The 50,684-nt window shown below is 46.5% G+C and overlaps 2 protein-coding genes across 3 annotated transcripts; both read left to right on the forward strand.

The window, feature by feature from the left end:
* The first annotated feature begins 5,930 nt into the window (after positions 1–5,930).
* LOC135533900 (cytochrome c1-like) lies at positions 5,931–24,092 on the forward strand. Its single transcript, XM_064961101.1, has 4 exons — positions 5,931–6,121; positions 14,023–14,126; positions 18,445–18,517; positions 22,583–24,092. The coding sequence occupies exons 1-4, from the start codon at positions 6,043–6,045 to the stop codon at positions 23,113–23,115; spliced, it is 789 nt and encodes a 262-aa protein (XP_064817173.1). The 5' UTR covers positions 5,931–6,042; the 3' UTR covers positions 23,116–24,092.
* A 4,980-nt stretch (positions 24,093–29,072) lies between these two features.
* Positions 29,073–32,731, forward strand: LOC135533898 (fibrous sheath CABYR-binding protein-like). Of its 2 annotated transcripts, XM_064961099.1 has the most exons (3): positions 29,073–31,224; positions 31,525–31,579; positions 31,923–32,731. In XM_064961099.1, exons 1-2 carry the CDS (start codon positions 29,679–29,681, stop codon positions 31,566–31,568), a joined length of 1,590 nt encoding a protein of 529 aa, XP_064817171.1. In that variant the 5' UTR covers positions 29,073–29,678; the 3' UTR covers positions 31,569–31,579; positions 31,923–32,731. The 2 variants fall into 2 exon arrangements, with proteins under 2 accessions (XP_064817171.1, XP_064817172.1); XM_064961100.1 differs by lacking the exon at positions 31,525–31,579.
* The last annotated feature ends 17,953 nt before the right edge of the window (positions 32,732–50,684 follow it).

A 50,684-nucleotide genomic window follows, 5' to 3' on the forward strand; every position in this document is an offset into this window, starting at 1 on the left:
GGACATCATCTAAACTGGGACATCATCTAAACTGGGACATCATATAAACTGGGACATCATCTAAACTGGGGGACATCATATAAACTGGGACATCATATAAACTGGGCCCTCTTCATCCTGAGGCGGTTATTTATTGGTTTGACGAGAGAAAATCTAAGATATTGGAGCCCTTACAGTGAAACCACATGATCAAAATCACATTACTTGATGTGTGACATCATAAGGGCACAAGGCGAGACCCAGGCCCAGACACGGGAGGCAGACCCAGACACGGACCCAGACCCAGACATGGGAGGCAGACCCAGACACGGACCCAGACCCAGACACGGGAGGCAGACCCAGACACGGACCCAGACACGGGAGGCAGACCCAGACACAGACACGGACCCAGACACGGGGAGGCAGACCCAGACACAGACCCAGACCCAGACACGGGAGGCAGACCCAGACACGGAGGCAGACCCAGACACGGGAGGCAGACCCAGACACGGGGAGGCAGACCCAGACACGGGAGGCAGACCCAGACACGGGAGGCAGACCCAGACACGGGAGGCAGACCCAGACACGGGAGGCAGACCCAGACACGGGAGGCAGACCCAGACCCAGAAACAGGAGGCAGATGGTTTGAGTCTTGACATTTATTAAACAATCCAAAAGGGACAGGCAAAAGGTCAAAATCAGTTCAGAGTCCAGGAGGTACAGAGTGACAGGCAGAATGGGGAGGCAGAATGGGGAGGCAGAATGGGTGGGCAGGCAGAATGGCCAGGCAGGCAGAATGGTCAGGCAGGCAGAATGGTCAGGCAGGCAGAATGGTCAGGCAGGCAGAATGGGAAGGCAGGCAGAATGGGAAGGCAGGCAGAATGGGGAGGCAGGCTTGAGGTCAGGGCAGGCTTGAGGTCAGGCAGGCAGAATGGTCAGGCAGGCAGAATGGTCAGGCAGGCTCAAGGTCAGGGCAGGCAGAATGGGCAGGCAGGCTTGAGGTCAGGGCAGGTCAAGCAGAATGGGAAGGCAGGCTTGAGGTCATGGCAGGCAGAATGGTCAGGCAGGCAGAATGGTCAGGCAAGCAGAATGGGCAGGCAGGCTTGAGGTCAGGGCAGGCAGAATGGTCAGGCAGGCAGAATGGTCAGGCAGGCAGAATGGGCAGGCAGGCTTGAGGTCAGGGCAGGCAGAATGGTCAGGCAGGCAGAATGGTCAGGCAGGCAGAATGGTCAGGCAGGCTGGAGGTCAGGGCAGGCAGAATGGTCAGGCAGGCAGAATGGTCAGGCAGGCAGAATGGTCAGGCAGGCAGAATGGTCAGGCAGGCTCGAGGTCAGGGCAGGCAGAATGGTCAGGCAGGCAGAATGGTCAGGCAGGCAGAATGGTCAGGCAGGCAGAATGGTCAGGCAGGCAGAATGGTCAGGCAGGCAGAATGGTCAGGGCAGGCAGAATGGTCAGGCAGGCAGAATGGTCAGGCAGGCAGAATGGTCAGGCAGGCAGAATGGTCAGGGCAGGCAGAATGGTCAGGCAGGCAGAATGGTCAGGCAGGCAGAATGGTCAGGCAGGCAGAATGGTCAGGCAGGCTCGAGGTCAGGGCAGGCAGGTACAGAGTCCAGAAAACAGGCAAGGGTCAAAATCAGGGAGGACTATCAAAAGAGGAGTACGGGTTGACTTGAAAAACATACAAAACATACAGGACCAACTGGCACAGAGAGACAGGAAACACAGGGGATAACAAGCTACACCTGGAGGGGGTGGAGACAATCACAAGACAGGTGAAACAGATCAGGGTGTGATGTCATAGAGGGTGGCAGAGCTTCAAACAGGAAGCTCACCCCATGATTAGATCAGTGACAGAAGATCAACTCTTTGCTTGCGTTTTGATGTTAAGGTTATAAAATATAGTGGGAGGAGCTATAGTGGAAGGAGCTATAGTGGGACAAGACGGAGGAGCTATAGTGGGACTACATGGAGGAGCTATCGTGGGAGGAGCTATAGTGGGACAAGACGGAGGAGCTATAGTGGGAGGAGCTATAGTGGGAGGAGCTATAGTGGGACAAGACGGAGGAGCTATAGTGGGAGGAGCTATAGTGGGACTACATGGAGGAGCTATCGTGGGAGAAGCTATCGTGGGAGGAGCTATAGTGGGACAAGATGGAGGAGCTATAGTGGGAGGAGCTATAGTGGGACTACATGGAGGAGCTATAATGGGAGGAGCTATCGTGGGAGGAGCTATAGTGGGACAAGACAGAGGAGCTATAGTGGGAGGAGCTATAGGGGACTACATGGAGGAGCTATAGTGGGAGGAGCTATAGTGGGACAACACGGAGGATCTATAGTGGGAGCTATAGTGGGAGGAGCTATAGTGGGAGGAGCTATAGTGGGACAACATGGAGGAGGTGTTTTTTATTATTTTTTTTACCTTTATTTAACCAGGCAATTCAGTTAAGACCAAATTCTTATTTACAATGACGGCCTAGGATCAGTGGGTTCACTGCCTTGTTCGGGGGCAGAACGACAAGATTTTTACATTGTTGGCAGGTAGCATAGTGGTTATAGCATTGGGCCAGGAACCAGAAGGTTGCCAGATCAAATCAAATGACCAGGTAAAAATCTGTTGCTCTTCCCTGAACAAGGCAGTTAACCCCCAGTCAGCTGGTCAGCCATCCATCTCATTAATATGATATCAACATTCTTTTTTTATTTTGTGATGAGAGGAGGATTTTCAGATGTGTGTCATGCGTTGGGCTAATGTGTTGGATAGATGTCTGAAGAGGTTACAGCAGACAGAAACACAAAACGGGGTCCCACTTCTTGAGAATTCACCCTGTATGTTGGCCACAGGAGGCTGCAGAGGGGAGGATGGCTCATCATAATGTCCGGAACGGAGCAGATGGAACGGCATCAAACACCTGGAAACCATGGAAACCGTGGAAACCATGGAAACCATAGCCGCTTCGCCAGTTAGCTTTAGGGTGCGTTTGTAAATTCACTCTGGACTGCCAGCGTGAGCTCTGTGCGTTTGTAAATTCACTCTGGAGTGCCAGCGTGAGCTCTGTGCGTTTGTAAATTCACTCTGGAGTGCCAGCGTGAGCTCTGTGCGTTTGTAAATTCACTCTGGAGTGCCAGCGTGAGCTCTGTGCATTTGTAAATTCACTCTGGAGTGCCAGCGTGAGCTCTGTGCGTTTGTAAATTCACTCTGGAGTGCCAGCGTGAGCTCTGTGCGTTTGTAAATTCACTCTGGAGTGCCAGCATGAGCTCTGTGCGTTTGTTTATAAATTCAGAGCGTTGCTAGATTGTTGTTTGTAAATTCAGAGTGTTTGGCTCTCGGGAGCGTTCAGAGTGCACACTGGACGCTCTGGCCGAGGAGCAGGGTTGATCCGAGCGTTCCGACCTCACAACGGCAGTCAAGCACCCAACGCTAAGTTAGCTAGCTTGCTAGTTACTTCCAGATATGAATGAGAGAACACCTCACTGTGACCATTTTATTCTCCCTAGCAGAGCTGGTTAGGCTGTTTTCATGTTATCCAGAGTGTTGCTGACTGGAACTCTGCTGCTGGCAACAATTTAATGACGCTTTTTTGCCAACGTTTACTGACACCGGCCGTATTCAACGGGTGTTGAGTGTTCGTAAATTCATCAGTTATTCTGCTCTCTGACACACTCAGACGAGAGCGCTCTGAAATCTGAGTAGATAGCCAGAGTGAATTTACGAACACACCCGAATTGGTATGATGTCTGGCTAGTAATTTGTTAAGCTAGCAAGAGGTTGCATAGCAACAGCATCAACTTCCGGGAGACAGGCGAAGAGCGAGTACGCTCAACTGAAAGGATACCGTTTGTTTACAGTCTACTAACATGAACTAATATTATGTAACAGTATGTAGTATATACTCATTCAGTATGTAGAGTACAGTATGTTGATATGGGTATTTGAACACAGCTCATGTATTTGATTCCATTCCACTGATTCCTCTCCAGTCATTAACACAAGTCCGTCCTCCCCAATTAAGGTGCCACCAACCTCCTGTGATGTAGGCCCACATTAGCGCCCTGCCTGTCCATGACTGCGTGGTGTTTGTTCTGGATTTTGTCCCAAAATGGCACCCTATTTCCTATGGGTCCTGGTCAAAAGTAGTGCACTCTATAGGGAATACCAAATGCCACCCTATTCCCTATGGGCCCTTGTCAAAAGTAGTGCACTCTATAGGGAATACCAAATGCCACCCTATTCCCTATGGGCCCTGGTCAAAAGTAGTGCACTCTATACGGAATACCAAATGGCACCCTATTCCCTATGGGCCCTGGTCAAAACTAGTGCACTCTATAGGGAATACCAAATGGCACCCTATTCCCTATGGGCCCTGGTCAAAAGTAGTGCACTCTATAGGGAATACCAAATGGCACCCTATTCCCTATGGGCCCTGGTCAAAAGTAGTGCACTCTATTTGGAGATACCAAATGGCACCCTATTCCCTATGGGCCCTGGTCAAAAGTAGTGCACTCTATAGGGAATACCAAATGGCACCCTATTCCCTATGGGCCATGGTCAAAAGTAGTGCACTCTATAGGGAATACCAAATGGCACCCTATTCCCTATGGGCCCTGGTCAAAAGTAGTGCACTCTATAGGGAATACCAAATGGCACCCTATTCCCTATGGGCCCTGGTCAAAAGTAGTGCACTAAATAGGGAATAGGCTGCCATTTGGGACTCTGCCTAGTCTCTGATGTATAGTGAGCAAAATGTAAAAACGCAACATGGAACAATTTCAGAGATTTGACTGAGTTACAGTTCATATATAAGGAAATCAGTCAATTGAAATAAATAAGGCCCTAATGTTTGGATTTCACACGACTCGGCAGGGGCGTAGCCATGGGTGGTTCTTGGAGGGCATAGGCCCACCCACTTGGCAGCCAGGCCCACCCACTTGGCAGCCAGGCCCACCCTCTAGGGACCCAGGCCCACCCACTTGGCAGCCAGGCCCACCCACTTGGCAGCCAGGCCCACCCACTTGGCAGCCAGGCCCACCCTCTAGGGACCCAGGCCCACCCACTTGGCAGCCAGGCCCACCCACTTGGCAGCCAGGCCCACCCACTTGGCAGCCAGGCCCACCCACTTGGCAGCCAGGCCCACCCACTTGGCAGCCAGGCCCACCCACTTGGCAGCCAGGCCCACCCACTTGGCAGCCAGGCCCACCCTCTAGGGACCCAGGCTGCACCAATCAGAATGAGTTTTTTTTCCCCACAAAAGGGCTTTATTACAGACAGAAATATTCCTAAAAATGTCAGGGATATTTTATTTCAGTTCGTGAAACATGGGACCAACACTTTACATGCTGTGTTGATATTTCTGACCAGTGTACAAGTCCTTCGAAGCTGCAGGACAGAGGCTCGCCTTATCCATTTATACATAGTAGTAGGGGGGAATGAGATGCTCTGGGAATCCGACAGGCACTTTGACAGTGACAATGGCCATTAGACTGCGCATCGGTTAATATGGGCACTTGGTTTTTGTTTGGACATGATATTGTTCAGATGTAGCCTGTTATCGAATATGGCCCTACGATAATATGGTGTTATTATGGTAGTTAGACTTATGCAGATGTTATTATATGAAATAATACCAAAATATGCATACTGTACTTTGATAAAGATCCGCCTGTATTTCTGCCATCTCCACGGTACTATACCAGTTGAACAGGCTGTCGTTTATGCCTGAACGAGATCTGGTCTGTCATTCTCATTTACGCATAACAAAATCCACCGCAAACCCTCCGAAATATTTCATTGAAATCCATATCGAACCTCTGGAACATGTTGTTCAAAATATTTATTTTGTTTATTCCCCCAAAACCACGTGTCATGTCAAGTCAACATTTGACCTGTCGGGGATGACGTTTATAAAGAGGCGGGGGGGTTGCTCTCTTTGGTGAATTCTCTGCTTCCACTCTAACGAGCGCAGTCTGTAGTTGCGTGATCACAGCTGGGCTTTCCTCAGTCAGTCATCCAGCAAGCCTCCTGTACCACCACACGCTCTGTACACTAGATCCTGGATTTGATCAGAAATGTTTTTCTGTAGATCGGCTTGGCAGAGACTGGGGCTCCTGGCACGAATGACAGCCGCCCTACCTTTATCCAGAAATGGTGAGTGGATTAGAAGTGGTCCAATTTGATGGAGTATATTGTATTAGTTTGAGGCATTTTTATATTAAGCGTTTGTTTCATCGGAGCTGACGCGTCACGCGTGCGTGATGTGGGGATTTACGCGAAGGTCAATGCAATTACAGTTGGTTTTAATGACCGTCTGTGTAAACAGTTGAGCTTGATTTTATACATTTGGATGGTTTGTCTAACATTGGGTGAATTTTGTATGCAAAGTTTCACGATTTTTCAATCAATGCAGTTTCCTTCAAATTGCGCGACATTTATGTACTTTATTCATTCCGGGATGATCCACTGCATCATTCTTTACTAGTTTATTGAAAAACATTGCAAGAAAAGTTACCTTGTAATCATTTCAATCTTACATTATTGCTGAGCGCTTGTTGAGGCAGTACGCCCCCTTTTCCGTTGAGGAGGTGTGTCCATGTCCACAAAGATTAGAACATGCAGCTCTGCACATTTTAGTTACGAAACAGCGCATCCACGTCCAAAAACGACATAATCGTTATGTAACATCCAAGCATCAAGCGCATGTATTTATCTGATATATTCCCTAAATCGTTGCTTTTTGAAGGCTAAGTGGAGATGTCGTAGTCTATATGATGTCCTGTGGATATTCTTCACGCGTGATGGTAGCGCGTGTATAGCATAGGGGTTGTGTGTGTGAATATAGTTATTTGGATTGGCCTATAGCAGCCCTACTTGAATTTGACCTGTCGAGTTCTGCAGAGGCGTCAAACTCTGTCATCCAAGTTGATCGTGGTGTTGTATTCATTCTCCCCAGACTCATCAAAGCGTTTTGTCAGGGAGAGTGACGATGTTATTGAGTTAATAGCTTTGTCTGGGTTTGAGTAAAAGCAAGGAGAAGAATGGATTTGGGTTGTATTTTTAGTGTAGCTACTTTCCCATGCACGAGCTTCATCGATAGACTGGTTCTACTCTGGCTTCATTCCGGAACTAGAATCCCTGTTTGCTTTGTTGCATAAGGAATTTGCCCTGGGGAGTTCTGAACAGTGCTGGTTTAATTTCCTGTTTTATAAATGTTAGAGCCTCTTCAACCTCTCTGTGTTTTGACACTAGGATTTATATCCCCCCTGATCTACAGCTAGAAGCATAGACATGCAGTGTCACGGTAGCTTTATCCTCTGTGTATAGTCACCCTGATCTACAGCTAGAAGCATAGACATGCATTGTAACGGTAGCTTTATCCTCTGTGTATAGACACCCTGATCTACAGCTAGAAGCATAGACATGCATTGTAACTGTAGCTTTATCCTCTGTGTATTTCACCCTGATCTACAGCTAGAAGCATAGACATGCATTGTAGCGGTAGCTTTATCCTCTGTGTATAGTCACCCTGATCTACAGCTAGAAGCATAGACATGCAGTGTCACGGTAGCTTTATCCTCTGTGTATAGTCACCCTGATCTACAGCTAGAAGCATAGACATGCATTGTAACGGTAGCTTTATCCTCTGTGTATTTCACCCTGATCTACAGCTAGAAGCATAGACATGCATTGTAGCGGTAGCTTTATCCTCTGTGTATAGTCACCCTGATCTACAGCTAGAAGCAGAGACGTGCAGTGTAGCGGTAGCTTTATCCTCTGTGTATTTCACCCTGATCTACAGCTAGAAGCAGAGACATGCATTGTAGTGGTAGCTTTATCCTCTGTGTATATTCAACCTGATCTACGGCTAGAAGCATAGACATGCAGTGTAACGGTAGCTTTATCCTCTGTGTATATTCAACCTGATCTACAGCTAGAAGCATAGACATGCATTGTAGCGGTAGCTTTATCCTCTGTGTATTTCACCCTGCTCAGGATTATATGTAGCTGACTAATGGCGTATTGATCACTCGTCAGTCATTACTAGGTCTATGTCAGGGCAGATGGGCCTCATGGTTAGGCTTTGGGCCTACATAGGGACAGATGGGCCTCATGGTTAGGCTTTGGGCCTACATAGGGGCAGATGGGCCTCATGGTTAGGCTTTGGGCCTACATAGGGGCAGATGGGCCTCATGGTTAGGCTTTGGGCCTACATAGGGGCAGATGGGCCTCATGGTTAGGCTTTGGGCCTACATAGGCGCAGATGGGCCTCATGGTTAGACTTTGGGCCTACATAGGGGCAGATGGGCCTCATGGTTAGGCTTTGGGCCTACATAGGGGCAGATGGGCCTCATGGTTAGGCTTTGGGCCTACATAGGGGCAGATGGGCCTCATGGTTAGGCTTTGGGCCTACATAGGGGCAGATGGGCCTCATGGTTAGGCTTTGGGCCTACATAGGGGCAGATGGGCCTCATGGTTAGGCTTTGGGCCTACATAGGGGCAGATGGGCCTCATGGTTAGGCTTTGGGCCTACATAGGGGCAGATGGGCCTCATGGTTAGGCTTTGGGCCTACATAGGGGCAGATGGGCCTCATGGTTAGGCTTTGGGCCTACATAGGGGCAGATGGGCCTCATGGTTAGGCTTTGGGCCTACATAGGGGCAGATGGGCCTCATGGTTAGGCTTTGGGCCTACATAGGGGCAGATGGGCCTCATGGTTAGGCTTTGGGCCTACATAGGGGCAGATGGGCCTCATGGTTAGGCTTTGGGCCTACATAGGGGCAGATGGGCCTCATGGTTAGGCTTTGGGCCTACATAGGGGCAGATGGGCCTCATGGTTAGGCTTTGGGCCTACATAGGGGCAGATGGGCCTCATGGTTAGGCTTTGGGCCTACATAGGGGCAGATGGGCCTCATGGTTAGGCTTTGGGCCTACATAGGGGCAGATGGGCCTCATGGTTAGGCTTTGGGCCTACATAGGGGCAGATGGGCCTCATGGTTAGGCTTTGGGCCTACATAGGGGCAGATGGGCCTCATGGTTAGGCTTTGGGCCTACATAGGGGCAGATGGGCCTCATGGTTAGGCTTTGGGCCTACATAGGGGCAGATGGGCCTCATGGTTAGGCTTTGGGCCTACATAGGGGCAGATGGGCCTCATGGTTAGGCTTTGGGCCTACATAGGGGCAGATGGGCCTCATGGTTAGGCTTTGGGCCTACATAGGGGCAGATGGGCCTCATGGTTAGGCTTTGGGCCTACATAGGGGCAGATGGGCCTCATGGTTAGGCTTTGGGCCTACATAGGGGCAGATGGGCCCCATGGTTAGGCTTTGGGCCTACGTAGGGGCAGATGGGCCCCATGGTTAGGCTTTGGGCCTACGTAGGGGCAGATGGGCCCCATGGTTAGGCTTTGGGCCTACGTAGGGGCAGATGGGCCCCATGGTTAGGCTTTGGGCCTACGTAGGGGCAGATGGGCCCCATGGTTAGGCTTTGGGCCTACGTAGGGGCAGATGGGCCTCATGGTTAGGCTTTGGGCCTACGTAGGGGCAGATGGGCCTCATGGTTAGGCTTTGGGCCTACATAGGGGCGGGCATTTCTTCATGCATGTATAGTCCTGTCTGTGTCACTGGTGTGAATGGTCTCTATTCAGCTGGAAGGAATCGGTTGGTTGGTTGTGGGGGGGGGGTTCAATGCTATTGTTCTATGACTAGCTGTCAGGGAGGAAACCGGGATCACGCGTGTCTGTGACACGTCTGACCTCTAGCTCAGCTTAACTGATTAGTGCCTAGCTACCTGTATAAATAACTGGGCCTTCACAGGTACAGACAGGAGGCCACTTGCTGTGTCATGGGATTAGAGAGGGCAGCAGAGTAGATCTGGGTCAACGTCTGGAACCACGGATGGCTGTGTTTTTTGAGGAACGTTTTACTGGCAGTGACTGTTGTGATTTGTCTTGTCCTACCTTAGTTGAGTGTATTGCCTGTGTGTCTCTCTGGACCAGAGTCTGCTAAATGGCCTCTATGTAAAAGGTGGTGTGTTTTTTTATATTTTTATTTAACCTTTATTTTACTAGGCAAGTCAGTTAAAAACAAATTCTTATTTTCAATGACGGTCTCGGAACAGTGGGTTAACTGCCTTGTTCAGGGTCAGAACATCAGATTTGTACCTTGTCAGCTCAGATTCGGGGCGGCAGGGTAGCCTAGTGGTTAGAGCGTTGGACTAGTAACCGAAAGGTTGCAAGTTCGAATCCCCGAGCTGACAAGGTACAACTCTGTCGTTCTGTTCTGGTAAAATAAAGGTAAAAAAAAAAGATTCAATCTAGGAACCTTCTGGTTACTGGCCCAACACTAGTCTACCACAGAACCACTAGGTTCAGGGGGTAGGTGAGGAGTCAGCATGGTAGGGTACATGTGGTTCTGTTGACCTCTATCAGGGGGTAGATGAGGAGTCAGCATGGTAGGGTTGTGTGGTTCTGTTGAGCTCTATCAGGGGGTACATGTGGGTTCTGTCGACCTCTATCAGGGGGGTAGGTGAGTCAGTATGGTAGGGTACATGTGGTTCTGTTGACCTCTATCGGGGGGTAGGTGAGGAGTCAGCATCCTCTATCGGGGGTAGGTGAGGAGTCAGCATGGTGGGGTACATGTGGGTTCTGTTGACCTCTATCGGGGGGGGGGGGTGAGGAGTCAGCATGGTGGGGTACATGTAGGTTCTGTTGACCTCTATCGGGGGGGGTAGGTGAGGAGTCAGCATGGTAGGGTACATGTGGGTTCTGTTGACATCTATCAGGGGGGGTAGATGTGTTCTCTGCAGAGCTGCAGGATGAAATGTGATACTCTTTACATGGAGGGGAGCGGGGTTGTGGGGGTGGAGAGCTCCCTTCTGTACACTGTTCCCTTACTGCGGCCTGCTGGGCTGCTCTACAAACACACACTCTCAACCAGAGACAGGTGCGCACACACACTCTCAACCAGAGACAGGTGAACACACACACACCTCTTATAGAACACATATGTTGCTCACCCAGAGACGGGTGTGGAAACACACATGTGAACACACACACACCCCTCATGAGCACACACAGACACCTCATGAGCACACACCACAGAGGCACTACTTATAGAAAGTGTCTCTTGTTTTCCCCTGTAGGCGCCCCTCTGCCAGACCTTTGCATTCTGGGACACATGTTGAACTTTGAACCTAGTCCCCTGTACACCACCATAGTACAGTTATATTCCTGGTGTTTTCTACTCAGGGCTGAATGTATACATTCGTCTATAGAAGTCCTTTACTCGTTTCTAATGGACAAACAAGCAGAACTACACAGCAAAACACAGCCACAATTTCCTGTGTAGTTGACTGGTTTTATGTCGTGTGGCTGTGTCGTTTCTATGGTGTGTGTGTGTGTATGTGATTGACTGGTTGTGTGTCTGTGTTCTGTGTGCGATTTTTAGGGAGTGTCTGGGTGACGGTGTAGCAAAGGAGAGGATCTCTGGTCCAGGAAGGACGAGGTTGTATTTATGTCTGGCAATGGTGGTGCCTTTAGAACACAGTGTTGATAGGATCAGACTATTTAGCCCGAGGAGAGCAGATCCTGTCAACCCTGGCAGTCTGTTTACTGGAGACGAGGCTCCTGCTCTCCACCCAGCCCTACTGGCCATGTGGACCATGCCACCCACGCAACAATAACAATAACAACAACCCATTATGGGGATTTATGGTCTTATCTCAAACCTCTATTGCTGCATTTGGGTCTTTCTTTAGTGTTGTTAATATGATGGTTCTGTGAAGATGATTCAGTGTCCTACAGTCTGACGGTGATATTACATCCGTCTAACCACTAGGCAGGGTAGCCTAGTGGTTAGAGTGTAGAGGCGGCAGGGTAGCCTAGTGGTTAGAGTGTAGAGGCGGCAGGGTAGCCTAGTGGTTAGAGTGTAGAGGCGGCAGGGTAGCCTAGTGGTTAGAGTGTAGAGGCGGCAGGGTAGCCTAGTGGTTAGAGTGTAGAGGCGGCAGGGTAGCCTAGTGGTTAGAGTGTAGAGGCGGCAGGGTAGCCTAGTGGTACAAATCTGTCGTTCTGCCCCTGAACAGGCAGTTAACCCACTGTTCCTAGGCCGTCATAGAAAATAAGAATTTGTTCTTAATTTAACTCAAGTCAGTTAAGGTTCATTAAAAAAATGAATATGCTATTGGCAAAGATTCAAGTGGCGTTAGCCCAAATGAAATGTGTTTAGATGGGGAGGGGTTTAGAAAGCAGGAAATGTTTCTTGGGGGTTGTCCAATCAAACACAGTATCAGGCATAAAACAAGGACTAGAATAGATCTGTGTTCAAACACTATTTGAAATCTTTCAAATCCCCTGTGAGCTTTTGCTCCAGGCTTCCAGAGCTCCAGGTGGGTTGGTTCCATCTATTGGTCCGTTAAACCAGGCTCAATCAACAACAGAAACTACTTGAAATTATTTAAAATATTATTTCAACCCAGGTCTGGACTAGGATGGACTGTTATTGGTTGGTTAGTTGTGTTTAGCTTGGTAGGATGGACTGGTATTGGTTGGTTAGTTGTGTTTAGCTTGGTAGGATGGACTGGGATTGGTTGGCTAGTTGTGTTTTAGCTTGGTAGGATGGACTGGGATTGGTTGGCTAGTTGTGTTTAGCTTGGTAGGATGGACTGAGATAGGTTGGCTAGTTGTGTTTAGCTTGGTAGGATGGACTGGGATTGGTTGGCTAGTTGTTTAGCTTCGTAGGATGGACTGGGATTGGTTGGCTAGTTGTTTAGCTTGGTAGGATGGACTGGGATAGGTTGGCTAGTTGTGTTTAGCTTGGTAGGATGGACTGGGATTGGTTGGCTAGTTTAGCTTGGTAGGATGGACTGTGATTGGTTGGCTAGTTGTGTTTAGCTTGGCTTATGCTAACACTTTCTGCTGCCTCTGCTCTGCTGTGTCAAATGAATGGTGCTGCTGTATCTTTCTTGTCTAATGAGATTAAGAGGGATAGAGGCTTGTTGCCATGGTACCAGAACACAACTGGTGCCCTGAGTGGAAAGATGGCTGGACAGGACCGGATGAACACAGGCCCCGTAGTAGGACAATGTTGAACATGATGGAAGATAACATTAGGTATGCATAGATTGACAATGCAAGAAATTGATCAATAGGGCCCGTACAGAAATCATAGTGGGTCCATTGACATGGCGTGGTCATCTGTCCAATGCAAAACTAGCATCTTCCTTACTGTCTGGGTAGATGAACAGAAAGTGTACATCTAGCTTTCTATCCATATGCTTAATATTTTGTATATATGTATCTCCCTCTGTATCTACAGTACCTGTCAAATGTTTGGACACCTACTCATTCAAGGGTTTTTCTTTATTTCTATTATTTTCTACATTGTATAATAATGAAGACATCAAAACTATGAAATAACACACATGGAATCATGTAGTAACCAAAAAAGTGTTAAACAAATCTGAATATATATTTTAGATTCCTCAAAGTAGCCACCCTTTGCGTTGATCATAGCTTTGCACACTCTTGGCATTCTCTCAACCAGCTTCACCTGGAATACTTTACCAACAGTCTTGAAGGAGTTCCCACACATGCTGAGCACTTGTTGGCTGCTTTTCCTTCACTCTGCGGTCCAACTCATCCCAAACCATCTCAATTGGGTTAAGTTGGGTGATTGTGGATTCATCTGATGCAGCACTCCATCACTCTCCTTCTTGATCAAATAGCCCTTATGCAGCCTGGAGGTGTGTTGGGTCTTTGTCCTGTTGAAAAACAAATGATAGTCCCATTAAGCGCCCACCAGATGGGATGGTGTATCGCTGGTTAAGTGTGCCTTGAAATCTAAATGAATCGGTGTCACCAGAGAATCCCCATCACACCTCCTCCAAGCTTTACGGTGATGGCTGCTACTTTGAAGAATCTTTCACAGACAGGACCCTTCACCATTTTTGGTAAACTGGTAAACCGCCTTTATGAGATCTTCATTATCCACAGTCTTTGGTAGCGCTCTCTTCCGGTCCGTCCCTAACCATGTCCCCCTCTCCACGGGGTCTCCTTACAGTGGTTCCAGTGCGGCAGATGTCCGTCGGGATCCCCGGTGGCTCTGCCACCAACGTGGCGTACGCCGTTCTGTGTGGAGGAGGCCTCACTGCCGCTGTGGTCTACGTAAGTACTGATTCAAGATCGGTTGTGTGTGTGTACCTAAGTTTAAAGGATAAGGCCTGGGCAGTACATGCTGATCCTAGATCAGATTTGTTCCTGAAGGGCTCCATCTACTCAGAACTGTATTCTTATTTGAGTATCATCTTAGGTCAGTTTTTTTGTTTCCTCACATAATGGTTAAGGTGATCTGGAGAGCAAACACTGATCTGCAGTCTGTGCCTGAAGGGTAACTTGAACGAAGCATGCTATATAGTTTAATTTCAAGCATATTGACGTTAAGTATTGATTTTTCCTGACTCTTCCCAGATCAGTTTTCCACACATTAATCCAATTCATTAACATTAGGGAACAGATCCCAGGTCAGTGGTTTGGTTAGGGAACAGATCCCAGGCCAGTGGTTTGGTTAGGGAACAGATCCCAGGCCAGTGGTTTGGTTAGGGAACATGATCCCAGGCCAGTGGTTTGGTTAGGGAACAGATCCCAGGCCAGTGGTTTGGTTAGGGAACAGATCCCAGGCCAGTGGTTAGGGAACATGATCCCAGGCCAGTGGTTTGGTTAGGGAACAGATCCCAGGCCAGTGGTTTGGTTAGGGAACATGATCCCAGGCCAGTGGTTTGGTTAGGGAACATGATCCCAGGCCAGTGGTTTGGTTAGGGAACATGATCCCAGGCCAGTGGTTTGGTTAGGGAACATGATCCCAGGCCAGTGGCTAGGTTAGCGAACAGATCCCAGGCCAGTGGTTTGGTTAGGGAACATGATCCCAGGCCAGTGGTTTGGTTAGGGAACATGATCCCAGGCCAGTGGTTTGGTTAGGGAACAGATCCCAGGCCAGTGGTTTGGTTAGGGAACATGATCCCAGGCCAGTGGTTTGGTTAGGGAACAGATCCCAGGCCAGTGGTTTGGTTAGGGAACAGATCCCAGGTCAGTGGTTTGGTTAGGGGACAGATCCCAGGCCAGTGGTTTGGTTAGGGGACAGATCCCAGGCCAGTGGTTTGGTTAGGGAACAGATCCCAGGCCAGTGGTTTGGTTAGCGAACAGATCCCAGGCCAGTGGTTTGGTTAGGGAACAGATCCCAGGCCAGTGGTTTGGTTAGGGAACATGATCCCAGGTCATTGGTTTGGTTAGGGAACAGATCCCAGGCCAGTGGTTTGGTTAGCGAACAGATCCCAGGCCAGTGGTTTGGTCAGGGAACAGATCCCAGGTCAGTGGTTTGGTTAGGGAACATGATCCCAGGCCAGTGGTTTGGTTAGGGAACAGATCCCAGGCCAGTGGTTTGGTTAGCGAACAGATCCCAGGCCAGTGGTTTGGTTAGGGAACAGATCCCAGGTCAGTGGTTTGGTTAGGGAACATGATCCCAGGCCAGTGGTTTGGTTAGGGAACAGATCCCAGGCCAGTGGTTTGGTTAGCGAACAGATCCCAGGCCAGTGGTTTGGTTAGGGAACAGATCCCAGGTCAGTGGTTTGGTTAGGGAACATGATCCCAGGCCAGTGGTTTGGTTAGGGAACAGATCCCAGGCCAGTGGTTTGGTTAGCGAACAGATCCCAGGCCAGTGGTTTGGTTAGGGAACAGATCCCAGGCCAGTGGTTAGGGAACAGATCCCAGGCCAGTGGTTTGGTTAGGGGACAGATCCCAGGCCAGTGGTTTGGTTAGGGAACAGATCCCAGGCCAGTGGTTTGGTTAGGGAACAGATCCCAGGCCAGTGGTTTGGTTAGGGAACATGATCCCAGGCCAGTGGTTTGGTTAGGGAACAGATCCCAGGCCAGTGGTTTGGTTAGCGAACAGATCCCAGGCCAGTGGTTTGGTTAGGGAACAGATCCCAGGCCAGTGGTTTGGTTAGGGAACAGATCCCAGGCCAGTGGTTTGGTTAGCGAACAGATCCCAGGCCAGTGGTTTGGTTAGGGAACATGATCCCAGGCCAGTGGTTTGGTTAGGGAACATGATCCCAGACCAGTGGTTTGGTTAGGGAACATGATCCCAGGCCAGTGGTTTGGTTAGGGAACATGATCCCAGGTCAGTGGTTTGGTTAGGGAACATGATCCCAGGCCAGTGGTTTGGTTAGGGAATATGATCCCAGGCCAGTGGTTTGGTTAGGGAACAGATCCCAGGCCAGTGGTTTGGTTAGCGAACAGATCCCAGGCCAGTGGTTTGGTTAGGGAACAGATCCCAGGCCAGTGGTTTGGTTAGGGAACAGATCTCAGGTCAGTGGTTTGGTTTGGGAACAGATCCCAGGCCAGTGGTTTGGTTAGGGAACAGATCCCAGGTCAGTGGTTTGGTTAGGGAACATGATCCCAGGCCAGAGGTTTGGTTAGGGAACAGATCCCAGGCCAGTGGTTTGGTTAGGGAACATGATCCCAGGCCAGTGGTTTGGTTAGGGGACAGATCCCAGACCAGTGGTTTGGTTAGGGAATATGATCCCAGGCCAGTGGTTTGGTTAGGGAACAGATCCCAGGCCAGTGTTTTGGTTAGGGAACAGATCCCAGGCCAGTGGTTTGGTTAGGGAACATGATCCCAGGCCAGTGGTTTGGTTAGGGAACAGATCCCAGGCCAGTGGTTTGGTTAGGGAACAGATCCCAGGCCAGTGGTTTGGTTAGGGAACAGATCCCAGGCCAGTGGTTTGGTTAGGGAACATGATCCCAGGCCAGTGGTTTGGTTAGGGAACAGATCCCAGGCCAGTGGTTTGGTTAGGGAACAGATCCCAGGCCAGTGGTTTGGTTAGGGAACAGATCCCAGGCCAGTGGTTTGGTTAGGGAACATGATCCCAGGCCAGTGGTTTGGTTAGGGAACAGATCCCAGGTCAGTGGTTTGGTTAGGGAACAGATCCCAGGTCAGTGGTTTGGTTAGGGAACAGATCCCAGGTCAGTGGTTTGGTTAGGGAACAGACCCCAGGCCAGTGGTTTTACTTTTATTTAACTAGTAAGTTAAGAACAAATTCTTATTTTCAATGACGGCCTAGGAACAGTTCTGCCTGTTCAAATCTGTCGTTCTGCACCTTGTCAGCTCGGGGGTTTGAACTTGCAACCTTCCGGTTACTAGTCCAACGGTCTAACCACCAGGCTACCCACTTGACCCTCTACCTGTAGAGAACAGGCTACTCTGGTGAACAGAGGTTGTTTTTTAAAATAAAGTTTGATCAAAACGAAATGTGTGCAAGGTCACATAATGATGGTGTTCTACAGGACCCAATATAATACCGCAGTATTACGTTACTGTAGGATGAAAACCCCACCACATTTTTCTCTTATGAGGCTGAAACTCAACCCCCCCCCAAAAAAAACATGCTAACCTCCACTTGTAATTGTAATGATGAGGTTAGCATGTCCTGGGGGTATGATATAAAATGCTAACCTCCCCTTGTAATTGTAATGATGAGGTTAGCATGTCCTGGGGGTATGATATAAAATGCTAACCTCCCCCTTGTAATTGTAATGATGAGGTTAGCATGTCCTGGGGGTATGATATAAAATGCTAACCTCCACTTGTTATTGTAATGATGAGGTTAGCATGTCTTGGAGGTATGATATAAAATGCTAACCTCCCCCTTGTAATTGTAATGATGAGGTTAGCATGTCCTAGGGGTATGATATTGGTGTGCTACTTTCTCACTCATCATTTTTCCGGATTGTCTGTAATCATGGTAGCATCCACATTACTATATCATATTTTATTCTTATTTATAATGACTCTAAAATTACACATTGTTTACCATCTTATTTCTATTGGGCACAAAATAATCTGGAACAACCAAAACAAAGTAGTATAGTCACAAGCTTGACGTAGTCGTTTGGTGCTCTGAATATGGGACCAAATACTACACTTTTGACTACTTCACACTCATACAAAGTGAAATTCTCCCAAAACTGTTAGCCCCCCCCCCCCTATTTTAGGGGACCATGTACAAAAAGTTTTGTAATTTCTAAACGGTTCACCGGGTATGGATGAAAATACCCTCCAATTGGAAGCTGACAGTCTGCATTTGAACCTCTAGTCATTTGCATTAAAGTGCAGGCGTACAGAGCCAAAACACACTTCTGGAGCTCACTTTATAGCCTTGTGGTAACTGTTGTCATGGAGAATCCTTACCGCAGCAGTGGTGCTTCTTAAAGACCGTTATACCAGTTTTACACAGAACCTTTGGCAAGGACGTTAGCTTAGGCCACTCCTTTATTTAACACTACACTGTTACTTACTAGTGCTGAGGGAAGAGAGGATTCAGCTGCTCAACTCAGTTCAAGGCAGCCATTTTGAAATGCAGCTAGATTCACTTTCTGTGTTCTTTTAATTTGGCGTTTCCCTCCAACCTCTGTCTGTCTGTTCCATTCAGGCTTACAAGACAGTGAATGGCGACAGTGAGCGGTACAATGACCGACTCGCCGAGATGAACTTGAGGCCCAAGGGTGAGTTCTCAGTAGCCTACTGTCTGCACTGCCTCACTCCATTGATCCGCACTCCTGACATTCTACCAATAGACATGAACCGTAGAATTTAGAACCATAGAATGTAGAATCCTAGGGGAGTTCTAGAATTTGTACTCTCAGTATTCCAGAATTCCTCATCATAGTGGACAGAATGGCCAGAGTTCTAGTGTCAGTTGGAGAAGGAATGTCTCATCAGAACGTTGCAACCATGACAATAATGTTTTTGTCCACACTAAGCCGAGCCAAATGTTTTCTTTTGGCATGGACCCTGTTTTGGCGCTGCCACCGACATGCCAGCATGGTGGAATGATCACTCTGAATGCGATTAATCTAGACTGTCAGGGCTGATTTCTGTCAGTGATTAATTGACCTGTCTGGGTTCCTGGGCCCTGTGCCCAGATTGCCTGATTGGTCTGTTGGGCTAAGCTCCTTGGTTCACATGGTGTCGCTGAAAGCTCTGATTGGTTCATGTAGAGTCTAGTTTTCTGTTCCTACCTACATTCACCCATCCTTAGTACACTAGTGGCCATACAGCGTATAGACAAACCCTCAACCTATATATAGACAGCGGATGTCATTTTTTATTTTGTGTTACAGGCGAGGCAGAGGGGAGTTATTTTTGTGTTACAGGCGGGGCAGAGGGGGAGTTCTTTTTGTGTTACAGGCGGGGCAGAGGGGAGTTATTTTTGTGTTACAGGCGGGGCAGAGGGGGAGTTCTTTTTGTGTTACGGGCGGGGCATAGAGGGAGTTCTTTTTGTGTTACAGGCGGGGCAGAGGGGGAGTTATTTTTGTGTTACAGGCGGGGCAGAGGGGGAGTTCTTTTTGTGTTACAGGCGGGGCAGAGGGGGAGTTCTTTTGGTGTTACGGGCGGGGCATAGAGGGAGTTCTTTTTGTGTTACAGGCGGGGCAGAGGGGGAGTTCTTTTGGTGTTATGGGCGGGGCACAGGGGGAGTTCTTTTGGTGTTACGGGCGAGGCAGAGGGGGAGTTCTTTTTGTGTTACGGGCGGGGCACAGGGGGAGTTCTTTTGGTGTTACAGGCGGGGCAGAGGGGGAGTTCTTTTTGTGTTACAGGCGGGGCATAGAGGGAGTTCTTTTTGTGTTACAGGCGGGGCAGAGGGGGAGTTCTTTTTGTGTTACGGGCGGGGCACAGGGGGAGTTCTTTTGGTGTTACGGGCGGGGCATAGAGGGAGTTCTTTTTGGACATCTTTTAGCTTGCCTTGTGAGAAATGTAGCTTGAATGCTTTAGCAGATCCTGTCTCTCCGGCGCTGTGGTGATGGGATTAGAGTGCCATTTGAGACACTGCTCTAGTCCTACCTGGCATGAAACATCTTACAACTTCTTGTCAGAACAAAGCGTAACCAACTGCCATTTCATGCGTTTGTGGTGGCGGGGGGCCGCCATTTTGTAGGCTTCGCTATTCGATCACATCAACTTTAAATGAAATTCTACACTTCCCCTGACACACCTGACACAGGTAGCCAGTTTGTCATCGCTAGCCAACAAACCTTCAATAACTAACTCTGATTTCTACACCTGGCCTACACATATTCAACAAACTCTACCCCTTTTAAACATTCTAAACTCTCCTTTACCTGTTTCCAAAATAGCTCCATAAGCTGGGCACACTTGAAAAGAAAAGGGTAATGTTGAGCTTTGGCTCCTGAACTTGGTCAGGGAACAAGGCATTAACACGCGATCCAAACATCAGATGTTCTTACCGGTGTCCGTCTATCTTTGCTTGCGTATTATTGTGTTTTTACTCTGTAGTATCGTTTACTCTGCACACATCTCCACACTGTTCAGACTAAGCCATGAGAACCCCTTCATTCCCTTCATATCCACCTGTTGGTCCTTTTCTCTTTTCCTCATTTGCATATCTTTTGGTGTATTCCAAAAAAGCTTGTTATTTGTTTTCTGTCCTGCCTGCATGTTATGTTTGGATGTTTGCTCGTTGCTTAGTCTGTCACAGCTCTATCGCCCAAAGTACCTGACCCCAAGTTCCTCGTCTTCTTAATTATACCGTTTAAAACCAGTGGAGGCTACTGCTGTCATTCCTGGCTAATTAGTTGAGATCTTATCCTTGTTCGTGTACTTGGGTATACTTCTACAACAGAATGTGGCTGGACCTTTTAACTAGTCAGGGGCCAGTTTAAATCCCAATACAGATCACTGGCTAATCAGTTGATATTATCCTTGTTACCTATTATAATGGTTTGTTTTTAAAAAAAACAGCTGTTTTCAGTTAACCTTGACCTTAACCCTGCTCCAGGTGTTCCCTCTGGCTGGGAGTGTGTCCCAAGTGGCACCCTATTCCCTATTTAGTGCACTACGTTTGACTAGGGCCCATAGGGCTCTGGTCGAAAGTAGGGAAATGGGGTGCGTCTTGGGATTGTTGCTGTGTCATCAAAAGAAATCCTGGCTTCCTCCCTCTGTCCTTGTTCGCTCCATTTCTTACCTCTCCCTGTTAATCATTAACGCCCTTGGACCAGGGATCTGTATATCAGGTCTCCACCCGAACGATGGGAGTTGTTGTCCCAATGGCGTGAAGGCAGGCGACGAGCTTCGGTCCAAAACAAGCCATAGAAACTCATTGGACTTATTTTGGACATATTTTTGGCAAGAGTGACTCTCTCTGACGATCCTCAAGTTGACAACCTAATGAGTTTCAGCTCACCTCTGTGGCATTGACAAGCTGTCAAATCCCCATCCTAGATTCCATTATTCCTCGCCGCTCTCTCAAAGGTCATTGGAGGAAAGGATCCGAGGTCTTTGCCCCTCTGACCTCCCTCCAATGACTTTTGAGGGCTTGTAATTGAGGAATAGGGATTTGACGTTCTTTCAAAGCCATAGGGGTCCTTTGCAGCTAAGCAGGTGTCACCAACCTGGTCAGAGCCCTAAACAACGAATGTGGTTTGAGTTGTCTTTGTTCAACTCTGAGTTCAACTCAGGATGACAGCTGACACAAATGTGGCTCACCTTTTATTTTAGCCAGCTTCGTTTCTATGCCAACAAATCCTTCAGAACGAACTTGCCCCGGGCAGGCAGTTCCAATTAGATTTCCTCCCTCTTGAGTGGATCATCTTGTTATTCTCCATATTGGAAGGAGACGACTGACTCTCCAATATTTTATTAATCAACTGTTCTCGTGTTAAAATTTGCAATCAAATACATATGATAAAAAAACAAACATTTAGTAACTGGATGCATTTGAAACTTCACATGCGGATAAACTTTCCTTATACAGTTATTTTTATCATGGGACTGGGAGGGAAAGTGTCTAAGAACACTGAAGAAACAATGTTTGAGACTGTACTTCTAATAGTACATTCCGCACCGTGGTCTCCGCACCGTGGTCTCCGCACCGTGGTCTCCGCACCGTGGTCTCCGCACCGTGGTCTCCGCACCGTGGTCTCCGCAACCGTAGTCTGCTGAAATTGCAGGGTGACTATTTTTTCTTTTTTCTTTTTGATTTAGTTAAACATGAAAATGTGGCACTCTGGCACATGGATTGATGTTTTAGAATTGTCAATGACGGGTTCGGGGTTCGACGGGTTCGACGGGTTCAGTGTTCGACTAGCTATGTAGTTACCAGCCTGGCTTGAGCAGGCTCAAGGAAGTGACGGGTGCACAATCAATATCTACTTAATGAGAAAAGCCTGAGCTGGAATGTGAAGCTACCTGAAGCTAGCTCACTTCAGAAAAGCCTGAGTATATCTAGCTACGTTTGTAGTATACTCCTCAGGGGTTTCCGGATGGTTCAAAGGTCAAACTGCGTCACACATTAAAAGGTAGTTAACTGCTGAGCAGAGGACAAATAACTGAAAGCAGTTTAAACTTAATTTAGTATTTTTCTCCGTGTTGAATCCACCTTTTGTTCCTGATTAGGATGCTTTCTACACAGAGACCAGACCACATGGTACAATGTAGAATCTGGCTTTAGGGGATCGATGTTACAATTGGACAAAACCCCGTAGGGAGGGATGAGACCGTGTCCTCATCTTTCTCTCTATTCCACCTCTCTCTCTCTCTCGATCTCCTTCCAGAAGCAGCACCAGCAGCAGAGGAAGCAGCACCAGCAGCAGAGGAAGCAGCACCAGCAGCAGAGGAAGCAGCACCAGCAGCAGAGGAAGCAGCACCAGCAGCAGAGGAAGCAGCACCAGCAGCAGAGGAAGTAGAATCCCCAGAAGAACCGGCACCAGTAGAAGCCGAGGTGTTAGCCGAGGTGTTAGCCGAGGTGGCCGCTGAGACAGTCGAGGAGGCGCCTGCAGCAGCAGAGGAAGTCGTGGCAGAGGTTGCAGTCAAATCCGTCGCTGTCCTAGAGGTTGCTGCGGAACCAGATGTCGTCGCAGTTGAGGAGGCGCCCGCAGTGGAAGTTGCCGTGGTTACGGAAGAAGCTCCACCGGAGGCTGACGCAGAGGCCGTCATCGAGGACGTCGCAGATGCGGCTCCTGGCGTCGTGGAAGAGGTCGTTGCCGTGGAGGCCGCCGGTGAGGAAGTAGTGGCCGAAGTAGTGGCCGAGACGTCTCCCACCGCCCCTGAGGCAGAAGCAGCCCCTGCCGCCGAGGTGGCAGCATGAGGGGTCAAAGGTCAACCTAGAGGGGTGTGTTTAGCTGTGGTGTGTCCCTCTTACTACTACCCCCCCCCCCCAACCCTACACCTGACCCCCTCCCCCCCTTCCCTCACAGGCCCCCTCTACACCCTATTCCCTATGTAGTGCACTACTTTCCCTGGTTTAAAGTAGCACCCTGCGTACGGAATAGGGAGCCTCTTTGGATCACAGCCCCCTATCTACCAGCACATGTTACAATAGGAAGCAGGAGGTGGACTATGTTCTGTTATAGAACACTTTAGTTAGGTATGACGTCATGGTGACTGGGACAGCTGCCTCTTCTCATTTCTGACTCCTTTACACCACAGCTAAATACATAGCCGTTTCAGGTTTTTAAATCATTCCCAGTCTATTTGTCAAGCAATATGGTCCTATTTATCAGTGGGGACAGGAGTGTGTTTTTTCTGGTCGGTTCATGGTTGGGGAAAACTCCTGGCTCTGTTTTTCTGAGGAGTTCCTAGGTGTTAAAGGGGAAGTAAAGGGAGATATTGGATTTATGATGGTACATGTTGTCCTGACCCACAAACCTATGTGCCTCTGAAATGTCACCCTATTCCCTATATAGGGCCCATAGGCTCTGGTCAAAAGTAGTACATTGTCACTATATAGGGAATAGGTTGGCTTTTTTGGACACTTCTAATGTAAAGTTTTCCCAAGTGGCCCTTAGAATTCAGGACAGAAAACGGCAACTTCTTTTCCTTCACTTTTGTCTGAATGACTTTGTCCCTTAAGATTCCAGATGGATGGCGGAGTTCTCCATAATGTCAGTCTGCCATCTTGGCTTTGTTAAAGTTTCCAATCCATTTTGACCGTGCGTTGAACGTGCTCCAAATTCCGATTGAAAGGAAGGTCATGTTATGAACCTCGAGACGATAAGCACTTCAAGCAGGTTCAATGGTTATTATGCAAGTAATAAATGTACCAGTTAGAGAAAAGCATTTCAATTGCTTTGTGAACTGCATCTTATTGTGAAATGTGACCAAAAAACTGCTATCTCCTTCCTCCTCCCTGCTCTCTCCTCCTCCTCCTCCTCCTCGTGCTGCTCACAACTCTCCCTAGGATAAGCTCTAGAAGGATTAGTCGGTGATGTCATAAAGCTCCGTGTTCCAGTGCCCAAATGGAACTCCCAGTGATTGGAACTTTGGGGATCAGTTGGTTCTGTGTCCTCACTGATCTCTTTATGACATCATTTCTGTCTGATCCTTGTTATCACGTCCTAGACACTGTGCCAGGGAGAAGTCTGCCCCCACCAAGCACAGATAAGGATCACTCCCCCCTGCCCCCAATGCTGAGCAACTAGGGCTGCAACCAGTGGTTCTGGAAGTGGATCCTCAACCCTCAAAGCCCAGAGTGGTATCAAATATTAGCCATATTACTGTGCAACGTAGATGTTCTATTTTCAACCCGAGATTGCAGAACTATTTCTTATTGTTGATGTAGTGCCCATCGGTTATGGATGTTTAAACCTCTGAGAAATCACTTTGTATTGTCAGTTTGTTTCAAAGAGCACCAAAGCCTCCACTCACCATGGAGCCTCACGGTCTGTATTGTCCAATCACAAAGCAGATCCAAGTCACGTGATCCGTTAGCGCCACATGTGGCATCGAACAGATCACGTGACTTGGATCTGCTCTGTGGTTGGAAGATACTACAGCTATCGCGTACCATCATGTGTTCGCTAACAAACCACATTACTTGTATTCTGCTCTGTGATTGGATGACACAGACCCCCCACCCCCTGCTACACTTTTATATATATATATATATATATATATAAAAAAACAAACATTTTAAAGCCATTTCTAATCTTTTCAATGATTGGTTCATCCAGGAGATTTGTGTAGCTATTCATCATTTGAAACCGCGGTAAGCAGCATGTATTTCCTGGAACCATAACTGTGGAAAGAGGGGCGAGGCCCGTTGCAGCCCTAGGAAGTGTTTCATTAAAAGCGGGGTCTTGGATAAGTGCTTGGTGGGAAGTGACTTCCACTAACATGCACCTTGTTGTTTACAGAACCTTAATCCTTTACCTTCAACTTCAAACCTCACGTAACAAACTGCAGTAGTGCATTTCTTCTTTACCTGCCTTGCCTCCGAGTGGACCGTTCGATCTGGAACAGTCCACTACTAGTTTAATCAACCAACACTGCATTGTAACCACGGTGACTGACACACAAACCAGCCAGGACTTACATGATGCAATGAAGCGGTCCAGGACGATGCCCCCAGGCTGCATCCCACATTTCACTTGCCCTCCTACACTAACTACACATTTAATTTAATTATTTGACCTTTATTTAACAAGGCAAGTCAGTTAAGAACAAATTCTTGTTTACAATGACGGCCTCCCCCGACCAAACCCGCCCCTAACCCGGACGATGCCGGGCCCTGTAGTGCGCTACGTTTCACCAGAGCCCTATGTTTGTGGCCTACGGGCCCTGGTTTAAAACTAGTGCACTTTATAGGGAATAGGGGTCCATTTGTGATGCAGACACACATTCTACTAACACTGTCACATTGTTTTCTCCTTCAGCCAACCAATCATTCACCACCACCATCTCTCAATAGAACTTCAGAAAGACCAAGCTTTATTTTGTTGATTTGCGCCGATGCCGTTAAGAGTCTGTCTTTTTATGTCCTAACTGTGAAAGGTAAACATTAAGGGAACATTTTATAATAAACCCAACAGTCTCACTTCAACACTACTGTTCTATTCCTCTCCGACCCATCGACATTGGTAATGTTGTTCTGTCTGGAGATGGTCGCCATGGGCCAACTAATAATGCGCCTTGGTAACTTTATAATGTTTTCTAAAGTATCAGTGAAGAAGAGATTCAGGAAGCTGAAGTCCTTCAATAAAGATGTTGTCAGTTGCTTCTATTGCGTCCATTTCTTCTATTGTCTTACCCTCACGAGTGGAATAAACACTATTGCTGCGTTTTGTCTAACATTTTTATCCAAATAGAAATGACTATTTCAGATTTTTCAACTTTTTTTTTTTTTTTTACAAATCATTTGCATTTTAGGTCAGAGTTCCTGAACAGAACACATGATTTAACAGTTTTCCGGGAAAAAATGTTTTAAAATCAATATCGAAGCTTCACCTACACACTGTGGAAAGGTGTCAAGAGAATTTTCAATCCCAATGATAATAACTGACAATCAATAGCTCTGACCAATCACCGAGATCTGTAAGACCATGGGTTTAATAATAATTAAAAGACTCAGCTTATAAAATCAAAATCAAATTTTATTTGTCACATACATATGGTTAGCAGATGTTAAGTGTAGCGAAATGCTTGTGCTTCTAGTTCCGACAATGCAGTAATAACCAAGTAATCAAACAATTCCAAAACTACTGTCTTATACACAAGTATAAGGGGATAAAGAATATGTACATAAAGATATATGAATGAGTGATGGTACAGAGCAGCATAGGCAAGATACAGTAGATGATACCAAGTACAGTATATACATATGAGATGAGTATGTAAACAAAGTGGCATAGTTAAAGTGGCTAGTGATACATGAATTACATAAAGATGCAGTAGATGATATAGAGTATAGTATATACGTATACATATGAGATGAATAATGTAGGGTATGTAAACATTATATTAGGTAGCATTGTTTAAAGTGGCTAGTGATATATTTTACATCCTTTCCCATCAATTCCCATTATTGAAGTGGCTGGAGTTGAGTCAGTGTGTTGGCAGCAGCCACTCAATGTTAGTGGTGGCTGTTTAACAGTCTGATGGCCTTGAGATAGAAGCTGTTCTTCAGTCTCTCGGTCCCAGCTTTGGGAAAAAAAGAGTACAGTTTATTCAGAGAATGTTCTGAAGTCCATTATACAAAGACATCCATTTTATAGCTGTGCACATACTTCCACATAAACAGTAGATATCCTACGCACATACTTCCACACAAACCGTAGGTATCCTACGCACATACTTCCACACAAACAGTAGGTATCCTACGCACATACTTCCACACAAACAGTAGGTATCCTACGCACATACTTCCACACAAACAGTAGGTATCCTACGCACATACTTCCACACAAACAGTAGGTATCCTACGCACATACTTCCACACAAACAGTAGGTATCCTACGCACATACTTCCACACAAACAGTAGGTATCCTACGCACATACTTCCACACAAACAGTAGGTATCCTACGCACATACTTCCACACACACAGTAGATATCCTACGCACATACTTCCACACAAACAGTAGGTATCCTACGCACATACTTCCACACAAACAGTAGGTATCCTACGCACATACTTCCACACAAACCGTAGGTGAGTTTTATCCTTCTCCGTAGTTCTCACCACTGTGTATCACTACCCAGCCGACAGTTCCATTCCCCCGAGATTAGGGAAACCTTGAGAAGTCCTCCCTATGCTATCATAGGTTCCTCAGAGACCAGGTCGGTCCAAACGCAGTTTAACTGTTCTCCGTTTTTTTTCTTCGGCACACACCTAAGCTCAAATCCTAAGCTACGCCTTGCTCAGTGTGTTTTTCCACTATACAGATACATTGTTTAACCTAATTCCGACTAAAACTACACACATCATCAGATTTATAATTTTGATTCTAATCAATTTCATACAGTTATAAGGTTTCAGAGTGGAATTATTTTATCATTATCTTTCAACATATACATTTATTTTATCAAAAGGCAGGTTTTGTTAAATATGTACCAGGTATGTAGAACCTATAGTTCCCACACCCACCCATCCGTAACCTAGAACTCCTGTAGTCTAGACAAGCCCATGACCGTACATTGCTTTTAGTCATGTGTTTTGGTAGCGGTTGGATATTCCTTTTATGATCATGTATATCAGGTGCCTCAATGCCATGTTCATGCTCCCATGTGTATTGAAGGGTTTTATGTAGTGTGTGATCTTTTACTTCATCGTAGACCTCTTGTACCAGATTTCAGAATAGTCTCGTCTCTGTGCCTGTCAGGCTTCCAACCCAGAACTGGTACAAACTGGTCTGTAGCCGCAGCAGCAGATTGATTTGACAGGTCAGGCTCTACGGGTTTTACAACATCAAAGCGAATGTAAAAACACTAAACCATGATTAGTTATTAAATAACATTCACCTTTTAAAATGCTTTGTCTTTATGTTTTAGTGTAATGGTACTTGGCATGAATTGTTTTCTAGTTTTTAATTTGTAGGCTGGTTAAAGTAGTGCACACATACCAAGCAGTCAGACTACCAGCAGTTGATCAACACTGTCCAATGGCCTTAGGCCCTGTGCACATCCAAACACGACCAGGAACTGGATTGAATGAACAGTTCAGAGAACAAAATGGATCCGTACCCGGTTGGCTTCTCCCGTAGTGGAATGTTGATCAGTCACCACCCACCAGCCTGGGTCTTTATCGACAGACCTCCAGGTTCTTATCCTCACGACACAGACGAGGGGCATGACACGGCTGCTGGACTAGTCCCATGTGTTTAGACCCCCCCCCCCCCCCCCCAGATGGTCACGTGCCCCCCCCATGGCAGAATGATGTCAAGGTATGTCATCCTGAGGTGAATGGAAGGTAAGTCCAGTAGACGGTAAACAATGTTTTCATTATTTTTATATAAAGACTGAATCTTCCCAGAATGTTATTACTTATTCACACGTGATTTGATATCTGTAATGGCTATTCTGTGAAGGTTGTAACAATAACACCATCACCCACATTTAACATGGCTATTCTGTGAAGGTTGTAACAATAACACCATCACCCACATTTAACATGGCTATTCTGTGAAGGTTGTGACAATAACACCATCACCCACATTTAACATGGCTACTCTGTGAAGGTTGTAACAATAACACGATCACCCACATCTAACATGGCTACTCTGTGAAGGTTGTAACTGATTTAGTTTGGTATCTGTTGTGACAATAACACTTATCACCCACATCTAACATGGTTACTCTGTGAAGGTTGTAACAATAACACGATCACCCACATCTAACATGGTTACTCTGTGAAGGTTGTAACAATAACACCATCACCCACATTTAACATGGCTACTCTGTGAAGGTTGTAACAATAACACCATCACCCACATTTAACATGGCTACTCTGTGAAGGTTGTAACAATAACACCATCACCCACATCTAACATGGCTACTTTGTGAAGGTTGTGACTGATTTAGTTTGGTATCTGTTGTGACAATAACACTTATCACCCACATCTAACATGGTTACTCTGTGAAGGTTGTAACAATAACACCATCACCCACATTTAACATGGCTACTCTGTGAAGGTTGTGACTGATTTAGTATGGTATCTGTTGATCTGCTCCATCCTTTGTATATACAATATTTTTGTAAATACTTTTTCTGAGAAGCTGTGTGTTTCTGCAGTATACAGGCAGCCTTTGTCTTTCTTGCATGACTGACATGACTTGCTTCTCTTTTTAGATGCTGTGTCTGACATCACGTCTGCCTCCACGAGGCTCCTGGCCAGCTCTGAGATCGCTGCTGCCTCGGTAGCTGAGAGGAGGCTCATGCACGCCGTCCAACGCCTAGAAGACCGGACTGAAGAATCCTCACTCGCTCCCGCCGAGGACATTCTAGATTCCCTGGAGGTTCCTGAAGCTAAGGTAGAGGAGGAAGTATTATCTGTGGAGGGGGAAGTGGCAGAAGCACCAGCTGCAGAAGTCTTGGAAACTGAAGAGCCCAAACCAGAAGAGGAGGCTGTTGTTGCTGCCCCTAATGTCACAGAGGAAGTGGTTGCTGAGGAGACCCCTGAGCCAGAGGAAGTGGTTGCTGAAGAGACCCCTGAGCCAGAGGAAGTGGTTGTTGAGGAGACCCCTGAGCCAGAGGAAGTGGTTGCTGAAGAGACCCCTGAGCCAGAGGAAGTGGTTGTTGAGGAGACCCCTGAGCCAGAGGAAGTGGTTGTTGAGGAGACCCCTGAGCCAGAGGAAGTGGTTGTTGAGGAGACCCCTGAGCCAGAGGAAGTGGTTGTTGAGGAGACCCCTGAGCCAGAGGAAGTGGTTGTTGAGGAGACCCCTGAGCCAGAGGAAGTAGTTCCGGTCGTCGTAGAGGAAGCTCCAGCTGCTGTTGCAGAGGAGGAGACTGCTGCGGCTCCCCTAGAGGCCACAGAGCTCCCTGCCACTGTGGAAGCACCTGAGGCTGGGGCTTCTGCCGCTGTGGAAGCACCTGAGGCTGGGGCTTCTGCCGCTGTGGAAGCACCTGAGGCTGGGGCTTCTGCCGCTGTGGAAGCACCTGAGGCTGGGGCTTCTGCCGCTGTGGAAGCACCTGAGACTGGGGCTTCTGCCGCTGTGGAAGCACCTGAGGCTGGGGCTTCTGCCGCTGTGGAAGCACCTGAGGCTGGGGCTTCTGCTGCTGTGGAAGCACCTGAGGCTGGGGCTTCTGCCGCTGTGGAAGCACCTGAGGCTGGGGCTTCTGCCGCTGTGGAAGCACCTGAGGCTGGGGCTTCTGCCGCTGTGGAAGCACCTGGGGCTTCTGCCGAGGAGGGACCAATAGTAGAGGAATTTTCCCCAAAAGAGGCTGCCCCAGTTGAAGAGGCAGCGCCAGTTGAGGCAGAGTTACCTGCAGCCGAAGAGGTAGCAGTAGTAGTAGAGGAAGCCCCAGGGGAGGAAGCCCCAGTGGAGGAAGCCCCAGTGGAGGAAGCCCCAGAAATGGAGGAACCAGCAGCGACAAAGGAGGCTGTGGAGACGGCCCAAGTGTCTGAGGATGAGGCGCTCGTCGTGGAGGCGGCGATGCTGGCAGCAGCCTCAGCCCTGGATGTCGAGGCAGTGGAGGCAGAGGCAGCCCCGGCTGAGGAAGTCAAGGAGGCCCTCTTCACTTCATGCCACCAATGTGAAGCCCCAGCTTCTGAGGCTGCCCCAGTTGAGATTGTAGAGGCTGCATCTGTGGGGGAAGTAGAGGCTCCCCCTGCTGGTGAGGAGGAGGCAGTCGTCGAGAGTGAGGCAGTGGAGGTGACCGCAGAGGAGCGCGCCACCGATTGGCCTGCTGAGGTGACCGCAGAGGAGCGCGCCACCGATTGGCCTGCTGAGGTGACCGCAGAGGAGGAAGCCAAGGTGGAAGGTAAGTCAGATCTCTACACTTTATTTCTTATGTGGGATTTTTTGTGTTTTTTTAGTGTAGTTATGTTTTTGTTGTTGTTTTTACATACATTTAGTTAGGAAAAGGCAGACGATTTAGATGAATAATATTGCTTGTTTTCTTTGAGTAAAGGGCCCTTGGGTCTCAAACAACAGAGGACATGTTTAATTTTTATAATGTTATTAATTAGGATAAAAAACAACTGTAAGACCCTGTCCAATACCACATATAATACAATACCTACTGTGGCCCTTTTCTGTCCCACCTTTACTATGCCAACAGGAGAGACTGCCAGGCCAGTAAAGAGGTCCTGCTCAGTGATGTGATAGTACAGAAGGTAAATAGAATGACACATAGAACTAGAAGTAGAACTAGGACAACAGACGTTCCCATTCTAAGCAACATTCCATTAGAATTTTGATCATGAAGTTTGATCATGTCATTAGAATTCTGTGCCCCTTCATAATTCTGTACATTCCGAATCTTTCACACAAGCAAATTACATTTATTTTCACAGCTACTGTATGTCTGCTCAATGTATTCTAATTCTATGGACAGAACACATTGGCCCCAGCTAGCTAGTAGTTGCTAATGCTTGCATGTTGCATTGCACATTGGCTTAGCTGCTAGGAAGGATACATGGATTTTCACTAAATACTGTTATTCTTCTTCCTCCCCAGGTGCACAGAGTATGAGCCTGATGTTACTGACAGCCCAGTCCTGACTGGAGACCAGCGAGATGTGCCTTCTGGAACAGTCAACACCCACAGCTGTCAATCAAACAGGACGATCAACATAAAACACACACAGAATTAGAACTGGTTTGAATTGAATTCTATAATTCTATTTAACTCATTATATATTTAAATGTTGTCTAATGACAACAGTTGTCAACCCGGTAACAACATTCCAGGTTCTCACTCAGTTTCCTCGTCTTGTATTTTCCCTACCCATGGTGAGGTGACACTTCTGTAAGGGTTTGAAGTCTGACTTTATTCCTAGGCGCAGACCCAAATGACACCTTATACCCTATATAGTGCACTACTTTTGACCAGGACCTGGGGGAATAGGGTGCCATTTGGGATGATATCAACTATTTCTCAGTACCACCCTGTTCCCCAAGGTGTCACTGTTACCAAGCTGATGAAGACCACTTGAATGTATTTGAAGTTACTTGATAAATTATTGTGTACTTGACATTGCCTAATGAATTCTGACTATTTTTTTTTTGGTTGATTCAATGAAATAAGATCTGAATTGTTGTATTAAACAGTAGGCCATTAGACAACATGTAGATGATTGTGTTCTTCAGAGACTGTTGAGTGAGTTCTGCATGGAGTTTTTTTTATTAAATCAGGTAATATCTCGATTAAGTTTAGTTCTCAAGCCAGTAGACTGTTGGTAGACAGTGTTGTACCCATGTGATGTAAAATGTAAAATGAAATGTTTTTTTCAGTCCAATAATAATTTCTGTAATAGCTTTGCAGGTGGGGTGGTGGGGTGGTTGTAGGGTTGGTTGTAAGGGTTGGTTGATGGGGTGGTTGTGGGGTGGTTTGTAGGGGTGGTTGGTGGGGTGGTTGGGGGGGGGTTGTTGTAGGGTTGGTTAATGGGGTGGTTGATGGGGTGGTTGTTGGGTTGGTTGTTGGGTTGGTTGTTGGGTTGGTTGGTGGGGTGGTTGTGTGTGACACAGTATGGCAAGACGAGTTGTCCAAACTATCCTATGGTTATATATTCATGTTGCTTGTGTATATTTTGTATAGGAAGACTAGTTTGAAGATCCAAACTAACACTATTCCTGTCACTTAAAGTCATTATACAATTACTAAAAAAGTTACTATGATGTCATACTCAGAAACGTGTCATATGTTGTATTTCTAAATTAAATGGAGCTGTACGCTTATTCAGAATGGACAAGTGGACTGTACACTTTTGACTTTGAACTTCATTGACATGATTCCATATCTAATTATGAGATTCAATTTGGAGAGCCCTTTTTTTAATGGATGAAATGATCAATTCAATAATTGTTTTATGTATAGTATCTGTTATTGGGAAGACAAATTCTTTGTAAATAAATAAAGGTGATTTAAACTGTTTGGTTGGCAATGTAATTATTGTGATGTTTTTGTAAACTACAGGATAAAACGGCAACCTTTGGGACAGGAGATGGAGCTCTACTTCCATTCAATCTCCTTCAATCCGTTTGAAAGGGGAACAGTCTCATTCAGCCAATGTTTATTGACATGTATTCATTAGTGACTGGATGGCTACATGACGAGCAGGAGTGACGAGCAGGAGTGACGAGTAGGAGTGCAAAATGAATGATGAGTGCAAATTATATGTAAAGAAACGCACTGAGAGCGGGCATATCCTTCAGAAAATAATTTGATACACAACAGAGAAATAAAGTTATTATATTTCAATGCTACGAAACATAACATCAGTAGTATAACAATTTTGGAAAATGTCGCAAAATATAAATGATACTATTTATGGGGAAGGCTCGGGGGGGGGGGGGGCAGTTGCTGTTCTGCGTGACGTCACGGCCGGTGTGTCGTTTCTTTGACCCGAATCTCTCCTCCCAGCAACAACGAGTCCAGCCCCCTTGGAGAGAAAAAAAACACCGTTTTATATATCGTTCAGAATAACATAGAAACGTGCTTTCACAACGACCAGGAACAAACAAATCCAAATCTAAGTGTAGCTAGCTTTACACTATGCGGCATAGTGATCTGGTTCGCTCACAACAAACGGGCTGCTCGTTACCGTCAGCTAGCTTTGACGTTAGCACCGCTAGCTGGCTCTGTTCGGGAGGAGGTTACGGAGTGGCACAGGCAGCAGCTAGCCTTACCATTGTCTGTTGTTGACTCGGTCTGCCATCAGCAAAGCCTTTTGGACTGGGCAGAGGAGGCATTTCAAGGTAAGGAGAGTCTTGTAAACTATCCATATGCTAATTCTGCAAAACTATCTAACGACAAGCTGATAATCGTGAGTACCAGAAGATATGCATGTTAGCTAACTAACTAGAGAGAGGAGGGGGCGTCACAGTTTAGCTAGCGTTAGTTAATAATGGTAACTAGTTAGCTAGTTGCTGTGGTTATTAAATAAATCAAGTCTTTAATCAATGTTAATGTTTGAGAGCGAGCTCCAGAAAGTTACAGTAAAATGTCCCTCTAGTTAACTTAGTATCCCAGTGCTGTACATGTCGCCCTTGGTTGTGTTTAATACCATACATTTACACTGGCAATGCCCCTGGTAATGACCATTTAACCCCATACAACCACAATATACTATTGCCCAAGAGCAGGACTGCAGACAATAGTAGTATCGGCAATAGCTGCACAGGCGTCAGTGGGTTTTGTCAATCACTCGTAGCTACTCTGTTACATTTATATTTGTCTCATTAAGCAGACTCTCTTTTCCAGAGCGACTTACAGTAAGTAGTGAGTGGATACATTTTCATATTTCATTTTCGTACATTATTAATAAGTTAATCAGATGAGATAAAAACAGACGTTGCTCTGTCTGTCTGACAGCGACGTTATCTTGCCCGAGATAAGACTATGGCGGCACTTGACATTTGGCCTGTAATAACTGCTTCCCCCACAAGGAATTTGTGACGAGCTGCTAATGCAAACAAACTGATAACTAACTAAATGAGAAGCGCTGGCCTAGAGTAACCTTTGAACCAGCGCGCAAGGCCTTGAAGGATAGTTCTCTCACAAGTGAACAACGGTTTCAGCCTGGCACCCATGTCCTTGTGAGGAAACCAATAACTAGAGTCCAACAGACACCGTTTACACGGTGAAACTTGTAGTGTACCGACTGTTGAACAAAAAGCGTACGTTTACTTGAATATTACATATTGGGTGAATGTTTGGTTGGTTCCCAAGAGGGGGGTGGGAAACCAAGGTCTGGTGGTGGGATGGACCCCAGGGTTACCATAGTGATATGAGAAGGGGTAGTGGGGTGGCAGGGGATGAATAAATGGTCATGGTGAGGGTTGGGTTCGCTGGTCAAACTCTGGCACTGATAGGAGACTGTCCTTGTAGAGTAGCATACCACTGTATGTATCTCCACCTGATAGGCTACTTCATCTTGGAGCCGTGCTGAGCACACTGTCTCGTCTACATCCATTCTCTCAGACACTGACTGGTATCAATAATATGATCTCTCTCACTGACTGGTATCAATAATATGACCTCTCTCTGACTGGTATCAATAATATGACCTCTCTCACTGACTGGTATCAATAATATGACCTCTCTCACTGACTGGTATCAATAATATGACCTCTCTCACTGACTGGTATCAATAATATGACCTCTCTCTCTGACTGGTATCAATAATATGACTCTCTCTCACTGACTGGTATCAATAATATGACTCTCTCTCACTGACTGGTATCAATAATATGACCCTCTCTCACTGACTGGTATCAATAATATGACCTCTCTCACTGACTGGTATCAATAATATGACCTCTCTCACTGACTGGTATCAATAATATGACCTCTCTCACTGACTGGTATCAATAATATGACCTCTCTCTCACTGACTGGTATCAATAATATGACCTCTCTCACTGACTGGTATCAATAATATGACCTCTCTCACTGACTGGTATCAATAATATGACCCCTCTCTCTGACTGGTATCTGACTGGTATCAATAATATGACCTCTCTCACTGACTGGTATCAATAATATGACCTCTCTCACTGACTGGTATCAATAATATGACCTCTCTCACTGACTGGTATCAATAATAATATGACTGGTATCTCTCTCTCACTGACTGGTATCAATAATATGACCTCTCTCTCACTGACTGGTATCAATAATATGACCCTCTCTCACTGACTGGTATCAATAATATGACCTCTCTGACTCACTGACTGGTATCAATAATATGACCTCTCTCTCACTGACTGGTATCAATAATATGACCTCTCTCACTGACTGGTATCAATAATATGACTCTCTCACTGACTGGTATCAATAATATGACCTCTCTCTCACTGACTGGTATCAATAATATGACCTCTCTCACTGACTGGTATCAATAATATGACCTCTCTCACTGACTGGTATCAATAATATGACCTCAATAATATGACCTCTCTCACTGACTGGTATCAATAATATGACTCTCTCTGACTGGTATCAATAATATGACCTCTCTCACTGACTGGTATCAATAATATGACCTCTCTCACTGACTGGTATCAATAATATGACCTCTCTCACTGACTGGTATCAATAATATGACCTCTCTCACTGACTGGTATCAATAATATGACCTCTCTCACTGACTGGTATCAATAATGACCTCTCTCACTGACTGGTATCAATAATATGACCTCTCACTGACTGGTATCAATAATATGACCTCTCTCACTGACTGGTATCAATAATATGACTCTCACTGACTGGTATCAATAATATGACCTCTGACTGGTATCAATAATATGACTGACTGGTATCAATAATATGACCTCTCTCTCTGACTGGTATCAATAATATGACCTCTCTCTGACTCAATAATACTGACTGGTATCAATAATATGACCTCTCTCACTGACTGGTATCAATAATATGACCTCTCTGACTGGTATCTGACTGGTATCAATAATATGACCTCTCTCACTGACTGGTATCAATAATATGACTCTCTCTGACTGGTATCAATAATATGACCTCTCTCTCTCTGACTGGTATCAATAATATGACCTCTCTCACTGACTGGTATCAATAATATGACCTCTCTCACTGACTGGTATCAATAATATGACCTCTGACTGGTATCAATAATATGACTCTCTCTGACTGGTATCAATAATATGACCTCTCTCACTGACTGGTATCAATAATATGACCTCTCTCACTGACTGGTATCAATAATATGACCTCTCTCTGACTGGTATCAATAATATGACTCTCTCTGACTGGTATCAATAATATGACCTCTCTCACTGACTGGTATCAATAATATGACCTCTCTCACTGACTGGTATCAATAATATGACTCTCTCTCACTGACTGGTATCAATAATATGACCTCTCTCTCTGACTGGTATCAATAATATGACCTCTCTCTGACTGGTATCAATAATATGACCTCTCTCTCTGACTGGTATCAATAATATGACCTCTCTCTCACTGACTGGTATCAATAATATGACCTCTGACTGGTATCTCACTGACTGGTATCAATAATATGACTCTCTCTCTCACTGACTGGTATCAATAATATGACAGTCACTGACTGGTATCAATAATATGACTGGTATCAATAATATGACTCTCTCTCTCTCTGACTGGTATCAATAATATGACCTCTCTCACTGACTGGTATCAATAATATGACCTCTCTCTCACTGACTGGTATCAATAATATGACCTCTCTCTCACTGACTGGTATCAATAATATGCTCTCTCACTGACTGGTATCAATAATATGACCTCTCTCACTGACTGGTATCAATAATATGACCTCTCTCTCACTGACTGGTATCAATAATATGACCTCTCTCTCACTGACTGGTATCAATAATATGACCTCTCTCTCTCTGACTGGTATCAATAATATGACCTCTGACTGAGACTGGTATCAATAATATGAGGGCACATATGGCAGGGTATCAATAATATGATCTGACTAGTATCAATAATATGACTCTCTCTGACTGGTATCAATAATATGACCTCTCTCTGTTGACTGGTATCAATAATATGACCTCTCTCTCTGACTGGTATCTGACCTCTCTCTCTCTGACTGGTATCCACCTCTCTCATGACTGGTATCAATAATATGGGGACCTCAGGGCTCACACTCTCAAAAGACCTCTCTCACTGACTGGTATCAATAATATGACCTCTCTCACTGACTGGTATCAATAATATGACCTCTCTCTCACTGACTGGTATCAATTTCTCACCGCATGAAGAAGTATCAATAATATGACCTCTCTCTCACTGACTGGTATGGAAAGAGAGGAGGATATATGGGATGACTGGTATCAATAAGAGACCTCTCTCTCTGACTGGTATCAATAATATGAGGTTACAGAGAAATGGACGTATCAATAATATGACCTCTTCTGACTGGTATCAATAATATGGCCACACTGACTGGTATCAATAATATGACCTCTCTCTCACTGACTGGTATCTCTCTCTCACTTGGTATCACTACTGGTATCAATAATATGATTTGACTGGTATCAATAATATGAAATGACTGGTATCAATAATAAACAGTCTGACTGGTATCAATAATATGAATGACTCCTCATCCTTTTCCTAGATGTCAATCATGGATGAATCAACAGCAGGAGTAATAGACCTCTCTCACTGACTGGTATCAATAAATGACCTCTCTGTTGTGGTATCAATAATTCCTCGTGGATGTCTGTGGGATTCCTCAAAGTGCTGAATGTCTGGTATCAATACTTGTGACTGGTATCAACATATGGAATATGACCTCTCTCACTGACTGGTATCAATAATTGACCTCTCTCTGATGGTTCAATAATATGTGGGAATGTATGACCTCTTCTCACTGACTGGTATCAATAATATGATGTTCACTGACTGGTATCAATAATATGACCTCTCTCACTGACTCTGACTGGTATCAATAATGTGGAATGACCTCTCTCACTGACTGGTATCAATAATATGACCTCTGACTGTTATCAATAATATGACCTCTGACTGGAATAATTGATCTCTGTGTGGAATGTTGATCTCTTGTGTGGAATAATTGACCTCTGACTGTGGATGACCTCTGTTGGTATCAATAATATGACCTCTGTGGATATGTTGGATATAATATGACCTCTCTCTGACTGGTATCAATGTTGATACTTGTGACTGGAATGTTGATACTCTCACTGACTGGTATCAATAATTGGATACTCTTGTCTCTGGAGTGTGACTGGTATCAATAATATGACCTCTCTCTCACTGACTGGTATCAATAATATGACCTCTCTCTGTGTGGAGTGTTGGTATCAATAATATGACCTCTCTCTGTGGAGTGTTGGTATCACTTGTGTGGAGTGTTGGATACTTGTGACTGGTATCAATAATATGTGTTGGATATAATATGTGACTGGAGTGTTGGATATCAATAATATGTGACTGGTATCAATAATATGTGTTGGATATCAATAATTGACCTCTCTCTCACTGACTGTATCAATAATATGTGTATCAATAATTGGATACTTGTGACTGGTATCAATAATATGAGTGTTGGATATCTATGACCTCTCTCTCACTGACTGGTATCAATAATATGTGTTGGATCAATAATATGACCTCTCACTGACTGGTATCAATAATATGACCTCTCTCTGACTGGTATCAATAATATGACCTCTCTCTCTCTGACTGGAATGTTGGAACCTTCCTGACTGGTATCAATTGGATCCAGTCTGGTGATGAATGACTGTATCAATAATATGACCTCTCTCTCTGACTGGTTCAGACCTCTCTCTCACTGAGTATCAATCATAGTCACTGAGTATCAATAATATGACCTCTCTCTCACTGCTGGTATCAATAATATGACCTGCTCTGACTGGTATCATGCTCTGACTGGTATCAATAAAACCTCTCTCACTGACTGGTATCAATAATATGTTCAGTTGATGGGTTCCTTGGGTAAGTAGCCTGTCTGAGGAACGTTTGCAGTGGTTGTGTGGCTCCTCTGTATCTTGTATGGTGAAGATGATGGCTTTCGATAGACTTTGGAATGACAGGACTTTGGAGTGAGTGATAACCTACATTCTCCTCATGTAATGTATATTGATCTGGCGTTCGCTCGTGTTTTTATGCCATTAGTCCAAACTAATCACGCTAGCTTTGGAAACTAAGAACTACAGTTTGGTGGGTTGTTTTTATGCCAGTAGTCCAAACTAATCACGCTAGCTTTGGAAAGACTAAGAACTACAGTTTGGTGGGTTGTTTTTAGCTTGTTGAAGACAGTCAATTAGTCCAAACTAATCACGAATGTTGTAGCTTTGGAAACTAAGAACTACAGTTTGGTGGGTTGTTTTTATGGGATTCCTCATTAGTCCAAACTAATCACGCTAGCTTTGGAAACTAAGAACGACAGTTTGGTGGGTTGTTTTTATGCCTCTCTTTTGTTGACTTTTAATGGGTTTGGAACTGTTGTGTACCTCTGTGGTGACATGGCGTCTCTCTTGACCAGCCTGTAATTCTGGTTTCAATGTTGAACTTGGTCTTGATACTTTGAGACTTGTTTACTTGTCTGCTGTGTGTGTGTGTGAATATGTGTGTGTGTATGTTGGCCTTGTGTCATACCTGTGTTTATCCCACATTAACGACTTGCTACAAAGAACATGCTACTCCGTTGTGTGGAGTATTGCTTTGAACAAAGGAACATGGAATGTTGGATACTATGGTGCAGCAGCTGTCAGGGAATGTTGGTGTTTGTGGACTTTGATATCATGTTTTGAAACAACTGGTACAGCTGGGTTCGCTCATGACTGCATTTCCTATGTTTCTGGGAGAGAGGGAGGGCAGTGGGAGAGAGGGAGGGCAGTGACTTTGGAGAGAGGGAGGGCAGTGGGACGCTAGCTTTGGAAACTAAGAACTACAGTTTGGGAGGCCATGTGGGAGAGAGACAGTTTGGAGGCCAGTGGGGGAGAGCTTTGGAAACTAAGAACTACAGTTTGGTGGGTTGTTTTGAGTGGGGGAGTGGGTTGGCCATTGAGTCAAACTAATGGGGGAGAGGGAGGGCAGTGGTGGGGGCCTGTCTTTTGAGGGACTTTTAGGGTTTGTGGGTGAGAGGGCGTCTCTCTTGGGAGAGGGAGGGTTTCAATGTGGGAGGCAATGAGACTTGGGAGAGTGGGAGGCAATGGGAGAGGGGGAGGTTCCAGTATTGCAGTGGGAGAGGTGAGAGGAGGGAATGTTGGGTTTTGACTTTGGAGTGAAACAACTACAGCTGAGGCAATCTGGGAGAGAGAGAGGGAGGAGTGGGGTGGGAGGCAATGGGAGAGAGAGAGGGAGGGGAGTGGGAGGCAATGGGAGGGGGGGGAGTGGGAGAGAGGGAGGGAGGGGAGTGGGAGTGGGAGAGATCATCCTTCAGCTGGTTTGTGATTTGCTGATGTCATCCTTTCCTTGACTGTTATCTTCGTGTCAACGTTTTCCACCAGCCTTGGGCCAGAGTGGAAAGAAACTTGCGGATGTTGCAGCCCTCAAGGATGCAGACCTGTGTACTTTAACAATCACACACTATGTTGCTTGGCTGATGGGGCTGCACATTCCAAGGTCTTGACGTTTCACTGCGTGACCAGGTCCACTGCACTGCCCACATGCACAGTTGTGGTCACTCACTCACTCAGCCAGTCACTCACTCTCACTCACTCGGCCAGTCACTCACTCACTCGGCCAGTCACTCACTCACTCGGCCAGTCACTCACTCACTCGGCCAGTCACTCACTCACTCGGCCAGTCACTCACTCACTCGGCCAGTCACTCACTCACTCGGCCAGTCACTCACTCACTCGGCCAGTCACTCACTCACTCGGCCAGTCACTCACTCACTCGGCCAGTCACTCACTCACTCGGCCAGTCACTCACTCACTCGGCCAGTCACTCACTCACTCGGCCAGTCACTCACTCACTCGGCCAGTCACTCACTCACTCGGCCAGTCACTCACTCACTCGGCCAGTCACTCACTCACTCGGCCAGTCACTCACTCACTCGGCCAGTCACTCACTCACTCGGCCAGTCACTCACTCACTCGGCCAGTCACTCACCATGGCCAGTCACTCACTCACTCGGCCAGTCACTCACTCACTCGGCCAGTCACTCACTCAATCGGCCAGTCACTCACTCACTCGGCCAGTCACTCACTCAATCGGCCAGTCACTCACTCACTCGGCCAGTCACTCACTCACTCGGCCAGTCACTCACTCACTCGGCCAGTCACTCACTCACTCGGCCAGTCACTCACTCACTCGGCCAGTCACTCACTCACTCGGCCAGTCACTCACTCACTCGGCCAGTCACTCAGCCAGTCAATCAGCCAATCACTCACTCAATCGGTCAGTCACTCACTCAGCCTGTCCTCACATTCAGTAGGGCCAGTCCTCACATTCAGTAAGGAACACCAGCCTGTCCTCTACATTACTGTAGGGAACACCAGCCTGTCAGTCTACATTCGGCCAGTCACTCACTCAGTCACTCGGCCAGTCTACATTACAGTAGGGAACACAGCCTGTCCTCACTACAGTCACAACAGCCAGTCCTCTACATCACAGTAGGGAACAGTCACTCAGCCTGTCCTCTACATTACAGTAGGGAACAACAGTCCTCTATATTACAGTAGGGAACACCACTCATTACAGTCAGCCTGTCCTCTACATTACAGTCACTCAGGGAACAACAGCCTGTCACTCACTCACAGAAGAAGGGAACAACAGCCTGTCCTCTATATTACTGTAGGGAACAACAGCCTGTCCTCTATATTACTGTAGGGAACAACAGCCCTGTCCTCTACATTACAGTAGGGAACACCAGCCTGTCCTCTACATTACTGTAGGGAACACCAGCCTGTCCTCTACATTACAGTAGGGAACACCAGCCTGTCCTCTACATTACAGTAGGGAACAACAGCCTGTCCTCTACATTACAGTAGGGAACACCAGCCCTGTCCTCTACATTACAGTAGGGAACACCAGCCTGTCCCCTACATTACAGTAGGGAACAACAGCCTGTCCTCTATATTACTGTAGGGAACAACAGCCTGTCCTCTACATTACAGTAGGGAACACCAGCCCTGTCCTCTACATTACAGTAGGGAACACCAGCCTGTCCTCTACATTACAGTAGGGAACACCAGCCCTGTCCTCTATATTACAGTAGGGAACACCAGCCTGTCCTATACATTACTGTAGGGAACACCAGCCTGTCCTCTACATTACAGTAGGGAACAACAGCCTGTCCTCTACATTACAGTAGGGAACACCAGCCTGTCCTCTACCTGAACACCAGCCTGTCCTCTACATTACAGTAGGGAACACCAGCCTGTCCTCTACATTACAGTAGGGAACACCAGCCCTGTCCTCTACATTACAGTAGGGAACACCAGCCCTGTCCTCTACATTACAGTAGGGAACACCAGCCTGTCCTCTACATTACAGTAGGGAACACCAGCCCTGTCCTCTACATTAGGGAACACCAGCCCTGTTCTCTACATTACAGTAGGGAACACCAGCCTGTCCTCTACATTACTGTAGGGAACACCAGCCTGTCCTCTACATTACAGTAGGGAATAGATAGTTACTAGATTAAACCGAAAGACCACGATTAAGTGACAATTAGGCTAAAAAAGAGAAAGTTAATTATAGGATAGAGAGACATTGTTAGTTGAGGGTCAGTTGGATTAATTGGCCATGGTGTCACAGAAATGGGAGGAGAGACTCTTTGAATATGGTGTGTGTTGAGTTCTGTCCTAGATAGCACTGAGCTGGGACTTAGGTATTGACCTGAGAGGAGGGAACAGTCCTGTATGAGAGGAGGGAACAGTCATTATGTTTTGGTATTGACCTGTCCTGTATGAGTCATTATGTTTTGGTATTGGGGAACAGTCATTATGTTTTGGTATTGACCTGTCCTGTCAGAGGAGGGAACAGTCATTATGTTTTGGTATTGACCTGTCACTGTATCAGAGGAGGGAACAGTCATTATGTTTTGGTATTGACCTGTCCTGTGTCAATGGGAGGAGGGAACAGTCATTATGTTTTGGTATTGACCTGTCCTGTATCAGAGGGGAACAGTCATTATGTTTTGGTATTGACCTGTCCTGTATCAGAGGAGGGAACAGTCATTATGTTTTGGTATTGACCTGTCCTGTCAGAGGGGAACAGTCAGAGGAGGGAACAGTCATTATGTTTTGGTATTGACCTGTCCTGTATCAGAGAAGGGAACAGTCATTATGTTTTGGTATTGACCTGTATCAGAGGAGGGGTCATTATGGGAACAGTCATTATGTTTTGGTATTGACCTGTCCTGTATCAGAGGAGGGAACATTATGTTTTGGTATTGACCTGTCCTGTATCAGAGGAGGGAACAGTCATTATGTTTTGGTATTGACCTGTCCTGTATCATTATGTTTTGGTAACCTGTCCATGGGAGGGGGAACAGTCATTATGTTTTGGTATTGACCTGTCCTGTGTCAGAGGGGGAACAGTCATTATGTTTTGGTATTGACCTGTCCTGTATCAGAGGAGGAGGGAACAGTCATTATGTTTTGGTATTGACCTGTCCTGTCAATGGGAGGAGGGAACAGTCATTATGTTTTGGTATGACCTGTCCTGTCAATCAGAGAACAGAGTTTTGAACAGTCATTATGTTTGGTAGGACCTGTCCTGGTATCAGAGGAGGGGCAGTCAGGGTAGACCTGGTGGTTCAGAGGAGGGAACAGTCATTATGCCTGGTGGTATTGAGTGTAGGGGGAACAGGTATGCCTTTTGGTATTGACCTGTCCTGTGTCAATGGGAGGAGGGAACAGTCCTTATGTTTTGGTAGTGAGGGGCCAGGTCAAGCCTGGTGGTTGGAGTGTACAGTCATTATGTTTTTTGGTATTGACCTGTCCTGTATGGAGAGGGAACAGTCATTATGTTTTGGTATTGTCCTGTAGGGCGGCAGAACAGTCAATGTTGGTTGAGTGTAGAGGCAGTCATTATGTTTTGGTATTGGCCTGTCCTGTGTCAATCGGAGGAGGGAACAGCCTGTCATTGGATGTTTTTGGTATTGACCTGTCCTGGAGTGTCAATCGGAGGGAGCCTGAACAGTCATGGAAGTGTAAGATCCCCAATGATCTACTCTCTGTCATTCTGCCTGAACTTCAGCTGTGCTGCTTCCCAGTGTGGGAAAAGTGAAAAGTGTTCTGAAATGGGGGCGCCAGGGTAGCCTGGTGGTTGGAGTGTAATTAAGGGAGCCTGGTGGTTGGAGTGTAGGGCGGCAGGGTAGCCTGGTGGTTGGGTAGGAGCGGCAGGGTAGCCTGGTGGTTGGGTGTAGGAGGGCAGGGTAAGCCTGGTGGGTAGGAGGGCAAGTGTAAGCCTGGTGTGGAGTGTAGGGGGGCAGGGTAAGCCTGTTGGGTGTAGGGCGGCAGGGTAAGCCTGTGTTGGGGTAGGGCGGCAGGTGAGCCTGGCGGTTGGAGGTAGGGGGCAGGGTGAGCCTGGCGGTGGGTAGGAGGGCAAGGGTAGCATGCGGTGGGTAGGAGGGCAAGTGACATGGTTTGGCAAGTGTGGGGTAGGAGGGCAAGTGACATGTGTGGGGGCGGCAGGGCAAGTGACATGTTGGGTACGAGGGCAAGGTGACATGTGTGGGAACAAGGCAAGTTGACCCATGTGTGGCCGTCATTGAAAGGGCAATTTGTGACATGCCTAGTTAAATAAAGGTAAAATAATTAAAGAAAATAGTGTGGGTAGGAGGGCAAGTGAAATGTGTGGGTAGGAGGGCAAGTGAAATGTGTGGGTAGGAGGGCAAGTGAAATGTGTGGGTAGGAGGGCAAGTGAAATGTGTGGGTAGGAGGCAAAGTCCAATCATTCTTAGGTGGGCAGGAAATGAGGGCATGTGAAATTGTGGGTAGGAGGGCAAGATAAATGTGTGAGAGGAGGGCAAGTGAATGTGTGGGTACTGGCTCAGTGTGGGAAGAGAGCAGCAGCTGGACATGTGTGGGCTGTCAAGTGACATGTGTGGGTAGGAGGGCAAGTGACATGTGTGGGTCCACTCTTACCATTGTGGGCCAAGTGACATGTGTGGGTACGAGGGCAAGTGACATGTGTGGCCTGTACGAGGGCAAGTGACATGTGTGGCCTGTAGGAGGGCAAGTGACATGTGTGGGTAGGAGACAGAAGTGACATGTGTGGGTAGGAGGGCAAGTGAGGCCTGGGTAGGAGGGCAAGTGACATGTGTGGGTACGAGGGCAAGTGACATGTGTGGGTCCAGTCGCGTATTTCCTCTCAAAGTCCAATCATTCTTCCTTTGAGCAGGGAAATGAGGGCCATGTGCCATTAGCAACCATTGGCCCTTAGCGATATGAAAAGTGAGAGGGAACAGGCCGTTATAGGCTTTGAAACCTGGTACTGGCTTCTGTCTCTTCCTCAGCAGCTGAGATGTTTCTCTAGACCACAGAGGCTGTCTTACCATTGTGTGGGCCAGTCAGGGCTCTCTTACCATTGTGGGGCCTGTCCAGGCTCAGTTACCATTGTGGGGCCTGATCTCGCCTCTTACCATGTGTAGGCCTGTGGTGCTCTTACCAGTGTAGCGCCTGTGGAGTATCTGACCATTGTGTAGGCCTGTCAGGGCTCTCTTACCATTGTGTAGGCCTGTCCAGGCTCTCTTACCATTGACTGGCCTGTAACCACTTTAATGAGGAAGCCCTGTCCGGGCTCTCTTACCATCGGTAGCCCTGTCCGGGCTCTCTTACCATCTGAAGCCCTGTCCGGGGCTCTCTTACCATCGTGGTTGCCCTGTCCGGGCTCTCTGAAGATGTTTAGCCCTGTCCGGGCTTGTAACGACTGCTTCATAATGTTTAATTAACTTTTCTTCTGTCTCTTCCTCAGTGTGGTCTAGCTGTGGCCTGAAGATGCTGCAGTACCAGAGGCCACCAGCGTGGGGCAGCAGAGCGATCTGGGGCCAGGAGGCAGCAGTGACTGGCCGGGGTTGGATCTCGCCTGGAGGGCATTCGTCATGACTGAGATGGTGCTCGTTGACAGTGGAGGGGAGATGGTGGGTATATGACACCGATGGAGGACCCTCGTCAGGTGAGTGAAGATGAAGTTGGACTGAGTAGCAAACACCTTTTACTGAACTAACACTCGCACTTGACTGCTGATAACCACTTTAATGAGGAAGAATGGACCAACTATGACTGAGAGGTGGTTGTCCCACCTAGCTATCTGAAGATGAATTCACTAACTATGACTGAGAGGTGGTTGTCCCACCTAGCTATCTGAAGATGAATTCACTATGACTGAGAGGTGGTTGTCCCACCTCGCTATCTGGAGATGAATTCACTATGACTGAGAGGTGGTTGTCCCACCTAGCTATCTGAAGATGAATTCACTATGACTGAGATGTGGTTGTCCCACCTAGCTATCTGAAGATGAATTCACTAACTATGACTGAGAGGTGGTTGTCCCACCTAGCTATCTGAAGATGAATTCACTATGACTGAGATGTGGTTGTCCCACCTAGCTATCTGGAGATGAATTCACTAACTATGACAGAGATGTGGTTGTCCCACCTCGCTATCTGAAGATGAATTCACTATGACAGAGATGTGGTTGTCCCACCTCGCTATCTGAAGATGAATTCACTATGACTGAGAGGTGGTTGTCCCACCTAGCTATCTGGAGATGAATTCACTAACTATGACAGAGATGTGGTTGTCCCACCTCGCTATCTGAAGATGAATTCACTAACTATGACAGAGATGTGGTTGTCCCACCTCGCTATCTGAAGATGAATTCTAACTATGACTGAGATGTGGTTGTCCACCTAGCTATCTGAAGATGAATTCACTAACTATGACTGAGAGGTGGTTGTCCCACCTCGCTATCTGAAGATGAATTCACTATGACTGAGATGTGGTTGTCCCACCTAGCTATCTGAAGATGAATTCACTATGACTGAGAGGTGGTTGTCCCACCTAGCTATCTGAAGATGAATTCACTAACTATGACTGAGAGGTGGTTGTCCCACCTAGCTATCTGAAGATGAATTCACTATGACTGAGAGGTGGTTGTCCCACCCAGTTATCTGAAGATGAATTCACTAACTATGACTGAGATGTGGTTGTCCCACCCAGCTATCTGAAGATAGATTCACTAACTATGACTGAGATGTGGTTGTCCCACCTAGCTATCTGAAGATGAATTTAACTATGACTGAGAGGTGGTTGTCCCACCTAGCTATCTGAAGATGAATTCACTAACTATGACTGAGAGGTGGTTGTCCCACCTAGCTATCTGAAGAGGAATTCACTATGGCTGAGATGTGGTTGTCCCACCTAGCTATCTGAAGATGAATTCACTAACTATGACTGAGAGGTGGTTGTCCCACCTAGCTATCTGAAGATGAATTCACCAACTATGACTGAGAGGTGGTTGTCCCACCTAGCTATCTGAAGATGAATTCACTAACTATGACTGAGATGTGGTTGTCCCACCTAGCTATCTGAAGATGAATTCACTATGACTGAGAGGTGGTTGTCCCACCCAGCTATCTGAAGATGAATTCACTATGACTGAGATGTGGTTGTCACCTAGCTATCTGAAGATGAATTCACTATGACTGAGAGGTGGTTGTCCCACCTAGCTATCTGAAGATGAATTCACTAACTATGACTGAGAGGAGGTTTGTCCCACCTAGCTATCTGAAGATGAATTCACTATGACTGAGATGTGGTTGTCCCACCTAGCTATCTGGAGATGAATTCACTATGACTGAGAGGTGGTTGTCCCACCTAGCTATCTGAAGATGAATTCACTATGACTGAGAGGTGGTTGTCCCACCTAGCTATCTGAAGATGAATTCACTAACTCTAAGTCTCTCTGGATAAGAGCAGCTGCTAAATGACTCAAATGTAATGTTGAATTATGAGCAGTGAAATCACCTAGGACCTAGACTGGCTTCCTTTTCACATCTCCTTTCCTTAAAGACAGGACAAGATAGGTGCTGCTCTCCAATATTCACACTCACTGGCTTCCTTCACACATCTCCTTTCCTTAAAGACAGGACTAGATAGGTGCAGCTCTCCAATATTCACACTCACTGGCTTCCTTCACACGTCTCCTTTCCTTAAAGACTGGACAAGATGAGTGCTGCTCACACCTCACTGGCTTCCTTCACACGTCTCCTTTCCTTAAAGACTGGACAAGATAGGTGCTGCTCTCCAATATTCACACTCACTGGCTTCCTTCACGTCTTTCCTTAAAGACTGACTAGATAGGTGCTGTGCTCCAATATTCACACTCACTGGCTTCCTTCACACGTCTCCTTTCCTTTAAGGACTGTATAGCAGTAGAAAGTACTTTGTCTGTTTGGGATGTTCTGTCTTCTTAGCAAGCTCCTCTTCTCCCTTCTGTTTTTCTATCCTCGTCCCTCTCTCCATCTCTGTTCCTCTTTGTCCTACTCCCTCACTCCTGTTCTCCAGGAGGGAGAGTGTGAGGAGGGAGACGTTGAAGCTGAAGTGGAGGTGGAGGTAGAGGTGGAGGGAGACGTGTTGGAAGTAGAGACAGACGAGGACCTGGATGAAGAGGAGAACCCAGCAGTGATCGTGGAGGAGGTCCCAGGCAGGGGGCTGGAGCAGTATTTCTCTGCCCATGTTCTGGTCTACGATGACGGGACCTACCTGATACAGGACGTGGGGGAAGATCAGGAGGTGGAGACTGAGGTGGTGGAAACAGGTGAGAGACCGGGGTGGGATGTACACACAGGCCTCGGTCTACATATATCATCTACCATCTACCTACCCAACCTGAATACACTAGTACCATACATTCAGTACCAGTCAAACGTTTGGACACACCTGCTCGTGTTTCTTTATTTGTACTATCATCTACATTGTAGAATAATAATAGACGTCACAACTATGTAATAACACATATGGAATCATGTAGTAACCAAACAAGTGTTAAACAGAGTGCACAGCTGTCATCAAGGCAAAGGGTGGCTACTTTTAAGACTCTCATATATTTTGAATTGTTTATCTCTTTTTCAGTTATTGCATGACTTTGAAATGTGTTATTTCATAGTTTTGATGTCTTCACTATTATTATACAATGTAAAAAATAAAGAAAACCCCTTGAATGAGTAGGTGTGTCCCAACTTTTGACGCTTACATCAGTTTACAGATGTTATTTTCATTTGTGCAGATGTACATTATTTTCCACACCTTCATCCACAGTACTACAGTCACTCACAGCTTTGGTGTGGTTGCTTGGAAACTCAGAAAGCGGATATGTAAGGCCTGTCTGCCAGTAGACATCGCCCTCTTGTGGCGGTCCACTGTAGTACATAAAAAGTCCACAAGTGTACTGTTTGGAAGTTGTAAACATGTGTTGATTGCAGTTGTGATTCCACTGGGATTATTATTATTTGACCCTGCTGGTCATCTATGAACATTTTGAACATCTTGGCCATGTTCTGTTATAATCTCTACCCGGCACAGCCAGAAGAGGACTGGCCACCCCTCATAGCAGTGTAGCCTAGTGGTTAGAGCGTTGGACTAGTAACTGGAAGGTTGCAAGTTCAAACCCCCGAGCTGACAAGGTACAAATCTGTCGTTCTGCCCTTGAACAGGCAGTTAACCCACTGTTCCCAGGCCGTCATTGAAAATAAGAATTTGTTCTTAACTGACTTGCTCTGGTTAAATAAAGATAAAATAAAAA

Source organism: Oncorhynchus masou, unplaced genomic scaffold (genome assembly GCF_036934945.1).
Source record: "Oncorhynchus masou masou isolate Uvic2021 unplaced genomic scaffold, UVic_Omas_1.1 unplaced_scaffold_2786, whole genome shotgun sequence".
NCBI classification, from domain to species: domain Eukaryota; kingdom Metazoa; phylum Chordata; class Actinopteri; order Salmoniformes; family Salmonidae; genus Oncorhynchus; species Oncorhynchus masou.

Excerpts from the sequence above, each read along its gene's own strand:
- LOC135533898 (XM_064961099.1), top strand. The coding sequence starts at position 29,679 with ATGCACGCCGTCCAACGCCTAGAAGACCGGACTGAAGAATCCTCACTC. Across the intron at positions 31,225-31,524 it reads GGAGGAAGCCAAGGTGGAAG|GAGAGACTGCCAGGCCAGTA; the intron begins GTAAGTCAGATC and ends CTATGCCAACAG.
- LOC135533900 (XM_064961101.1), top strand. The coding sequence starts at position 6,043 with ATGTTTTTCTGTAGATCGGCTTGGCAGAGACTGGGGCTCCTGGCACGA. Across the intron at positions 6,122-14,022 it reads CCTACCTTTATCCAGAAATG|TGGTTCCAGTGCGGCAGATG; the intron begins GTGAGTGGATTA and ends GTCTCCTTACAG. Across the intron at positions 18,518-22,582 it reads GATGAACTTGAGGCCCAAGG|AAGCAGCACCAGCAGCAGAG; the intron begins GTGAGTTCTCAG and ends ATCTCCTTCCAG.